We start from the raw sequence: 72,089 nt of genomic DNA, 5'->3' as shown, positions 1-72,089 counted from the left end.
ATGGGATTGGAGAGGGAAGAAGGTTGATGATGACGATGGCGACGATTTCCCCTCTTCGGAGCCCAAAACGGACTCCAGATCTGCCCTCCAGATGAAGAACAGGTTGTGGCGGCGCCTCCGTATCTCAAACGCGATGAAATCTTCTCTCTTTATTTTTTCTGGGACGAAAGTGAACTTATAGAACTGAGATTGGGGGCGGCAGAGCCACCTGGGCCCCACAAGCTTGCCATCCACCACCAGGGGGCGGCGGTGGCAGGGCTTGTGGCCCGCTGGCCCACCCCCTCAGGTGGATCTTTGCGTAGGTATTTTTCATATTTTCCAAAAATATTCCCCGTAAATTTTGAAGAACTTCTGAGAACTTTGATTTCTGCACAAAAAACAACATCAAGGCAATTCTGCTGAAAACAGCGTTAGTCCAGGTTAGTTCCATTCAAATCATGCAAATTAGAGTCCAAAACAAGGGCAAAAGAGTTTGGAAAAGTAGATACGATGGAGACGTATCAGTAATCATCTTGTGCTTTTGATCTCCATATCCAAAGCTCCGGCATGATCTCCATCATCACCAACATGACAACATGATCTCCTCATCGTGTCGCCATTGAGGTTGTCGTGCCAACTATGCTTCTACCACTATTGCTAACTCATAGTGAGCTAGTAAAGCAAAAGGCACAAATAATTAAAGACAACCCTATGGCTCCTGTCAGTTGTCGTACTCATCGACATGCAAGTCATGATAATATATACAAAACATGATCATCTCATACATCACATATATCTCATCATTTCCTTGCCATATCATATTACATCATACCCTGCAAAAACAAGTTAGACGTCCTCTACTTTGTTATTGCATGTTTTACATAGGTGACTAGCAAGACTCGTTCTTACCTACGCAAAGCCACAACAGTGATATTCAAGTTGCTATTTAACCTTCTACAAGGACCGCCTCTATCGAATCCGATTCAACTAAAGTGGGAGAGACAAACAACCGCGAGCCATCTTTATGCAACAAGTTACATGTCAGTCGATGGAACCGGTCTCTCTTACGTGGACGAGTAAGGTTGGTCCGGGCCGCTTTATCCCACAATACCTGTGAATCAAAATAAGACTAAGGAAGTAAGCAATCTGAACATCAACACTCACAAACTCTTTTGTGTTCTACTCGTGCATGTTATCTACGCATAGAACTAGCTGATGATGCCACTGTTGGGGAACATCGCATGGGAATTAAAAAAAATCCTACGCTCACCTTGATCAATATATGGAGACCAACATCTACGAGAGACGAAGTGCATCTACATACCCTTGTAGATCGCTAAGAGTAACTGTTAAGAAACACAGTTGATGTAGTCAAACATTTTAGTGATCCAATCACGATCTGTCTCGCGATCCAATGAGGAACGTCCCGATCAAGTGTCGAACGGTTGGCACCTCCGCCTTAAGCACACGTGCAACTCAATGAAGCCGTCACCACCTCGATCCAGAAAGTGTGGGTGATGTGGTAGATGAGTTCTCCGTCAGCAAACTCAGAAGGGCTTCACCAAGCGCTCCCGCGACGCGGAGGAGGAGAAAACAATATAGCGAGAGAGAGGGAGGGAGACGCCAAGGCTTGGTGTGTTCGATTCCTTCCTCTCTATTTATAAGAGGAAGGGTAGGTAGGGCGCAGCCTTGTCCCCTCCTCCAAGGGAAGGATGGCAGGCCAAAGTGGGGAGGAGTCCACCTCCCACAAGGGAGGTGGGCGCCTAGAGGAGGAGTCCCTCCTCCTCAAGGCACCTCCCCACCTACCTCTTGGGCGCATGTGCCTCTTTGGGTGGGGTGCCTAGTCCATCAAGGGCTGGTGTGCCTCACTCCGAAGCCCATGTCACTACAAGGAATATGCTAATACACGACACTATTTTTTCGTCGCTACATCGTCACAGTTTTTAATTTACGACTATCTCACGATAAAAAACCAAGCGTCAAAAACGGAGCGTCACAAATGAACAACAGCGATGTTTTGATCAAAATCGTCGTAACTTTTACGACAATTCCTGGATCGTCGTAACCTTTACGATGATCCTAAATCGTCGTTGGCAATCAAACCCACCAGTCCTACGTGGCAAAATTACGACGAAATCAAAACATCGTGGTTGAAATCAGCCCAACCCATTTCAATTGATCACATGGGCTGGTTTTATTTTTCTGGGCTTTTTCTTATTGGGCTCATTTTGGGCCTTAGACTATTTACAACCACTTCTAGTATTTTTTTTTCAAAACAAATTATATCATTATAATTTGGGCCCTGGCCTTTTAGTACCCAAATACATTTGATCCAGTTTAAGTTTTGGCCTTTTTCATTTTTGAATTCAGCAACTTTTTGTTTCAGAATTTGGTTTCATTTCTATTTGTTGGGCCTTTTCAACCCAATTATTTGTCCAATATTAAATCCAACATTATTTCATATTCAAATCAAAAAAACTCCAAGTCGAATTAAAATCATCCATCATATAACATCACATAATACATCTCCCAGGTTTACATAACACAATAACTCATCTCATTAATACATTTCCTTACACAGGAGTATAGCAAGAATGGACAGAATTGCACAATGAAACAATAGCACATCTGCTAACAATGGAGTTCATTCCACTCTCCTATGAGACATAGGTTCAGAAATTTTTATGTTGTGTTGATTTGAATGTCCCAAGTAGGCATCATCGACATCTTCTCACCACTTTCCTAACAACAGAAAAAGAGAAAAAACAAAAAACATTAGACCGGTAGAGCTTCAGTACCAAAGCAAACCAAATTGAATCAAACATAGACCGATATTTGCATATGGATTTTTGTTTGACTCGCTTACTGCTCCTACCATTAATTCTAAGAACTACATTTCTGAATCTACTAGTACTTAACAAAATTTACATGAATACATTCAGTCACTTGAGTATACTGACATAGTAATAACGCATAACGCATAACGCAGGCAGCCTATGTAAACAACAGCATTATGAGTTGTAAGCACACAGCTAGAAACCCTGCAAAAAATAGCATGAAGAAAATAAATTTCTCTACATATAGTGGGTTTCCATCAGAAAACATTCTTTATAAGTCAAAGTAATTCAGCAAGGTTTTTTTTTGAGGCAAAGTAATTCAGCACGTTGCATAAAGGACTTTGGTTGTTGAAGCCAACTCACAGAGAGCCCAAGATCAACTCAAATTAGATGGGCCTACCAACCAGACAACGCACATGGAAAGACAAACGGCAGGAAAAGAATGGATATGAAAAGATCAGTGTATGATTTAGGTGAATTTGAACAAACTGCAGCACAAGGCATCACAGGTTAAGCATGCACCACGAAATACTGCAGTTGTTCTTCTGTGATAATAAATAGTATAACTGTAGAAAAACCTCCAATCCGTCAGCAGCTGAATTTGTTAATTTCATGCCATGGCCCATGGATTTTATTTATTTAGTCCTCCAAACTCAATACGGTAAGTCATGCCATGGCCCATGGATTTTCTTTATTTATTTATTTAAAATAATCCATTAGGCAGGTGGACAACTGCACCACACTAGTAATAGTATTAATCCTCATTTGTTAATTTCATCTGGTGATCATAAGGTGGAGTACAAGTTGCAAAGACTTTTCAGTTTGGCAATTTCCATGTGAGGAAACTTATCACCTTGGTGGCAGATGACTTGTCGAAATAAAATGAGGACCAGCTGGAAGCAAGGGAAAGAATTGGTAACTGGAAACTGACAGTATTGTTTGGACTATACTAGTCAACATTGTGCACAACATTGTGCCCAACCAGTGCATCATACTAGTGAAAGTGTTGTATGGACTGACAAAAAAAAGAAATAGGTCCATGTCAACTCGACATTGTCGCTAATTAAGAGCTTCAAAGTTCATCGAGAATGCAATTTTCATTGTTTTACTAACTAATAGTGACATATGTCACTATCAATAACAGAGGCTTCAGGCATGCCGCAACTTCACGCCCAGTGTGGCAAACAACATATACAATATGCCTAGGCTGAGCTTTTGCCTTTAAATTGACTGATTCGTTAAAATGGAGAAATCACTAGATTCGGACTGTATCATAACAAGAATTGTGCAGAATTTCAGACAGAAACCTACTAGCGGCCAGGTTATTAAAGCATCAGAACAAAATCAAACAGAAATGGAAAACCACAATGTATGCACAGCAAAAATCAGAAAACAACATATACTAGTTTAGTTACTGTTTAATTCAATGATTCAGAGATAATCTCTTCAATTTGTCTGAATCTGAGTGAAATCAACAAACACTAGCTGCTAAGGGAAAAGACAACACACACTTGGCGAAACAGGCATCATCACCAGTATATGGCCTTTTTCACAGAAATATCTGAATGGTCATGTAAAACCATCTCTACATGTTCATCGTTGCAAACAATGCAGGAAGAATCAACGAGATAGTACCTTCCAGTATACTGTGTGTGTATATGCCACTTCAGGCTTCTCGCTTAGAGCCATTTCGGTCGTGGCCATCATCTTTACCGACTGTGAGGTGGCTGTCAAGTAGGCTCGTGGCAGAAGCATCTTCATGAGCAGTTCCATCGACCACAGCACCAGGAGCCTGGCTCACTTCTTCAGAGGAGCCAGGGGGGCAGATCCGGAAACAAGTGTTGGAAGTGTTAGCGAAAAAATTAAGTTACTAGGAATTTTCTGATTGATCTCATTCATTAGATCCAACACCTAAAATGAAACTGTAGACCTACAAGTATGTTGATCAATTAAAAGAATTGCATGAAGTGTTCAAACAGAATAATTAAGTATGTAAAGCACATATATTAACCAGCTAAATATCTCCGCTGAAGGATATGTCGAGAATATCAGGAGAAAAGGAAATCCAAACCAAATATTTCTCCCAGATGATGTGTTTGGAAAGGAATTTAGGACGGTACTAGATCATTAGACATGGTTAATCTGGGGATGCAGTCCAATATGTTAAGAAGTAGTAGTAGTAGTTAACACTAATTCGTACACCCAATCTCAGATTGACCACCTGGTTACCTAGTACACAATAAGGCGAGAACCACGCCAATAAACCTAAATCAGATAGTTATGAATTGTGAACGAGACGCATCATATATTAGGCGTAGCTGCTGACCACAACAACCAACTGCATCAAAATGAAAGACAAATCGCAAGGCAACAAGAGTAATAATAACATCCTGTAGTTGCCATATTGTGACATATTGAAACGCAGGCAGACAGTGCCTTGCAGTTGCAGTTTCAGTATCGATAAGCATCAAGTAATAATAACATGTAAGAAGAATAGATTTGTGCTCCTTTGGACAGGAACAACCTCCTGAACCCATCGAACAAAGAAAAATCATCACCATCATCATAATGTAAGAGCAACGCAAGCAAACTGAGAAAGACAAGAGATAAATCTTCTAAGCGAACAAAGCCACCCAATCCTGCAAGCCTAAAAATTCCGTAGGAGAGGATGAGAATCAATAATCCTATGCATACCCTGCTGCAGATGACGAGAGCCGCTCGAGATTTGTTCGCGTTGCTCGCCGATTTCAAGTATGGTTTTTCTCTATATACATATTTGCGCCGTATTTAACAACGTTGCACAGACCCGCACGGTGACAGCACCCAACTCTGCATCCGGACTCGTAGAATCCCATCGCTTAAGGACAGCTTCCTTCAAGCGAGAAAGTTCCCAACCGGATTCATCAACCAACTAAATTAATGGAGAGGACAACCAGGGCTTTGATCAGAAAACAGAGGAGATGGGCCGGAGCTCACCTGTGACTGCGAGGCTGGCCGTCACAAGCAGCGCCCCGCCACTCCCCGTCCCCCGCGTGCTCTCTCCGCCAGCGGCGAGCGGGGACCCGCGCGCCGGGACGATGCATCTCGTCCTCCGCCCTGTGCAGATGGGGAGCCCATCGAACAGATGGCCTTGCAGGATACTTGATGCTTATCGCCTCCACCCACCCCGCCTCGGCGCCACAGAGTTCCAATCCCAGATGTCCCTCATCCTCCACCTTGCGGTTGCTATCGTCGGTACCTTCCTCTCTCTCCTTCCCCTGCAACGACGAAACATTGGAGGACGCGTCAGGGGAGTAAGAAGAAACACAAATACGGTATGTAAGGGCTGCATCATTCAAACGGATAGGTCGGGATGAAGACGAGCGCTCTCCGGGTTCTGCGGGAGGAGTGGATCCCGGGGAGGAGAGAAAGAATGGAGGCGGGGGCTGGTTCCAGCTCTCGGGCTCCATCGGCGCGGGCTGGTTTGAGCGCCGGCCGTGGGTGGATCTGGGGCGAGGGCAAGGGGGAGGAATGGATCCAGGGGAGGAGAGAAAGAATGGAGGCGGGGGGTGGATGGAATATGTCCATGAAGACAGGGCTAGGGTTTCGACTTAGGTGGGCTGAGGAGTGCCGTTCATACCTGGCCAAACGGGCTGGCCCGCGGCACCTTAGGCCCGTAAAAAATCATCTCTCCCTCCCTTTTCCAGCGCGACCCCTTCTATCCCCGCGCGACACGCTCCCTTTTCCCGCGCGAATCCCTCCCTTTTCCCGCGCGCGTCCCACCCTCCCGCTCAGCAGCCCCTGCGGCCCTGCCCCACTGACCAGATATGCCGCTGACCGCGCCCCCAGATGGCCAGATCTATCGGCCCAAGACGTGCGCCCTGTCGGCCCGCCTTGCTCCCTCCTAATCGTGTCGGGCCGTGCCGGCACGCAGGCTCGGGGTGGCAGCCCGGGCACGGCCCATGGCGTGCTCGTGCCTGGCCCGGGCACGATTAGGCCGTGTCGGGCCCGGCCCGTGTCGTGCCTGGCCTGTGGGCAGTCAGGCCGGCCCGCGTGGCACGGCCCGTTTGGCCAGGTTTGGTGTCGTTGGATCCATGAGCATCCATATCTTTTAAAAGGTGTCTTGAGAATTGAGTTTTTTAGAAAGAAAAAAACACCAAATAACAAAACGAGTTTTTTTGTGAAGGACCAACCATATATTTGTTGAAAAATGGGATCAAGCCAATTTTCTAAAATACTAGGCCACATTTAATGTACAATTCACCAAATGGTTGGGTGTCAAAAGTTTTGATCAACCTCTGGTGAAAAAGACAAATTTTCGTCGAATCAGCTAGAAGCGGGTCAAATTTGAACTGCAACTGTCTCATAGTTTGCTCTTTATTTTTTTCAAAAATGATTTCTAGGTACACAAGTATCTATTTAATCAGAGAAACATCAAAAGTTTTTCAAGATTCAACCACTAGGTAGGAACGGTCATACCCGCCGTTTTGACCGCATTTTGAAATGGCCATGAAAAATTCAAAAAAAATCAAAAAAATTGAATACCTTTGCATTGTGTCATGATATGTGAAAAATTTACCAGGAAAAATAATAAACTTGTAATACTGTAATTATTTTTAAAAAGTGTTCTCAGAAATGGTCTATCATGTGTGAACAGTCATGGTTTTCAAGCCAAATGATCAATCTTCAGGTCACATTCACTGCATAGTTTGTTCAAATGATTTAATATTATGCACAAGGGTGCGTATTAAAATGGCAAACAACATTGATTAAGGAAGTTTTCATTTTCCTTGTATGTAAAAATCATTTTCCATTTTTCGAGTGTCCAAAATGAGTTTTTTTATGAAGGACCTACCATATATTTGTGTCAAAATTGTACCAAATAATTTTTCTGAAATACTAGGCCATATTAAATGCACAATTTACCAAATGGTTGGGTGTTAAAAATCTTTTATCCACCTCTCGTGGAAAAGACAAATTTTCGGTGAATGAGTTGGAAGCGGGTCAAATTTGAACTGCAGATGCATTATAGTTTGCTTTTTATTTTTCCAAAAAATAATTTATAGGTACAAAAGTATCTATTTAATCATAGAAACATTTTGAAATGGCCATGAAAAATTCAAAAAAATCAAAAAAATGGAAAACCTTTGCATTGTGTCATTATATGTGGCAAATTTACCAGGAAAAATAATAAATTTTTAATACGACAACTATTTTTAAAAAGTGTTCTCAAAAATAGGCTATCATGTGTGAAGATTCATGGTTTTCAAGCCAAATGATCAATCTTATGGCCACATTCATTGCATAGTTTGTTCAAATGATCTAATATTATGTACAAGGGTGTGTATTGGAATGGCAAACAACGTTGATTAAGGAAGTTTTCATTTTCTTTGTATGTACAAATCATTTTCCATTTTTCAAGTGTCCAAAATTAGTTTTTTTGTGAAGTCCTATCATATATTTGTTTTAGAATTGTACCAAATCATTTTTATAAAATACTAGGACACCTTTAATTTACAATTTACAAAATGGTTGGGTGTTAAAAGCTTTTATCCAGCTCTCGTGAAAAAGACAAATTTTCATCGAATGAGCTGGAAGCGGGTCAAATTTGAACTACAGCTGCATTATAGTTTGATCTTTATTTTCCTCAAAAATAATTTATAGGTACATAAGAATCTATTTCATCATAAATACATGGTGTGGTGTCTTGACGTTGAGGTTTGGAAGGTGGTCGAGGGCCCCAACTCCAGAGCGCGTAAACTTGCATGCGAGCCACGTGGTCACCGCCTAACCGTCGTGTTGCCACACGTTCGGGGTGGAATAGGCATGTCTGGTGGGTTGGAAAATCCCTCGGTAGGTGTCAGGAAGAAGAATACAATAGAAGAATGTCACGAGGAAACCGAATTAAGCTCAAACATGAATTAGCAGCCAAGTGTTTGATTAATGGTGCGGGAAATGCACATAGACAATGGGCCTAAATTTTGGATGAAGATGATCATCTACTAAGGACACTCTCTTGGAAAATTTTTAGCTCAAATGGATGAACCTAAGTGATACTTGCTTTGCAAAGCATCACACAGTGCAGAAATATGGATGTTGAAGCTAGGATCAAATGAATGAATGTATTGAGCTGAAATTTGGTGTATGATGCTAATTTAGGCATATGAAGGCACTGTAAAAAATTTATACCATTTGGACATGCCAAAGTGACACTTCATTCACAATGTGTTAATCCAGACAGAAAATGGTAATTGAAACTAGGCTGACATACATGGTTGGATTGAGCTGAAATTTGGAGGAGGATGATAACTTGGGCACACTAAAGCACTCTAATAATTTCATAAATTTTGGATAAATAAAAATTGTACTTCCTTCACAATGCTCTCTGCTGAACAGAATATTGGGAAAAATATCGACGGAAACTGGCCAAATTAAATGATCTAAAATTTGGTGGAGTTATGTTATATGGTAAGATTTATTCTGTGGTAAATTTTCATCAACTATAAAGCAATATAAAATGTAATTGCTTTACAAACTGAAAATATTACTAGAAACAAAGATTGGATGCTGAGCTCACATGGATTGTAACATGTCGCTGAAATTTTGTGGAGAGCTATGGTTTTGGCATATAGAAGATGTGGAAAAAATTCAACTCATCACGATATTCCTAGCTAGTACTTCATTCACAAAGTTGTGAGCTGAACACAAACTTTGGAAATTTGCCGAGAAAGATTTACTAGGCAAATGATTACAAAAGTTTTCATGAGGCAATGATTTGGATAGGAAAGAGTGCCCAACAATTTTGAGGCAATCAAAAAAATCGAAATAGCACTTCCTTCACAAAGTGCTATTCTGAACAGAATATGAAAATGAATATTGCTGAATTATTTTTGAACTATGGAAGGAAGGGTTTTCACATATTTGAAGAATATATGATCCAAAATATTTATGAGAATTTTTCGAGAATTTTTGGAATGACAGAATAGTAGGTTGCTTCACAAACTAGGCGGGTTTGGCGCGTGACATAGAATGGACCCACGAGTGACATGTCAACATAGTTAGAACATGTTACGACATTTTTATAATCGTCGTAAAAGTTATGAAGATCTCATCTTATGCGGTTACGACGTTTTCGACTCACATCGTCGTAATTTATATGTAGATTTGATCCCCTCAAACGGTTTACGACAATCTCGGATGAAATCGTCATAGATTTATGACGAATTCATCAACGACGTCTTAAAAAACGTCATGTATGAGCATATTTCTTGTAGTGTGTGGACCCTTGGGGTGGATGGACCCCCTCGATGGACCCCTGGAACCCTTTCGGCACTCCCGATACAATACAAGAAAAATCCAAAACTTTTTTGAAACCCAAATACCACTTTCCTATATATAAATCTTTACCTCCGGACCATTCTAAAACACCTCGTGCCATCCAGGGTCTTATCTAGGACTCCGAACAACCTACGTTCACCAAAACTTATGCCTTTTCTCTTTGAATTTACAAGGTACATCATAAGGAGAGAAATTGCGGGGAACTAGAATTCTGGACCTGAAAACCAAGAAAAAAGTTGAAAATTCACTAGACTCCAAATGTCCTGAAACTTCACGAGGATTTTGTGGAATATATGTGAATCTATGGAGAAAAAATATACCATAGGGGGGCCACCTGTTGGTGCCAAGCCAACACGGCACACCCTGATGGCTTGGGACAACCTCCCAGGTGTCCTGGCCTCCCTCTTCTGCTATTAGATGGGTTTTGACCTAGAAAAAAAGAAGAAGAGACTTTAAACACCGACATCTTAGGGTGGAAACCTGGGTACATGCCCTTTTACTCTCCAATAGAGCGATTCTGCTCGGGATACTTTCCTATGGGAGGGGTAAATCAATGTTATCATCATCTCCAATGTTTCCTCCTCCGTGGGAGGACCAATCTTCATCAACATCTTCACCAGCACCATCTCATCTCAAACCCTAGTTCATCCCTTGTATTCAATCTTTGTCTCAAAACCTTAGATTGGTACTCGTGGGTTACTAGTAGTGTTGATTACATCTTGTAGTTGATGTTAGTTGGTTTACCTGGTGGAAGTTAATATGTTGATATCCTTATTAATAATTACTATACTTCTAATCTTGAACATGGTGATGATTTGTGAGTAGTTACTTTTGTTCCTCAGGACATGGGAAATGTCTTGTTACAACTAATCATGTGAAGTTGGTATACATGTATGTTGCTGCTTTTCTCAGTGGTGTCGTGTGAATGTCGACTACATGACACTTCACCATGTTATGGGCCTAGGGGAAGGCATTGTGGAGTAGTAAGTAGACGATGGGTTGCTAGAGCGATAGAAGCTTAAACACTAGTATATGCATTATTTCATAAGGGGCTGATTTGGATCCACATGTTTCATGCTACGGTTAGATTTATCTTAATTCTCCTTTCATAGTAGGATGCTAGCGAGAGGGGGTAATCATAAGTGGGTTGCTTGTTCACGTAATAACAACACCTTGTCATCGGTCCACCCGCATATCAAACTATCAAAGTAACGAACGTGAATCAACTCAACATGATGAACATGACTAGATGGAAATTCCCATGTCCTTGGGAGCGTGTTGCTTCATATAAGAGTACTTTTAAGCATTTCCTTTGCTAAAAAAAGGATTGGTCTGTCATGCTGCACACTTTATACTATTGTTACTTGTCACTTGTCACGGATTATCTTGTGACAAAACTATCTATCATTGTTACTTACATCATTTATAGAGAATACCTTGCTCAACACTGCTTACCATTTCCTTCTCGTCCTCATTGGGTTCGACACTCTAACTTATCGAAAGGACTATGATTGAATCCCTATACTTGTCGATCATCAGTCATCATTTGTGAAGGGATGGGGTTCTTTAGGATCATGCGGCCCCTTAGTCTTGGCATAGTGGTGCTTACTTGGTCTATTGAATGGATCAGGTGATACGAAATAAAGCGTGTGTTAGCCTTTAGCACATTCTTACTCAGTTCAATGCAAAATGTGGTGGCTTTGGAATGCTTTCTACTTCAAGGCTTGTGGTGGCTTTGGAATGCTTTCACAAATCCAGAATAGGAGTGATACGTCTCCAACGTAACTATAATTTTTGATGGTTTCATGCTATTATCCTGTCAAACTTTGGATGTTTTGTATGCTTTTTATATCTTTTTGGGACTAACTTATTAACTCAGTGCCAAGTCCCAGTTCCTGTTTTTTCAGTGCTTTCAACCCCTTTCATAGGAGGATTTTAAACAAAGTCCAAACGGAACGAAACTTCCAAAAAGATTTTTTTGAAACAGAAGAAGATCTGGAAACTTGAGAACCAAGGCAGGGGGCCACCATGGACCCCACAAGCCCCCTAGCTGCGGCCAGGGGCACGCCTCAAAGGCTTGTGGGCTCCCTGGGCCACCTCTGCCCTAGGTCTTTTGCCTATATATTCCCAATAATTCCATAAAAAAATCCAGAGATCATCGAAAGTACTTTTCCGCCGCCGCAAGCTTCCGTCTCCGCAAGATCCCATCTAGGGCACGTTCTGGTGCCCTGCCGGAGGGGGATTCGGATACGGAGGGCTTATTTATCAACACCATGACCTCTCTGATGATGCGTGAGTAGTTCACCATAGTTCTACGGCTCCATAGCTAGTAGCTAGATGGCTTCTTCTCTCTCTTGGATCTTCAATACAAAGTTCTCCATGATCTTCATGGAGATCTATCTGATGTAATCTTCTTTTGTGGTGTGTTTGTCGAGATCCGATGAATTGTGGATTTATGATCAGATTATCTATGAATCTTATTTGAGTTTCTTCTGATCTCTCTTATGCATGATTTCATATCCTTGTAATTCTCTTCGAGTTGTGGGTTTTGTTTGGCCAGCTTGATCTATGATTCTTCCAATGGGAGAAGTGCTTAGTTTTGGGTTCATACCGTGCGGTGACCTCACCTAGTGACAGAAGGGGTAGCAAGGCACGCATCGTGTTGTTGCCATCAAGGGTAAAAAGATGGGGTTTTCATCATTGGTTTGAGTTTATCCCTCTACATCATGTCATCTTGCTTAAGGCATTACTCTGTCCGTCATGAACTCAATACACTAGATGCATGCTGGATAGCGGTCGATGTGTGGAGTAATAGTAGTAGATGCGGAAAGTATCAGTCTACTTGTCTCGGACGTGATGCCTATATGTATGATCATTGCCTTAGATATCGTCATGACTTTGCGTGGTTCTATCAATTGCTCGACAGTAATTTGTTCACCCACCGTAATATTTGCTATTTTGAGAGAAGCCTCTAGTGAACACTATGGCCCCCGGGTCTACTTCACACCATATTTTCAGCTTTAGACTTTTTCTTCGTTGCACTTTCCGCCTTCCGGTCTCACTTTGCAATCAATCTTGAAGGGATTTACAACCCCTTTATAGCGTTGGGTGCAAGCTCTTTTGTGTTTGTGCAGGTACTCTGGACTTGACGAGATTCTCCTACTGGATTGATACCTTGGTTCTCAAACTGAGGGAAATACTTACTGCTCCTGTGCTGCATCGCCCTTTCCTCTTCAAGGGAAAAACCAACGCAAGCTCAAGATACGACAGAAGATTTATGTCGATGTAGCAAGGAGCACCCTTCAAATCATCCACCTTTTTCATTAGCAAATGAATACTCTTGAGATTCTCCTTGCAAGCTGCAATAGCATCTCTGAAATATCCATTATGTAAGTGGAAGATCACATGTTATTTGTGAAATGGAAATTATTGTTTAATAATTTATTTAACATGGGTACGGCAAAATATTCATCAAGGTTCTCCATGGGGGCTCTGTTCCATGTTTTCCTTTTCCCTTGCGAGAACCACTCTCAGCAGGGTCCCCGGTTGTGTGCGAAGGTAGTCCAAGGTTAGAAAGATGTATGTCCCCCACTCCTAGGAGTATCCCATAATGGTGGTTCTGCAAACACAAAACATGTTAGTCTGTTTAATTTGTTTATGAACTTTTCATAAAATGGTTGATTAACATCATAATGGTATGCTTACATTGAATTCTTTGATGAGGTCATCCATGCGTCTTTCATAAGCATGGGTACACTTAACGCACTCATCTATTTTTTCAGGGGTGCACATCCTATCGAATTGTCGTGCATTGGCCCCCTGCATGAGGGACCCAACTTCTTTCAAATTAGCCAATACTCGGTCGACGAGTACCTTTACCTGCAACTTACAAGAAGTTAAAAGTAAATAATTTCGATAGTAGTTGGAATGTTACAATATATGTTTGTGGCTTATAAATCTCATTTACCTGGCCGACGGTATTTGGTTTGGCCAGCGCACCATCTGTTGGCGGAATGAAAGGTCGTATTGCAGTTTAGTGTGTGTTAGCATGATTCAAAATATACGATAGATTATCCATGAACGGTACTGACAATTTACGTCTCCAACACCTAAATAATTTATGTTGATTATGTTGTTGTTTGATCCAAAGTATGTTTAGAGGGGGGTGATTAGACTACATGACTGAATTAAAACTTAGCCTTCTCCCAATTTTCATAGTTGGCAAGTTTTAGAAATTGTACCAAGTCAAGCACACCCTACACATGCAAGTCTAAGATTATAGCAACTGAAAGTAAAGACATGCACATGAAAGTAGAGGGTAGGGATAGGAAGATCAAACGCAAAGATGACACAAAGATTTTTGGCATGGTTCCGATAGGTGGTGCTATTATATGTCCATGTTGATGGAGACTTCAACTCATGAAAGGGTAACAACCATGAGAGTCCACGGAGGGCTCCACCAACAAAGGGTCCACGGAGAAGCAAACTTTTATATTCCATCATGGCTTACATCCACGAAGGACTAACCTCACTCGGGGTAGATCTTCATGAAGTAGGCGATATCCTTGCCCTTACAAACTTCTTGGTTCAACTCCACAAGAAGTCGGAGACTCCAAGCGACACCTAGACAATATAGGAGACACCACTCTCATAAAAGTAATACAAGTGGTAAGTATGATGAACACCTTGCCCTTGTGCTTCAAAAGAAAGTCTCCTCAACACTCAATTACTCTCTTACAGATTTGGCTTGGTAGAAGAGGTTGATTGGGTGGAAAGCAACTTGGGGAGGCTAGAAATCAAGATTCATATGGTTAGAGTGGAATATATTGATCTCAACACATGAGTAGGTGGTTCTCTCTCAGAAAATGGATGGGGGCAAGTGTTGATCTATTATGAGTGCTTCCTCTTCGAGTGAGAGGTGGGTGGATGGGTATATATAGGGATCTCCAAAAATCCCACCGTTGCAACATTATTGCCCAACTCGGTGAAACCAAAGCAAAAAACTCGATTGCACCGAGTGGTGCAAAATGTGGCAACTTTTGGTGTTTCGGTGAGACCGATATATAAATCTCGGAGGGTACAATTTGGCTGGCCTAGGCAGTTAAGCAAGCTCGGGGGCGCCGATTTTCTAAAATCTGAAATTTCGATTTTAATCAAATGGGCATGAGAAAGTTTGCCACTGTTTTCGGTTACACCGAAATTAGACTTGGTAGCACCGAGATGCTAGGGTTTGGCTCTGGATTCTATCTAGGGTAAAACTCGGTGAGGCCGAATGGAAAATATTGGTGGCACCGAATTTGAACTTTAGGGTCTGGATAGAGTATTTGTGGGAGAATTTCATGAGTAATTTTGGTGGCTAACTCTAAGGACTTGAGCAACCAGTTCATCATAGAAACCTCATACCCTTTCAATAGTATTGGCTTTCCTATGGACTCAATAGTGATTTCTCACATAAAAGCAAAATGTAGAGTCTTGATGCTTGTTGCCAATAGAAGTTCCTTGCATATAGGGTATCTCCACATAATCCTTACCCAATCCATTCATTGAACTTTTCCTAAAATATACTTGGTAGAATCATTAGTCCAATGAAATATATGTTGTTACCAATTACCAAAACCATCTAGGGAGAAGTTGTGCTTTCAATATCCCCCTTTTTTGCTAATTGATGACAAGATATTGATCAAATCTTCGACATAAAATATAATCAATGAATAGCATCGTCACTTTGAGAAGTACTCCCTCCATAAAATAATATGAGCGTTTAGATCACTAAAGTGGTGATCTAAACGCTCTTATATTAGTTTACAGAGGGAGTATGTGATAAGCAAGAGCTCCCCCTAAATTTGTGCACTACTTTAAAATTTGCATTTAAATGCAAATGCACAATCGATTAGGATCATGGGTCACTCTTCCATGTAACAAACATCTTGGTGGTGCGTATCAATGATATGAATGAATTACATTACACATGACACCAATAACGAGTGAATGATCATCACATAGATATCTCAAGAATATGAAATAATACCACCAAAAATTAAAGCATATGATCAAACACAACAAGATTTAAGACATCCATACGATAAATCAAATGTTTTCAAAATGAGAAGAGCAACAAAAGGCAACACTCTCTCTTGAAGACCTATGATCTATACACTTCTCCCCCTTTGGCAACAAGTAACCAAAAAGCTCGAAGGTATAGAGCTAAGCGTCGCTTTGTGCAGGGTCTCCTCTGGTAGCCGCGGAAGGAGTCGAAAGAACAACGTATGCGAATACTTCAGTTGATGTCTTCTGAGGTGGTGGTGTAGACATTGGAGGTGTAGGAGCCGATGGAGCTGATGCTGGTGCTGATGAAGATGGTCTCATCTCTAAAACAAGCACAACATCAAATCTGGCATGTGTTCTGAACTGAGTGTGAGTCTGGAGAGGAGGATTGTCATCATCATCACTGGATTTGGGTAGGGGGACTGCATCCACTTCCTGCTTCAAATGGTTGAGTGTGGTGGTCAGCTCAGTTACCTTGATATCCATGTCATGAAACTTGGTTTCCACTATCTTCTCAAGGCTCTTCTCATTCTAGAGGATCCCACTAATGTTCTTCTCCATCCCTTGGATGGTGCTGATGAGATAAGCCATTTGATCACCCTTAGTCTTGAGCACTAGAGCACTATTGGATCTGGCTGCCTATGCCTCAATCTCAGCTTGTGTTGTAGATGAAGTGGGGTGACTAGGATCCATAACAACAACATTATCCTCAAACTCTGCCTGAAGTGGCAGGTGTTGTGTGTCAAGTAGATATTTGCTCTTCCCGACCTTGGAGTTGATAAGCATCTGAATGTATGGAGCATATCCACATGACCTCTTCTGGTCAGCTGCAGTCCTCTTGATGGTCTCCACAATGAGATCCATCACTCTGATCCTGGTGTGGATGTCTATGTGATGCAACATCTTGATGGAATACCCCCTAATCATCTCGTCATCGCCTGATTTAGGAATCAAGGTGTACCTCATAATGGTGTTGGTGGTGGGTAGTCCTGCTTGCAAGAAGTAAACATATCCAAGCTTCTGGGACTTCAGATATTCCTTGGGAACTAGGTTATACATGTTGTTCATGGAGTTGTGGTTCATCTTGGCCTCGACATAAACATACATACCTCCTTCCTGCACCTGTGGGACTCCTAAAATGGTAGCCCACTGATCGACAGAAGATTGGTACCTGCTGCCTTCAGTCATCCATACAATTTTCCCATTTCTATAGAAATGTGTTGTAGAGTAAAATCGCATGATCATCTCATCGTTCCAAGGTGTCAACTCTTTGCCAACAAAATCATCAATATCAATAGCCTTGAAGTTATCTTGCACATGAGGGAAGTAATCTTCATTCTCCTTGATGTACTCCCAGTCAACATATATCTTGTCACTGACAGCTCGACTCTTGTCTAAGAGGATAGTCTCATAGAAATCTTGCTACTCTTTAGTGTGGAAACGAACATCAACAATAGTCCTTCTCCTGATAGCATAGGGATCAACAACTCTCCACTTCCTCCGCCCTTTATCCTTCCTCTCCTTCATGTTCTCAGCCATAGGATGATCATCATCGTGCTCTGGCAAATAAGGTCTCGGCTTCCTCAAAACAGCAATCTCTTCATCTTCTGCAACAGCTTCCCTCGAGGTTGTATCCTTGTTCTTCTCACCTGCTGGAATGGTTGTGGTGGTTTTCTTGGGCTTGCTGGCAGCTAGTTTCTTGACCTTGGGAGCAGGAGGTTTATCCTGGAAATATTCTCTATGTATATAACAAATCGGGTTAGGTTCTGAGAACTGGAGCTTGAACCGTTGGGAAGCGACTACTAAATAATAAGTCAAGTAAGAGATTCCTTTTCTACTCTCCCTGTTCCTAAATATAAGTTATTTTAGAGATTTCAATAGGAACCACATACAAATGTATATAGACATACTTTAGAATGTAGATTTATTTTTTTGCTCAGTATGTAGTCCGTAATGAAATCTCTAAAAAGACTTATATTTAGGAATGAAAGGAGTAGATTGCATGCATTGTTCTCGAATTAAAACCGTGATAAAAGAAAAACTAACAACCTTGCAGTGAAAACAACATGCACATCAACTTCTTTCCATGGCATAAATTCCAATAGCTTAGCCCTAGCTAGAGAGTTTAGAGGCAGAAGAAAACAAATTAAAGTGACGTCGTAACAGTCCCATAGTGTTCTTGAGTTACCTCACTCAAACTTCACACATTGTATGACATCATAGAATCTAGATCACCTGCCTTAATTAACCAATACTATATGAAAGAGCACAAAACACCCAATCAATTTTCTATGAAAAAACACAAGAGGCATATAATTTAAAGAATCAGTACAGGTTAGCCCCACCATGAAAAAGGCAACCTAGATTAGGTGAGCTAGCTAGTAATCAGTGCACGGCTTGGTTTAGTTTAAGGGGGACCAATTGGGGCATTCTTCTTTTAAATACAGTATATCATACACTCGTCCATATAAACGCACGCATGCACGTATATCATACTCCTATAAGCATTCGTGAGAGACTGAGTTGATACATCATTTTAAGATTGATGAAATCGTCACAGACGCCTTCGTAGTCGATGAAAACGTCTTCTTTCATTAAACGCACATCATCGAAAGACCTTAAATAAGTCAAAAAATACAAGCATCAACGTCAAATTAGGGACTTAAACTCTGATAAACAGAAGATATCATTGTCTCACTAACCATTTCAACCATATATTGGTTTATCCAATTAAAATATTCATGCAAGGCTTGATCAACTAGCCCTCCTCCGACCATGGTACGGAACAACTTACTCATGCAAGACATGTGCACGTCACGCCATCTGTTGTGATGGCAACGGCGTAGAACAGTGCACATGTATGAACCAACCTCTCCATAATTTCTCTATGAAGAAAACATCATTGAATATAACAAATTAACGACCAACATGTGGCCACTCGGATTCATATATAGTTTGTAGTATATGATTAACTGTTAACTTGATATGTGAGACGATGATTTATGGAGTATAATATATTCTCATATGTGTGTGTGTGATTAATAGTATAGCTCCATCAGATGACGCGGCGCACTAGAAGATACACTTGAAAGGGGGAAGAATTATTGGGTTCAGTGTGCGCGCGTGAACGCTCAATTGGCCGGTTGCACTTCAGCTACCTGTGCATGTGTCCGTATATTCCTACTCTTGTTTAGTTCAAACAAATGCACTGATTTTCTAAATGTGGGGTGAATTCTGAAAATTTAGTTCATTTAATTGAACAAAATAGGATCAGAGGGTACAATGGAGGTTTCAAATTTGCATACCTATATATTCGAACCTCCAATTAATTCCAATCAAATCGATCAAATCGAACTCACACCTAGCGAGCCACTTAAGTCAACACGCACGGCCCAAATCGACCATCGTCTAAATGTCCAAGACCCTTTTCGTCGCTGTCTATCAAGATGGAACTGATTGATTGATCGACGGACGCACAAAAGCTAGCACGCATTTTTTTGGTTTTGTTCTTTTATACTAACAAATTTCAAAATCAATCTCATTTAAAAAAAAAATCTGACCTCTTGGTGACGCCAACAACCGTGGCGACTAATTTGCATAGGAGACGCCGATTTTTCTAACGTTTGATACGGACCTGCACGATCGGCTGATCTGTTGACTCGTTGATGTGGCAAAGGACCAGACGCTACTGTCTAGTCCTGGACCAGGCGGCAAGGACCCCTGCGTTTGGTACCAAACGTCAAGAATCTTGGCGTCTGAATGACTTGACACATATTATTTAAAAAGTATTTGTGTGATCTGTTGAAACCAGACGTCAAGCTCCCTGGCGTCTCGCTCTTTGCCATGTCAGTTAGACAACGGGTCAGCCGGTCATGCAGGTCACAGGCTAGACGCGAGGAACCGTGGCGTTTTTCATGCAATGCAGGCGATAGAGATGTTGATGTCACAAAAAAGATCAGATTTTTTTTTTGAAAATAAGATCAATTTTGGAATTTATTAGCCAAAAGATCAAAACAAAAAATTGTCCACAATGCATGCAATAATGAGAGCCACACGTACAGATCATATGGTTCCTCCTGCAGACATCACGACAAGAACACGGCTGCACGCTGATTTTTCAACCGGGCACTGTTCGCGATGAGGCCATGTCGCCTCCATTTTCATCTTTATGTGACATGTCGTACTAGTTGTTTCTCTTGTGCGGAGTAATTATTACGGCACTTCACAACTTACACGCCAGATCGCCGCTGCCCTTGCGTCCCTACGTGGCTACGTCGCTGGCCGTGAATTGAGGGCACATGCCACGTCCATCTGAGCAGACGTGCTTCTCGCGTGGGCAAAAGATGTTACTCTGTAGTTCGTACGCGACGTCCATGAATAAACCGACGTCATTAACCAACCATCATTAGGTTTAGTCACGTGTGTCCAAAGTGCCATACAGCCGTGGACTACAGCACAAGCGTCTTCTCATGGCATCTTCAACGCTAATCCATAAATTTACTTCCGTTCGTCAAAAGGTGAATTAGTTTGTAAAGAGGCGGCTCCTACGGATCAACCGACTGATTTTCTAGGAAATCAGTCGGGTCCCCAGTCATTAGATGTGTTCTACAGAGACGTTGGATCTGGTCAACGCGAGCAACAATCGCTCGTCGTGATGGAGCTTCATTGCAGCGCGAGTGGAGCTTCATTGCAGCGCGGGCGCTGCATCGCAGATCTTGGCGCCGCCGGTGAATCTCCATTGCAGCCGCCGGTGAAGCTTCATTGCAGCTTTGGGCGCTGCATCGTAGCTCTCGTCTCTGTCGGTGAAGCTCCGTTGCATCTCGGGGCGCTGCGTCACAGCTCTTGGCGCCGTCGGTGAAGTTCCATTGCAGCCGCCGGTGAAGCTCCATTGCAGCTGCCGGTGAAGCTTCATTGCAGAGCCGCACTGGCGCGGAGGTGCTCCAACGCAACACCGGCGACCGATTGCAGCTCCGGCAATGCTTCATTGGAGCGCGACACCGGCACCGCAGGCTCCATCTCAACATCTCGCCGGTCTCGTCGGCGGAGCTTCACTACAACGCCACCCCCATGCATTGATGCTGCTCCATCCCAGCACCGGCTGCCCCTCATCATGCTCCATCCCAGCATCGTTGCTATGAAAGGAAAAAATGAGGAAGAAGATGAGGAGAAGAATGAGTGGAGGAGAAAGCACCCGTAGGGATAAGGTGGAAAGAAAATATGTGGCTGAGGGGGACACGTGAGGAGCCAGCAACCCGGCTGATTTTTGAGTAAAATCAGTCGGTTGATCCAAAGTGTTTTCCTTGTAAAGACGGATGGAGAAGCAGAGACGGAGACAAGGTTAGGGAGGATGATGCTATAGCCGCAGGCCCAACGACAATAGTCTTGGTAAATGCTTCTTACAAAATACAAAAGATCACTATTTCATTCAATCTAGTTTAGTGAGGGGTAACATCATGCTAGCTCCGCCCCTGTGCGGAGCCTGCTATCCAACGTTGTCCGCATATAATTGAAACCGTATTTCAACGCACCGAATGAAATTCATGTAAACCCGTAAGAATTCATCAAAGTTCAGATATAAAATAGCAAAAACCAGTCGTACGTAACACGCAAATAAGTTTATTATAACAATAGTTCAAATTCAACTAGATTAATCACATGTTTAACAAGTATTTCATGAACGTATCATGTTGTCTCACACATATTGTCCCTTCAACTTCAGCCAACAATGTGTGTCCCTAAATGATCGTCCCTCTATCTTGTGGTACATCACGACAACGCGGATGAACTACATAATGTGTAGAGCAACATTGAGTGGATGAATGATTCAATCGACAAGTTGAGCAAGAAGAAGCAAAACTTACGATCTCCTCCGTTGTCGAGTGCAATGGTCACCTTGCCTCCAGCCAAGTAGCCATGTCATAAAACTTGACGACGCTGGTTTGGATGGCATACCATCGATACGATAACGACCTCATATTGCGTTTTTGGATGATGTGCATATCATAGGGCGTAATGTGCTTTTGGGCGTGAAACGTACCATGCACACGCTACCAGAAGAGCCCCCTTATGTGCGTGCCTACGAAATACATGGATACGGCCAAGCATGCATTGCACAACAACTCATCTTCCATGCTCAAGTACCCGACCATCATTCACTCTGAAAAAACGACATGATGTTCGAAAATTAGCTCAATGGCATTTGATCGAACACCTGTCGGCGTGGTGTCTTCCATGGCGTTGTCGATAGGGGGAGGAGTGTACCTGCCTATGGGCGGGTCCTCGGTGGACGACACCATCATAAAAGGCGAGCGGGCGCATCTATGTTGGTTGTGGATGTCCGGCAATGCATGTGTGGCGGCTGGAGAGGTATAGGGGCGACGTCAGAGGAGGGTGAGGATGTAAAGTAAGGGGGAGAAGTGGCGGGTTGAAAGAAAATGGGACCAAGAGGGGTGATTCTACGGGCCGAGGGTGTCGGAATCATACATGGCTACCATATGGACTCCCGCAAAGCCCCTCCCCCCCCCCAATTTGCTTCCAATTTGTTGGAAAAGTTGCGTCTGGACCACTCGGTGGACCAATATAGGACCACGTTGGATGACACAACACGTCCGGACCGTGTGGTCCGAATGTATGTGAACAGTTTGAGGGCCGACGTTAGAAATGCCCTCACGTTGTACAGTTGCCTATTGTAAACGGACACCCCTTAGAACGCGCCTCAAATCCTTGTATTATTAGAAGGGATTTTCCCACAACCAATAAACACTACTTGATTTCTCATCAATCGCTACAATTGTCTACATATTATCGTGCACTTTGGTCTCCATCAAAGGGATCTTTCGACAAAGGGTCTCCATCAAAGAGATAGGACATGACGAGAATGAAGACAAAGAAGAACAATGTAAGAAGAAGGTGAAAATTAACCTACCTGCAATCATATATCCAAAGAATTAAGCCCATTGCATGATTTTTACTTTGAAATTACAACTTACCAAATTTATATTTGAGTCATGCAGTTATACATGTTGTTGACTTAATTCAACTGTAACATACTACATATCATCGTACATCGTTCTAAATTATTATGTGGAAATCAAAAGTATTTCACATATGCAAGTGAGTTACATACGGATATCACCAGCGCGACATACATCAATGGCCCCTCATGGAAAATTTTGGATCTATGTGAGAAATAACTTTATTTCCGTTAGTTATAAATACCTCAAGCGCCTGTCAAGGAGAGCTATTCAAGGTTAGGACATGTTCGGATGTCCTATAAATTCACTGAATTTGCAAATCTCTCTTATATTTATCGATGTTAACTTCTTCCACGGGATCGCGATCGATGGAAACTGTTTGGCTCGCTAACTCCAGCTTCTCGTACATGTCAGTAGGCCAACATGCATGGGTGGGCTGGAGCACACGCAGCTCAACGAGTAAAGTGGTCTTAGGCCCAGTCTGGCTTAGGAGGAGAGTGGTTGGGCTTGGCCCGGTACAAAGGTAAATTCATCGATATCTCCACGTCGCCTCATCAAGACGTAATAAGAGAGGAAATATAATGTAGCAAACCGGTGTGTGCCTTTCCGTCACTTCATAGTGGCAATCCTCTGTAATTTAGCCTAACACTCGCTTTTAATTTTCCTTGGATCGCCAGAAATGTTGCTCCGGTTTTTTGTACATATATCCTCTTCAGATCCGGGAAGCTAGCTTCCCGGAGCCAAACCGTTCGACCTAGCTCGAGTGAAAATTTGACGAATCTAGAAGTTGGCCAACTACTGAAAATGACCTTAGCGTGCTCAATGAGGACCATTTCCTAGCATAAGAGGGAGATTTGATGTACCAAAAAGAATGCCATGAAATCAATTGGAATGTTCAACACATGCGTGCCTCAAGTTCACATACATACTCAAAGATCTGAACCCCATGTTCACAGGATTTGTAACATGTTGCAAATAACCAGCCACATTCATTTACTGACTGTAAAGATGTCACACAATGCTATGATCTTGCAAAAATGCCACCAAAAGAGTGGAGGTACTAACAAAAACCACTCAAATCCTTGTTCAAAGCAATATGGAAGAAGTATGTGCAGCTCCCTCCCACCTTGGATGTAGGCATGCGCATGCCAACCGAGGATAAAGACCTGGTGCATGTCAGAGACATGGTAAAACATTCCAAGCACAAACTTAATGCAATCGTTTAAAAACACATTACATCAATATGGAATACATCTATAATATAATGGACATATGGCTCAATAAATGATAGCGGAACACTACATCAAGTGGAATTTATGGTTTTGGTTGGGCTCCGCGACTCACATGACTGGTTGGGCTATAGTCTAGCATGGTAGATTTTCACCTCCAATCTTGCCACATGAAATGTCAGGTGAGTGCTATGAATGTACTCGCAAGATAACCAAATACATAGTATACAAACAAAGCATGCAACCAAACAAGAAACTCGTCACATACATGCAGGGGCAGAGCTCTTTTGAGGATGAACCGGTCCATGGCCTGCAAAGGATTTGTATGTTTTCTTTCTTGCACAGCTAGATCATGCTCCAGCATCGTGATCCAACTCATCCACTCAGGCCTTTAACTACGAACCTCCAATATCTCACACGGCGGAACACATCACAACAGCCAGCTGTTGACCAAATATGAAGGCAACAAACAATTGAGCACTACATCTCTAGTTTCCCTACAATTGCAAGTCTACTAGACTGTAAGACTGAAGACAATACATGTGAGAGAAATGTGTTCTTATTTCTTTTCCCAAATTCTGAGATAGGAATATCCTGATTTTTTGCTAATTGTTTTGTGCATTGCTAAAGTGATAACCATGTACAAGGTCACCCACACTCCGAGAAGGATTTCAAAAAGAATTAGGTTCTCATTTAGTCCTGCACGCCCAACTTTTTTGTCAAAGCTCTACCACTGCATACATGAATCTACTTCGTGTCAATAATTACACATGGTAAAGATTCTAACATAAGGCATGAAGTTAAATGCAACATGGCATAGCATGGTATAATAAAACATACAAGATATGCCATGTTATGAATCTAACTAAGCTAGAAAATAAACCGCACTTACTTCTGTGAAGATCTACAATAATTAATTGTTCCATTGATCAGTTTCACTTCCCACCTTGGTTTGGTCATAAATCCACCTCCTTGTGGCCTCTCCAGACCACCACATCTCATGTCATATCCCCTATGTTTCCTTGACAGGCATACGGATACTCAACAAGTCATTTTACCAAGTTTATTGTTTAAGCGTGATTATCCTCCAAATCAACAAACATCAAATAATGTGACTTGTACCGGAGTGTCTCCATAACCTACGATGTGGTTATCGAATACATTTTACACTCTGCATATCCCTTTGTGTTGCTTTAGGTGAAAACTTGGTGAGGACACCCCGATGTTGTACCCCTATTGATCTCGCCTCCTTGAAGCCCATGCTACGTTGTTGTCCAGCTTGACCTCTTCAAGATGGCTAATTCATGGTGAAGGTATCCATTGACTTCAAGCGGTTCTTAATTCTCCATCTTTTAGTGTGATTGGTGGTTGACTCGGTGGTGTTGTCGTTCATCAACATCTTTGTATCTTGGCTCGTGTGTGTATGTGTGTGTGTGTGTGTGTGTGTGTGCGCGTGTGGTGTCATGTTGTTTATGGTTACTTATATGTTGGTTGCTTTATATATAAATCAGGGGGAAATTTACTTATACGACACCATGGAAAAATGGGCCTACGTTGAACAATGATTTTGCTACTTGCTACTTGGCCCATGGGCTAAAAGACGAAGCCTGTGTAAGGTTAGTTAAGGGTGTGCATGCACAAAATGTGTCCACTATGGATTACAACACTATAGACAATGAACCATCACTAACGGCCCATAATGGTAGATGATAGCCATTGACCATGAAGTAATTGCCCATCAATCAATGTGGACTATATCATTTAGCGAAGAAAATTGCACAAGAAAATTGGGATTTTTTTTCTTGTGATTTTCATTCTTCAGCGAGTTAAAAGTTGAAAATGGTAGATGAAGAACGAGATGGATACAAACCAAAAGTTTAGTAGTTCCTCGAGTGGTTGATTTTTGGATTTGCTACACAAAAAAAGTTCAGTCTATCATCAGCCACTGCCTTATTTGTATGACAAATCTATCTCAGTCGTACTACATTGTGTACTCATGTTTTGGTGTTGGGTAAGCACATAAACAACATCAGAGCTCGTACATCTCTCCATTATGGCTTGTGGGGTTTCAATCAGTGGTTTTATTGAAAAAGGCTTTCGTCTCGATTTATAAATAAAGCAAACCGCCAGATCACAACATTCGACATAGGTTCACCACACACACACACACAAAGAAGTAGCACAAGACAACACCAAAGGGTACTACAGAGGGCACAACTCAACAAGCCCTAAGAAACACACGCACCTAAAGTGTGTCATCTATTGTCTGTAAAAAGAATTGTGATATACCTAATACATACACCAAACTTTGGCATATGGTATCCCAAGGGGATTTAATCTTGTTGGCTATTCCGACTTGGACAATCCACCTCGGGTACACGTCAATTTCTTGGGAGATATCTTGTGTCTTGGTCATCCAAGAAATAAAACTCAGTATCTTTATCTACTGTCGAAGCTGAATATATAGCCGTCGGACCATGCTATGTGCAATTATTATGGATGACTCAAACGCTTAAGGATTATGGCATTCATGTTAAAAAAATGTTCCATTGTTGTGTGAAAATGAAAGTGCTATTAAAATTCCTTACAATTTTGTGCAACATTCTCGAACAAAACATATTCAAGTGCGACACCATTTCATTCGTGATCATATTGGTAAAGGAGATATAGATCTTAAGCACATTCGCACCGACAAACAATTAGCTGATATCTTTACCAAACCACTGGATGAGGAAGTATTTTGTTATTTTAGGAGTGAGTTTAACATCATTGATGCTTCAAACTTGAGCTAGACTCACTCGGATGCATGCAAGGACATGAGCTTGATTGTCAATTCCATGATGCTCTTGATTTGACACTATCTAATATCTTGGAAAACTATGCTCCCTTGTATTGCATCTAACCTTTTTGTAGGTACTTGGAAGAACTACACTTCACAAGATTGCCATCAACTCACATCAAAAGCAATCTTGACATGGCCAAGTATCAACAACCCTTCTTTGAAGATGGAGGAAGAAGACAACAAAATCATATCCTTGACAATTATATGATAATGAAATTTACTGATGCCATTTGGATATATTATGTTCTTCCTTGCATGACTAACCATTGTATGTGAAAAGTGAACCAAAACGACATGCATAGCTCCCAACTCAAGATGATCTTCATCAACTTTGAGCATCCACAACAAGTTCTCCTACATGCCACATCATCAACATCATTCGAAGGTATGTACTCATATCCTTGATAAAGCTTTACACCGAGTCATGAGGCAAAGCAACTCAAGTGATATGAAGACATTAAAAGCTTAAGCGCAAAATGGGTCGCTTAACGATGAGTATGAACTATGGTCAAGCATTCTTGCTTGACTCCTCAAGTCAAGTACTCTAATATAGGTGACCTAGTCACCGCCCCACATCTAGATGGAGATTCTCGTATGTTTCACATTTCTCATTGCATACTTTCTTGGGACCATACAACTCTCATCTATATGTATGTATATATTTTCCAAAACAAAAAAAAACTTGTTATTTGGTGTTCTTTTATGTTTTATTTCACAACTGGTATCTTATAACAATCTTTAGATTATTTCCTGTCTACTTTCAGTTAAGGAGTTGATTTTGATTGCAACTCGGTATCACCGATCTGGAAAACTCGGTCCAACCGATTGCTTCCACATGCCTGCTATCATTATCAGTTCTACCGAACTATATTGCCTTGATGACTCCAAAATGTATCACTACCTTTGATTTTCTAATATTTTCTGGACTTTAGTCTTAGGGGGAGAAAGATTTTCAATGGTCCCAACTATCATTACCTTCTAATACTTTATTGAACATTTTTGGAAACAAAATCCGATTACATTGTTTTCTAGGGGGGAGAAAACTTATCTAGGGGGATAAAACCTCAATGATCCCACACAATATAAGAGGGAGAAACATACAGGACCCCAAACATAGGGAAGATCTTTCTAGGAACACTTATCCATATCAAAGGGGGAGAGCATTCAATTAACCCTTACCTACTATCTAAGGGGGAGAAATTTAAGTGAACGCTTATTCACACTTAAGGAGGAGAAAAATTTCAAGGAACCCTTATCGAAGAGAGAAGTATCAAGGATCTCTTTCTCTCAATGAGCCCTTACCCTCTGACCTTTTTGGCAATTAATGTCAAAGGGGGAGAAATATCAAAGCTTCCAATAAACCTATATGAAGGAGGAGAAATATCACCAATAAGCTTACATAAGGGGGAGAAGTATCAAAAGGGGGAGATATATGCTCCTAAAGTAAGGTCTACCTAAGGGAAGATCTACTTCAGGGGAGATGTATCAAACCTTACATATTAAGGGAGAGAGAGATAAAATTATTTCAGATATAATTATTGTTCTGCTACTTTTGGATTGAGCTTGTCTTACCCTACCTACTCCCAATATCTACAATGCTATGATTCAGGGGGGAGAGGAAATTCTTACATATTCATCCTTAGGGGAGAAATTTCTTAATTCTCTTGGAGACATATCTATCATCAAATCTTATTTTCAATATGTTTTCAATGTCTCGGTACTTTTGAAGCTCTTTGCATCTTTACAATAGAGTACTCTTGTGTTATCTAATATTTGTTTTCCCAAGTGTACTCCTACTGCTAAGACGCTCAAGGACCTCAAGGTAAATATATGCATCATATCCTTATTCATGATGATCTCTTGTCTCTTGCGCATATTGTTTGCAAGAGTGAGTCTGGAACATGGAGGTTCTTCATTCACATATGTTTCATGCATATAGCCAAGATTTATATGGCTTGTCTTGTCCTTCTACCATGTGTGTGCCCATGCAGTCCAAAAGCAACTATCCTTTAAAAGGGTTTGCACACATTTAGGGGAGCTTGTACTAGTCATGTATCTTTCAAAGATGTCATATTCTATTGCCTATCTTTATTTGAAGCTTTTATTGTATGTTGTCATCGATTACCAAAAAGGGGGAGATTGAAAGCACATATGCTCCCTTGGTGGTTTTGATAATTCGTGACAACATACATTGTCTCTTGGACTAACACTTTTACCTAGTACATTTCAGGTATAGTCCACACAGAGCTTTGGATATAGGATTGTGAGGAGAAGCCCCTTGATGAAGGAAGGAATAGGATTGGCTCAAGCTTCAAGCAAGAAGACTCTTCATTTTACATTTGTGACAAATCACTTTGAGTTCATAGGAAAGCCAATACTATTAAAAGGGGATGGGGTATTATGATGAATTGGTTGCTCAAGTGCTTAAAGATAGCCACCAAAAATACTTAGCCACTTTCCCACAAAATATATTTGTCCCAAGCCAAACATGCAAAATCGGTGCCACCAACATTTCCTACTCGGCCCTATCAATTTTACACTTAGACAGATACTATGCCAATCCCACCATCTCGGTACAACCAACATTTCTATCGGTGCAACCGAGATTGGGTGACCAACATTTTGTTGAGCTAACTTGAAGTTTCGGAATTTCCAAGTTTGAAGTCGGTCTCACCGAGTTTGGGAACCAATCTAGGTCATCGTATTGGTACCACCAAGATTCCTATATCGATCTCACCAAGAATTCAAAGTTGCCACATTTAGTGCAACTCGGTACCACCAAGATTAACATTTCGGTGTCACCGAGTTGGGCAATAATGTTGTAACGGTTGGATTTTGGGAGATGCCTATATATACCCCTCCACCTACCTCTCACTCGTAGAGGAAGCACTCAGAACACACTTACACTTGCCAGATTCATTTTTCTGAGAGAGATCCACCTACTCATGTGTTGAGATCAAGAGATTCCATTCCAGTCATTTGAACCTTGATTTCTAGCCTTCCCAAGTTGCTTTCCGAAAGATCAATATCTCCTACCCCTGCCAAATCTAAGAGAGAGTGATTGAGTGTTGGGGATACTATCTTTAGAAGCACAAGAGAAAGGAGTTCATCGTTCTACCACATCTATTTCCTTTTGGAGGGTGGTGCCTCCCTGATTGGTTAGGTGTCGCTTGGGAGCCTCCTACTTCGTGTTGTGGAGTTGAACCAAGAAGTGGGAAAGGAGATCACCTACTTCGTGAAGATCTACCGTGAGTGCGGCTAGTCCTGTGTGGACGGAAGCCATGGTGGAATGGACAAGGTCGCTTCTTCGTGGACCCCTTATGGGTGGAGCCCTCCGTGGACTCTCGCAGTAGTTACCCTTCGTGGGTTGAAGTCTCCACTAACATGGACGTACGATAGCGCCACCTACCGGAACCAAGCCAAAAATTTCCATGACAACTTCTTTGTGTTTGATCTTCCTAAACTCTACTCCTTACTACATGAGCAGAGGCCTTACTTTCCGCTGCCATATTTGTTTTCTAGCATGTGTAGGGTGCACTAGACTTGTTAGAATCGCTAAAATCTTCCACCCATTAAATTGGGAAAAGGCTAGGATTTTAATTTATGCAAGTAGTCTATTCACCCCCCCCTCTAGACAACTCTTCTATCAATCTCTCAGTCTCCGCCTTGGCTGGCCGCCCCGCGGCTGCCCCCGAGCTCGCCCACGCCCTATCCTTCCCCGATACGTTCGTCGGGCCTCTAGCTGCACGAGAGGCTCGTCCCGGCTCTTGGACAGACCTGGCCCTAGAGGAGGAGCTGGCTGATGTGGCGACGCTGGTGACGGACCGCACCCGCCGGTTTGGGGACCTGCTTGCCGAGGTGTTCTATGGAGATCTGGCCGGTGACCCGTCCGCGAGTCGACCTCCTTCCCCAACTAGCTCCCGGCCCTCACCTTCCCCGTCGCTCCTTGGTTCTGTCTGCCATGCCATCCACCGGGAGCGCGGGGCCCGAGTGCGTGCTTGGGGGTGGTGGGCAAGGCAAACCTGGGTCGCACAGCGACCTCGTGGCGGTGGGAGGACGACATGATGGCTCAAGATCTTCTGGTGACGGTTGTCTCGTGCTTTAGGGGGAGTCCATAGGGAGTTGGGGCACTAGGGGGCGGTTCTGACCCTTCCTCCCTGCCTTGGTGCATGCACGCATGGGCGCCGATGATGGACGAGCTGCACCGCGAGGCCGCGGCCGTACGTGGGGAAACCCCTCCCACCCGTCCTACATCTGTGCATGGTGGGCTGGGCTGGAACCTACTGGATGGGCCACAGGTGAAGGGAGGGTCGGCCGTCGGGCGTGTTGGGCCAGGTGGTTGGTGCGGGCCCTTCGGCTAGTTGGGTTGCTCGACCTTGCACACCTTCGGACCATGTCTTAGGGTTGCGCTCGGCGCCCCCTCGCACTCGATCCAGGCCTCTCCCTCCCCACGTCGTCTCCACCCCTCCACTCCCACCTTCTTGCTCTGCTCGTCTCCTCCCTCAGACCGGCCCTCCTCCCCGCCCCGACTCGTGTCGCCGGCCCACTAGTGCCTCCCCCACTCCCTCCCCCCTTCCACGCGCTCTCTCCCCAGCCAACCTTGGTGTTGATGCCATAGGAACTTGGTGACGGCGGTGCCCGTCCCAAGCATTGGGCTGACGACAGGGAGCACCACCGCGGGGATGATACGTGGGGCCTTCCTCCGATGCTGAGGGGCGTGAAGCCGATCTGCGTTCTGTGATACTCAAGGACAAGGTAGTGAAGGGGGGCTTTGACCATCGTGATGATCGAGGCCGGGAGTGGTCGCCACACCACTGGCGCGGCCGGGACCGTGGTTGTCACCGGCGCTCCCCGCCTCGTTGGTCTAGGTCATGTTGGAAATATGCCCTAGAGGCAATAATAAATTAGTTATTATTATATTTCCTTGTTCATGATAATCATTTATTATCCATGCTATAAATGTATTGATTGGAAAATCAAATACATGTGTGGATACATAGACAACATAGTGTCCCTAGTGAGCCTCTATGGAGTAGCTCGTTGATCAAAGATGGTCAAGGTTTCTGACCATAGACATGAGTTTTCATTTGATAACGGGGCCACATCATTAGGAGAATGATGTGATGGACAAGACCCAACCTATGAACGTAGCATGTGATCGTGTGAGTTTATTGCTACTATTTTCTGCATGTCAAGTATGTGTTCCGATGACCATGAGATTATGTAACTCCCGGACACCAGAGTAATGCCTTGTGTGTATCAAACGTCACAACATAACTAGGTGACTATAAAGGTGCTCTACATCAATCTCTGAGGGTCTCTGTTGGGTTGGCGTGAATCGAGACTGGGATTTGTCACTCCGTATGACGGAGAGGTATCTCAGGGCCCACTCGGTAATACAACATCACAACAAGCTTGCAAGTGATGTGACTAATGCATTAGCCATGGATCTTGTATTATGGAACGGGTAAAGAGACTTGCCGGTATCGAGATTGAACTAGGTACGGACATACCAACGATCGAATCTCTGGCATGTAACATACTGATAGAGAAAGGGAATTGTATATGAGATTGATTGAATCCTTGACATCACGGTTCGACCGATAAAGATCTTTGTAGAATATGTAGGAGCCAATATGGACATCCAGGTCCCTCTATTGGTTATCGGCCGGAGAGTGTCTCGGTCATGTCTGCATAGTTCTCGAATCCGTAGGGTCTGCACACTTAAGGTTCGGTGACGATTTGGTATTAGTGAGTTATGTGTGACGGTAGACGAATGTTGTTCGGAGTCTCGGATGAGATCCTGGACGTCACGAGGAGCTCCAGAATGGTCCGGAGGTAAATATATATATATATGGGAAGTCATATTTTGGCTACCGGTAAAGTTTCGAGTTTTTCCGGTATTGTACCGGGAAGCTGCTGGAAGTTTACGTAAACTTCCGGAGGAGTATGGAAGTCCACCAATGATTCTACCATTTCCCAAGGGTTTGCATGGGCTGAGGGGAGATATCGTGGCCTTATTGGGCCAAGCGCACAAGTCCCTCAAGGCCCATGTAGTTTGGAAAGGTGGAAAGTCCACCTTTGTCTATGATTCCACCTCCTCCCCCCTTGGATGCACCCTAGGGCTTGGAAAGGCTGTTCCCCACGCCCCTCCACCTATATATAGAGGGGAGGGGCGAAGCACACACGAAGCCCTTGGCGCCCCTCTCTCTCCCTAGATCGTTTTCTCCTCCGTTCGCGGTTTCGGTAGCGCTAGGCATAGTCCTGCCGGGATAGCACCACCACCGCCACCACCACGCTGTCGTGTTGCCGGATAACTCATCTACTACTCCGCCCTCGCTTGCTGGATCGAGGAGGCAGAGACTTCATCGAGCTGTACGTGTGCTGAACGCGGAGGTGACATCTGTTCGGCGCTCAATCGGGAGTTCATGGGACGGATCGTGATTGGATCGCGAAGAAGTACCACTACATCAATCGCATTCTGTAATGATTCTGCTTAGCGATCTACCACGGTGTGTAGGTACAATCTCTTCTCTCGTAGATGTGCATCTCCTAGAATGATGTTGGTGAGCGTAGGAATTTTTTTTCCCATGCAACGTTCCCCAACAGATCACGAGCGCAGTTCGGCCATGGTGACCCCTCTCCCATGCGACGCTACAACCCTCCATGTCACCAGGCGCAATTCCCCCGGTGGGGGCCAGCAACAACGGCGCTTTTGCAAAGAAAAAGTAAAAGAAGGGCACACAACGTCAAGGTGGTGCTGCCGGGAACTCGTCCTTGGTCACGAATCCCACCAACACCGTCGAAACCGCGGTCGTGGCAGCTGCCCCATCCATTGGTGTGGTTTGCTTCAACTACCGTAAGGAGGGGCACTATCAGGTGGACTCCAAGCTCCCTCTAGCTTCCCACAAGTGCAAGGGCAGACACCATCTGGCGTTGATGTGCCCCGGTGTCTCTACGGAGGGGGAGCTGAGGTTGTTTGGGTATGCCCTGGACGACCTCGACTTATTTAGATGAACATCTTCGAGCCACAGGCTACACCTTCCCTGTTGGCGCTAATCTCCGTCCTCGGCGGCAAGACGACATCTCCATCGATCATTTCTGACGATCTCCGACATCTGTTCTACCTAGACTCGGACTAGAAGGTGACTCCGATTTCTGACCACGAGTTCACGGTGGTCTTCCCAGATCTGGCCAACCTCTGCTACGGTACCCGCAGTGCGGAGCTCACCCTCTCCCTCAACAAGCTCATCGTCAACAACAAGGTTCCTATTGGGGATCCTACGACGGTTGCCACCCTCTCGACGGTGTGGATCCAGATTCGTTGGCTCCCTCTGATCGCCAGGAAGGACAGGGTGATTCGTAACATGTCCAAGATGTTGGGAATGATCATCGAGGTTGACCTTAACCCCCTTGCACGGTAAAAGAATATGTGTGCTAGGGTGAAGCACCCTGACCCCTCGAAGCTTCAAACCACCCTGCTGATGTTCTTCAATGATTCGGGCTATGACCTCCGCATCTCGGTGGAGGAGGTAGTTTGTGCTTCGCCATCTCGGCCGTATGATGCTGGCTCAGGAGAGAATGCTTGACGTGATGGCTCTGGTGGTGGATCGGGCCGCGACAACTCCCCCCGTCGCCGTAGCCGCTCTCCTATCTCGAAGGAAACCGGCGAGGAGTCGTCGGGACTGGGTGAATCGCCCGGACACACGTCTGCCAGACAGCCCGAATGGTCCAAGCACTCTGCGATGATGGAGGGTGTCGGTGAGGTGTTGCGGGAGAAGGAGGATGTGGCCGTCATTGTTGCCATGCTAGAGGAAGCGAGTTCCATTCCACCTGGATATGTGATGTCTCACTATTCCTCCTCTCCAGTCTCGTCGATGGAGGACTGTGGTGGCAGTGAGGCTAGCAGTGTCAGGCTGGATGTGTGCCCACCATCCTCCCTGCGCATGGCCTCCCCCATCCAGGTTGCTCATGCGGCCTCCCTTGCTTGCGCGTACTTGCCACTGCAGACAGCGACATCTTTGGTGCGCGGTCGGCCCCTCGCGGACCCCTCTGTAGCTTGCCCCACGGTCGGGCCCTCTCGGCCTCCTATCTGACCATGTCCATATGGAAGAGCGTGCGGTTGGGTGCGATGGCTGGGTTGGGGGTGCCTCCCCTACGTGGTCGACAAGGCCAAGCACCGGGCGGCGGCATGTAACCTCGATGCAGGTTTGTCTCTCTCCTATACTAATTTTTGCTCTCTTAGTGTTGAGGGGGAGGAATCTTTTCGGCCCTGGCAGGTGTCCCTTATGGATATCTTGCCAAGATTGTGACGGATTCGGCAAACGTTTTCCATGGAGAGAAGGGCCCGGCTTAGAGAAAATAGCGACACTCCGGGCCAATGAGATCTTAGAGGCACGGCTCGCGGTAGCCCGGGAGCGTGCCTCCACCTCAGCGGAGGAGCCTCCTCCCCCCCCCCCTCCCACATGCCTCGGCCTGCAAGTCAGAGGGGTATCCCCATGTTAGCCCCTGAGGATTTAAGGGGGTGGACCAGGTCCCACATGGCACAGCTCCATCGGTCATGGAGACCATCCACTGTTGTGGGGTCCCGTTCGGACTCCCTAGAGGAATAGTGTGTGGGCCCTATTCTGGAACCTGTGTGGGTTCGGCCATGATGGCCGACGCAAGCAGTTGATCAATTACATGAGAGACAAGAATATTGACATCACGACGATCTAGGAGACTATGCGTGGCGACTTCTCACTACGTGAACTGGAAGGCCTCAGTAGGCACCTCTTTGCATGGCACTGGTTGCCATCTAGTGGAGTGGTTGGTCACTTTGGTGGTATCCTTCTAGGCGTGAAGGATACCACCTTTGAGGTAGGGTCCATGGATCGGGGAAGTTCTATGTGAGCATGGAGGTTTGGGAGTGAGCAGCTAACTTCAAGTGGGAGGTGCTTGTCGTCTATGGACCGGTGGACCATCAGCAGTCACCGGCCTTCCTGGAGGAGTTGCATACAAATATTGGTGGCACCTCCCTCCCGGTGGTTGTAGGTGCAGACTTTAAGTTGCTTCGCTCAGCAAGTGACAAGAATAATGCCCAAGTGGACCTCTTGGGTATGCAACGCTTCAACGACTAGGTTGCGGATCTTGGTCTCCGTGAGATAGATAGGGTGGGGCCTAAATATACCTCGACTAGTAGACAGGTGTCCCCCACCCTGAGTGTCCTAGACCGGGTATTCATGTCCCCGGAATGGGAACTCCGTTTTCCTCTAGCGTCACTCTAGGCGATCACTAGGATGGGCTCTGATCACGTACACTTACTACTGTCATCGCAAGATGAGCGGCCTCGTCCTCCCCCTCGCTTCACATTTGGGACCTTCTGGATTCGCCAAACGGGCTTCATTGCTGCAGTCAAGGATCATTGGGTGGCTGCCAAAGTAGAACCACACAGAGCTATGTGTGTGATGGATGATTGGCACCACCTTGCCAAACGCTCTAGACAATTCATGTAGGATTGGGGTGCGAATGTGGGTCGCGACCTACGGGTCCTAAAGAATACCCTGCTGGCTCAAATCCAGACCCTTGATCTTCGGGCTAATGGCTCCGGCCTATCCTCGGACGAATGGGCTCTACGATACAGCCTTGAGCTTGATGGACATTTATTCTAAGGAGGAAGAATATTGGCGTCGAAGGGGGTCCATGAAATGGATTCTCTTTGGTGATGCTAATACAACCTGCTTTCAGGCCATTGCAAATGGCTCGCATAGGTGATGCACCATCCCCCTTTTATGGGATGGGGCGAGGATGACTCAGGACCCAGACGAGCTCCGTAGCCATGTGGATGGCTTCTATAAAGATATGTTCGCCGACCGCCCAAGGGGTGGCATAGCATTGGTGGACTCAATTTGGTATGAGGACCAACACATGTCTATGGTTGAGAAAGATGCCTTGCTCACTCCGTTTGAGGAGATGGAGGTGGAACCCTTCATCAAATATATGAACCCAAACTCGGCTCCGGGCCCCGATGGCTTGCCGGTCTGCTTCTTCCAAGTGTTCTAGCAGACCATTAAGGGGGATATCCTTGCTCTATTCCACAAGTTCTCTAGAGGAACATTAGACATCTCTCGCCTAAACTATGGGATCATCTCTCTTATCCCGAAGGTGCAAGGGGCGATGGACATTAGGCAATTTCGACCGCTCACAGTTATCAACGTGATCTTTCGAATCCTGGCAAAGGGGTACGCCACTAGGGCGGCCCTGGTTGCCCCATGGTTACATCACCCTAACTAGACTGCGTTCATTAAAGGGCGATTTATTCTGGACGGAATCCTAGTCCTCCACGAGGTGCTCCATGAAGTGAAAAGGGAACACCTTAAAGCGGTGTTTTTCAAAATCGACTTCCATCAGGCGTATGATACGGTTCACTGGTCTTTCATTTGAGAAGTTTTGTTGAAGCGTGGCTTCAATCCCCATTGGATTGTGTGTGTCATGCAACTCATGTCGAGTGGACGCACCGCAATCAACATTAATGGGGAGGTGGGCCCTTTCTTCCCTACAACACAAGGGGTGCGTTAGGGAGATCCACTGTCCCCATTCCTCTTCAACCTTGTAGTGGACGCCCTAGAGGCGATCTTGGACCTTGACAAAAGGGCAGGTCATATTAGGGGTGTGGATGTCTGCCCCCACCTCATCCCCGAGGTTGGGCTAACCCATCTCCAATATGTCGACGACACGATCTTGATGATGGAAGGCTTGGATGAGGATATCACTCACCTAAAGTTCTTCCTTCTATGCTCCCAGAAGATATCGGAGTTAAAGATTAACTTCACGAGGAGTGACGTTATGGTGTTTGGATATTCCATTGAAGAATCCCACCATATAGCTAACCGCCTTAATTATCAACTAGGGTCCTTCCCGATGACTTACCTTGGCATACCGATTAGTGACTCTCGGCTTCAGGAGAAGGACCTTCGCCCTACAGTGGCCAAGGTCCAATATAGGGTCGAACCTTGGCAAGGATAATGGTTGTCGAAGGCGGCTAGAGTTGTGTTTATCAACTCCTCCATGACTAGTCTATTAATGTGCGTGATGGGATTCTATAGTTTGCATGAATCCCTTCATCGGGATATTGCGAAGTACCAATCCCGGTTCTTTTGGGGAAAGGTGATAAGCAAAAATACCATATGGTGAAGTGGTTGGATATCTCCAAACCCAAGGACCAAGGTGGCCTCTGTGTTATTTCGTCCAAATGAATGAACATCGACCTTCTGTCCAAGTGGCTTTGGCGGATTGAGATGCGAGATGAGGGATTGTGGCTTGACATTATGCGTGCCAAATATTTATGCGGTCCACCACTCGCATTTGCCCTCAGGGCTGGCGGGTCCCAGTTATGTCAGTCGATTATCCAGCTATTCTCAGTTCTCCGGATTGGCTCGTCTATTAGGATTGGCTCGGGTGCCAACACCCTCTTCTGGCTAGACACGTGGTCTGACACTAGGCCCTTTGAAGAGCGATTCTATACGCTCTTTAGTATTTGTACTCGCGTGAACTTACAGTTGAGGCGGCCGTGACGGATCTTGGGACGGTGACGTTCCAACTTACCTTTGGTCCTGAGGAACAAGTACAGTGAGAGGAGATACTTGAGTGCATTGCCCTACACTCACCCTCTGTGGAGCCGGATGCCACCTATTGGCATCTCGAGCCGAGTGGCTCATTCTCCACCAAGTCCATCTATAAATCCCTATTGGCTACACCGAGGCCATGGGAGTTGAACCTCCTTTGGGAGATTAAGTTGTCACTTAAAATTCGGATCTTCCTTTGGCAATGGGTACGTGGTCGTCTACCCTCGGACACCGAAGTGCTTAAATGCAACAGCCGTAGTGATGGGTTGTGTCCCCTTTGCGAAGTACTCGAGGACACCAACCACATATTCTTTAGGTGTCCGGCCACGGTCAGGTGCCTCTCGGATGTTGTGGGCAGTAATTGGTCCCATTATAACCTCCAGACTTATTTAGCGAGGTTCGTCACTCCCCTCCCCTTGTGAGATCCACACTTCTCTGTGGGTGGCTATCAGGGCTCTAGCATGGACGTTATGGAATGTGTGAAACAAACTTATGATTGAGCATGTGATTCCACTATGCTCGATTGACGTCATATACAAATTGTATGGTTTCTTATAGCTATGGTGGGTTCATCCACAACACCAGCACATGCCTCCGCTCCCTCACATCCTCCACCGCTCCCCCACCGCCCCCGGAGCCGGATTAGCTTGTTGAGTTTACTCCTTAGGGCTTGTTCGGTTAATCCCCACCACAAGGGGATTGGAGTGGATTGAGGAGGATTAACTCCTCAATCCACTCCAATCCCCTTCAAATCCGTTGCAACCGAACAAGGCCTTAAGCTGGTCACAATGGAGAGTAACATAAGGTAGGAACCTACACGCTTTCCTAGACTATGTTCCTACCTTCACAATGGGAAGTAACATGTATGTAGTGTCATGCAACAATGCATTTATTAGGCTATAGACTCATTGTTTCTTGGAGTGTGTGATGTTCCGGTAACTTAGCTAGTTACCACAAGCACCTCTCTCTTCACTAAATACGTGCCACATAAGCAAAGTTGTATTGGAGTGTGTGATGTTACTGCTAAGTTCCTCCCCATTGTGACCAGCCTTAGGGATGTGTTGTGCCCCCGGCTAGACTTATTACGCTTTCTTGAGATCTTGACTCTTTCATTTCGCTCGTGACAAATCTTGTAAGACCGTTAGTTGTTTGGTGCTGTTGCTTTATAATATAAGGTGAGGACTGAGGGAAAACTCTTTTTCGTCTCTTCTGAAATCTCATGCATCTCCTCTTAGTGGCTCTAAAGCTGTATCTGACACGGTGTCTTGTCAGTTAACCTTCTACTACTACCCTTCTTTCTGGATTTATTAAAAACAAAACAGGTGAGTATAAGAGCCGCCCAACAGATCGCTTATGGCTAAGCTGAGGGAAGCAAGGAGAATGTTAATGTGACAGACTGACTAAGCAACAGCCAGCAAGAAAGAATGCCGGATCAATAACAGAGATGTTTCGTGTTTAGCACCACCCTTTTTTACAGAAAACATGGAAAACATACATACAGGTGCGTCGAGAGCAAACCTGCAGTGCCACAATATTACAAGCAGACAATAATTCACAGAGATCCGAATAATTCACAAATTGTTAAATGTCAGTCTTCAGTGCGACGATGTCGTTCCCTCCCCTTCCATCGGAGATTCCACGCGTAGGCTGTTCTCGCGATGGTAGAGAGATTTTGCGCCCTGGTTTTACAAGCAAAAGTTATGAATACCAAGTAACCCGTTGTGTTATCTTCTACTTTCTCCGTTACGAAATATAAGTCCTTTTAGAGATTTCAATATGAATCTACACTCTACAATCCGTCTATACACATCCGTATGTAGTCCTTATTGAAATCCTTAAAAAGACTAAAATTTAAGAACGGAGGGAGTATTTTTAAGTATGAATCTCGCTGGAGACGAGCTACCGTGCATAGAAGAAGAATAAGTGTGCAGGGAGGGGGGAAATCTAAACGTAGAAGGTGATACTTCAATAAGGTTCGGAACTTGAACCAAATTATTGAACTGTGTTCAAAATTTTATTGCAACTCGTATCATTGTTGTCTGGGAAGAGGAAAGGGTGTTGGTCGTTTTCTCATATTTGACCTACTGGAAACGGTCAAAATCATGGTTATGCAAAATTGGTACTCTGATGATTCCCTAAACCTACCAAACAATACTTCGATAGGAAGTAAAGCAAATCATGACTATCCCACGAAGCATACTTCCATGGATTGCTTGAGAATGGTTATTACAAAAGCACAAAACCAAATCCATTTCCAACAAATTTATGTACTACACAATGTTTTCCACTCTAAATTTCAAATTTCATGAATCAGATGTAAATCTTGATAGAACCCACTATAGTACATGTACAAAATTAACCAAGGGTCAACACATTGAAGCAATTCACGTGGTTTGTCTGCTACGATGCACAACTAGCCTAAAAATAGGTATATCGATGTAATTTGATAATAAAATACTAGCAACTGAAAGTTTGTAAACCTTATGTCTTCCTCATTACCTGTTCAGCATGTTAGATGAAGCAAACCAATTCGCTAATAAAATCTTACTAACTAATTCAGCATGCTAATAAGTTTGTAGACCTTCTATATATCCTTACTAACAAATTCAACACACTGTAGACTAAAATACACTTACTTGGAATATCGTTCCAAGTTTTTTCAACGCTTTTCCTCGCAACTTCAGAACATCTTTTGAGACAGTGCTATCTTTAAGAACCTGAACACCAAAGAGATCAATAAAGCATGAGGAAAATAATCCATACAACTCATTCTAGATAAGAGACGCGTAAAATTGCAAGCTGTAAGATAAGAATTGTGAGAAAAGTATTCAAGAAGCCAGACTTACTGCTTGGCATACTCGGGAAAGAGTTGACTCGATATCAACCACATTAATTTTCCATAGAGAATTAAGCATGGCTTCCTTTTTCTCCTCAAAACTCTTCATAAGCTGTTCTTCCTTATTGGCACCCTCCTCCACCTTTTTCATTCCATCTTGTAGCTGCATCAGAGCAATAGCACCTGTAACGAGCAATAGTTGTATCAGAGCAACATACTGATACATTCAACAAATAACTATACAATGGCTTAGAAATTACCTGAAGCAGCATGAACTTGCGATTTAATGGTGTGACCCTTGTCTCTTACCCACTCAGCTATGAATGGTACACCCATATACAATTTACTCTTTCCAAGTTCTCTAGACGCTTGCCGTACATAAATATATCCAACAGTGTGAAGCATAGCCTCACCAAAAGCTGAAAAATGGTTGGAAGCAAGTCAACGACTTGAGAAGGCTAACTAAAAAATGGTTCTATCAAGTAACAAAGATTCCTCGTCAAATAAAGGTTTTTGTGGCCCTTGACTATGGGCAAACATTTTACTTAAGATGACAAAAGTGGAACTGATTTCTTGAGGGGGAAAATGTAATGAAGCATCTACAGGAAATAAAATGGGCCACATGAAAAGGCACCTAGTGCAAATTCACAAGATATACCTGCTTCAGATAAACGCTTAGCTTCTGCATTCGCCCAGTGCACAAAATCATCCTTTCTACCATCCACATATGGCTGAAGTCGATCCTTTAGGCTCTGAGTAAGCTTTTGCTCTCTTTCTGTTTGCAACCCCTGCATCACAGGAAAGTTATCTAGGCTTAATTTCTGCAGCATGGCACAGCCTAAGTCGAATGATAATGTCAGGACAATCAATTAAAAAGAATAACGTACTTTTATTTTCTCTTGAACCTTTGCTCTGGCGTCTTGACTGCTTAAACCTTCATCAACCTCCACTGAAGCTATGGATGCCAGAGCAAGCTGACCAACATAGTCTTCAAAATAGTCGCTTCCAAAAAGCATCCCAAAGACAGCAGCGGGATCGACCATGTTTTCCCTGAATGCCACGTTAATTAAACGAGTAAGAAAAGAATCCACAGCACATTAGCACGATGAAGCAAATTGGCAAGTTATTTTCACATAAAGCTATAAGTAGAATTTAGATAGTAGGTACTTGTGTCTGTTTTTTGAAGTGTGTTTCTTGTTCTGATATAGCTACTTAGTCGTTATATATTGTCTATCTATCCATAAATTCAAGAGGTCGTCTTAACTGAACTCCCTTTTTGTCACGGTGACATGCTCCCGTTTTCTCACCATATACAAACAACTAGAGAACCCAGTTCTATGCTCACAGTCAGCTAGTTCAATCCAAACAATCCTTTTAGGGGCAGCTGTGTTTTCCCCTTTTAAGAAAAATACCAATTACTTACAAAAAGTTCAGAACTCAAAGAAATTCATGACTTACTGGGAAAGGCCCTCCTTTCCATGCTTATCATAAGCCTCCTTCTTGGCTGGATCGCTTAGGACTTGGTAGGCCTCTCCAAGATCCTGTTAAGAGCAAGCTTCTCGATGATTATACAAGTGGACATTATCATTTAAAGAGGCATTTGACGCCATAGAGACACTTACAGGTAATAGATTTAACATGTAAATCGATGAGTACGCAAGCACTACTCAGCAAGGAACACCCTATTATGAAACAAGGCGTGCATGGAGTGAAACGTGCATTCCAAATATGCTCTCTCTGAACATCTGTTAATTGGTAACAGATCAAACTATACCTCATGACTTTGGCTAAACTAACTTCCTTCCAAAAGAATAAAAATCTAAACTAACTTTGGCCAACCCAAATTCTAGCTCCAATCTACACTCAAACCATGGGATTAACTACATACATGGCATCTGAAATACTAGCATATTCACATGACCACGCAATTTCGCTTGTTCCACAATAAACTGACAGAACATGGCAGGGGTGAAGACCGAAGAGAAGGCGCCTAAAACGCACCTGGAATTTCCGCGCCGCGTCGGGGTTGCCGGGATTCTTGTCCGGGTGCACCAGCCTGGCCTGGAAGGCATACAAACGCGCCGATTCAGATGCAGCAGAGGGAGATGGGCCTAGTATTGATGATATAAGACGATGGGAACTCACCTGGACGTAGTATGCCTTCTTGATGTCGGAGGGGGAGGCGTCGACGCTGACCCCCAGGGTTTCGTAGTAGGCGGTCTCCTTCACCATGGCCGCCGCAACCGGATCTCGCCCGCCCGCGGCTACCAACAGAACAGCGAATGCTATGACAAAATCGAGAGCGGTTAGCAGCGGAGGAAAGAAACCCGAGCCCGAGAGTAAGAGAGATGCGCACCACGGCCGGCCGGACGGTCGGTTCTAGAAGCTTCTCGAAGGTTCCCGGGGAAGAAGACGAGGAGGAAGAAGAGATTTGGGGGGTGTTTCTCGACACCGTGGATCCGCGAATATCTCTGCTGGGACGGAGAGTCGGGTGGTGGTGAATTGGTGATGCGGTGGGGTCAACGTGGGCAGAGGGCCCACCCGTCAGCGACACCACGTCACGGCAGCGAGGCGCCCAGGTGTGGTGCGCTGGCAGGCAGGCTGGCGTGTCCGCGGCGGACGATGAGAGAGATGCTGATGGTCTGGGCAATGGACAGATGGTTCGCTTCGGCGACAGCAATGCATGCGTCTTGGATTTTATAGTAGAGCTGTAGGAGTACGTACGGCAGATCTCACGCGGGATGACGACGACGCGTGCGAGATGGCATCGGTGGCAACATGGCTAAGAAATCTCCGTTGCTTAACCGCGTGCTTGCGTGACGGATTTAGACCTGTCAATCTCCTCTGTTGTGCGCAGATGGCTGCGTCGTTTTGGACAGATTTTGCACGGTGTCCCTAGTGGAATACCGGCCCAACATAGATTTAAATCCTGATGCTCATATTATTTTTAGATTTACTAATAAAAATGCCCGTGCGTTGCACCGCGTACGAAATAAATAAATATAACAAGTAAACATGAATATGCTCTTACTTAATGTCCCAAGTTGCATAGTATCTGCACTGTTAGTGAACTGGCGCATGGCAAGTTGAAATAGATTCTGTTGCAGAAATAGAAGTACAATTGTGATCAAAAGTACTCGGATAAAATTTCTAAACAAAATGGATGACCGATTTCAGTTTAAATGGCTCACAAAACAGCGCAATAAGATCTCATTGTTGCATGGCTAAGGCTCAAACCCAAGAATAGCCATGCACTCTGGTTGAAGAATAACCATGCAAATCCTCAACAAATTCATTCAGAAATTGGCTTCTTGTAGTTCATTCAGAATTTAGAAACACCGGGAGTCCAATCGCGGACGTTGGTAAGGTTCATAGCTTCTGATAGAATTCACTTAGCTAGAAAATTAGTAAAAAACTAACAAAATGAAAAGCACACTAATCGATGAACGGATGATCATGGCTGGTTGTCAATTAGTACTTAGTGTTGGAAAACAATGATACAAGTAACCAAGGAAAAATAGACTTGCTACTTAAATTGGTTCCTGATTGAAAGAATAAATCCTTTAGTTCTCAGATATAAAGATGGTACAACGAGAGAGTGCAAACAGTGACATATGTTCTTCTGAACAAACAGATTCACTATGTTCTTCAGAGCTCGAACATGACATATAGCAATTGAATTAGATAGCCACATGAGCCTTATCTAGCAAAAAAGCCTGAATTAGATAGCCACATGAGCCTTATCTAGCAAAATAGCTCGTGCGTTGCAACAGGTTCGCTACGGAGCAAACACTTGGTCCTTCCTTCTGTGAGTCGGTGACAGATAGCATCAAGTCAAATGAGATCTTCATTTGCACCTCTCGTCGCACACAAACACTGACCATACATGACCAGTAGACAACACAAACATAGAAGCTTTCGCACAAATGGAGTGGGCTAATTTTACATACTTCACACAGATTGGTAATACTTACCGCATAACCTTCATCAGAACTTCACTTATTTAATTTTCGCAAACAACATCAAGCAATTGTATATACTGACGAAAGAAACAACATTTATGGTAACGAAGACTATTCAGTCAGTCTCGGAGAACAATTTATATGTACACCAATATAAGAACAACATGACAGGACTCCTTTAGAAGCATAAGATAGTCCAACATGTGCAAAAACAGTTACAATATCTTCCTAATTCATCCATGAATTTTGCAAACTAACCATCTTAGTCTGCTGTCAAGCATAGCACACCAAAAGCAAGTGAAGATGGCTGTAGTTGCATACCTAGAGTAAAAACCATAAAGCCTACGTTTTAACAACCCCCAAGTCCAAGCCGTTGTGACATATAATGTAGTTGGCTAGTTTCTTTAACCTAATACAATTAACTCTTCAGCTTGAGCGTGTGTCTTAGAAATGCATCAGCATCAGTTTACAATCTGACCAAGTTTCGAATAAGAACCGAAGTTTACCAGACACAAAACTTATAAATTACTGCATGTTTCTTCATGTTGTGAGCCATATAATATGTTCCAGTTAGTCCTATCCTCTCAAGAAACATAAGGACCGAGTTATTATGTGAAAGTAGATACTTAAAAGCATGAAGCATGTGAACACCTATCTGCAGCAAGGTGTGTCCTAAAGTATAGGACAAAGCATTAGCTACTAATACATGTAGAAACTCCCCAAGCAGAAGAAAATCAAAGAGACTAATAAAAACACGTTCTTCCTTGTCAATTTTTACCTAGTGGCTCTGAAGAATTATTGCTACCAACCCTGAAGCAATATTACATCTGCATCGATAGAAAATGAAGATTAAGTTGTACGCAAAGGAAGAAATTGATTGGCGATAAGCTCAAGAGTGGATTTTTGTAAATGAAATAGCAATTAAAATGGTCTTCATTTTAGCAATATCTTCTTTAATTCTTTTGCTTGGTCTGTCATAGCAGCAGTGCGTTGTGAGAGGCCCATCACGTTTTATTATCTCTGAGCATACCGAAAAATCTGGACATGAAGTTTGACCTCTCCAAACTATGATTGAATAGCGTGACTCATCTCTACTTTCGCGGTATACTGGAAGTCCAATCCTATCTGCATTCTAGCTTGAGCGTGGATGTGACATTGTAGAAACATGATCGGTTTGCCACATGGATAACAGGAAATGTATTAGAAGAATAACATACTCTATATTTTCTGATTGTAGATTATTTTTCAAAGGAAGTTTCTTGGCAGCCAACAAATATTTGATGAACAATCTTAGGTTACTGCGAAAAAGAAACTGAGGATCCCCATATCCAAATTAGATATCCCCATTTGGCCAGATTTGTACCTAAAGAAGCAACATCAATTAAAATAGAGGAAGCATTCGGTGACTGGCTAATTACCTGCAGTAGCAGAGGCAAGTGTGCTAGTAGGGGGCGGGCCTTGGTGATTAGACATGGCAGGTTGGCCAGGGCTATGTTGAGTCTAAGCGAATAGCATATGCATCCATAGCATAGCTCGGCGATGCCTTCAGCCGCGACAAAGGTCTTAGCTGCAGCGGCGGACTCGACCGTATCTTCGGGTGCCTCGGAAGGCGAGGAGTATTGCAACAGCCTTGTGGGAAAAGGGTCACAACATCCGCGCTAATCCGAACAGCCAAATTCCCTCCCTCTCAGCTCCAGTGATGATTGCACTAAGCAAACCTTCTGTATCTTTTATGAGAAGTAGCTCCTGACCAACAGTACCTGAAGAAGAACACCATTGATGCAAGTCATCAAAAATTACGACTAACAAAACAAAGCATCAAAACCATTCTGTTGTAAATCATCGGGTGGGAGGCGTGCGGCACTCCATGTTCGAATTCATACCTGAACGTGGTGAGATAAAATGGTTTTGTTTTCGTGATTAGATCATTTTGTCGACAGACTCATAAGTCATGATACAAGCTCAGTGTCATGTTATACAAATTTCCAAAATTCCGAATAGCTTCCCTGATCAAATCTGGACCGAAAGAAAGAGAGGATGCACACAGCTCATTTTGCAAAACATGATCGATAGACGTACGGTGATAGTCATCCACCCTCCCAAAGTAAGTAGGGAGTTAGCATAAATAGCTAGTCATTGATATAATTAAGCTAATCTAGTCACCATAAGTAAGAACAATATTCTTTCGTGATAACAACACAAGCTCAATTGCACCTGAAACAAAGCGGACACATCAGAGGCCAGATCAAACAATTTCATGGTGACGGTATTTAGAGCGAGTGTTTTTCCAGTATAATACATGAGTCATTTGGAGCGAAATTTTGGGACGCCTGCACAATGTACTATTTTCTAATGTATTGTATTAATATCATGGATCTGCCTATAATGGTGCTTCTGTCGATTAATTCACTGGGTAGATGTACAGCACAACAACCTCAGCGCATAATTAAAATGCTAGTAAGGCGGTCTACCCAGTGAGATTAATACACTATCTACCTAAGACAGGGGAATGAGGAATGAACTACACCATGGAGGGGTTTCCCTCTAAATTAATCTTGCAACACAAACAAATGAAAGGTGCTTTATCTTAAGCAGAACCCACAAAATTTATCAGGGTTGAGCACAACTTTAATTTGGCTGAAACTTTTGTCAAATTTTATGTACCAGTTACTGCTAGAATACAGCAGCAGATCCCTGATGAACAGCTGAAAGAAAACTACACCCAAATCCACCATTGGCGTTTCACCCCACCACCAGCCCCAGCCCCATCCCCATCCCAACATCAACTCAGGCAATACAGTCGCTAATCGCTGGTAACACAAACGAATCTAGAACCAAATCGACCAAAACGGAGTTCACTTCTTTGAAACCCCCACCCCAATCCAACATTCAAGGATTAACACGCCGCAATACAGGCGAGACCGCACAAATAGGATCAACGGACAACTAGGGCTCTGTCGACGGGCACTACCTGGAGGGAGTTGGCCTTGACGTAGTCCCAGACGATCTTGAGGACGCTGGAGCGGGATATGTCGGGGGCGGCGCCGAACTTGCTCAGGGCGTCGGAGACCGGCACCGGCCGCATGATCCCACGGAGGTTGTTCGGATCCACCGGGCCCTTCTTCTTGACCGCCTTGGGTTTCGCGGCGGCCGTTCTGGACTTCTTGCCCCCTTCGCCGCCGCCGCTGCGGGCTTCTTGCTCCCCGTGGCAGCCGCCGCCGCCGAGGACATGAAGGACCGGCACCCACCGTGTACGCCGCCGTCAACATCGTCGTGGGATGGGTGGGTGGGTGGGTCGCTCCGCTTCGGCGGGGAGTGGGGGAAGCGTTTTCTCAGATCCACTTATGAAGCGACTGCGGGTTGAATGTCATAAACAGCAAGGGCTTTTTTGTAAAATCACCGCGACGGGTTTTCCGACAGAAGCGGATAGCCTGTTTATTATTGGGTAAAGATTTTAGAATTTTCACGAGTGTGTATTAAGTGGAAGTTCACGTTTTCATTGACAACAAGACATCTATAGTGATTTCATAAATCTCAAGATAATATGTCGGCTCATCTCTCGAAGATGCTCATAGGGAGAAGATGTGTGTGTACATTTAAAAGGGATGAATGTATATGCCTATATATATATAAGCGTTTGCGTTTGTATTGTGTTAAAAAAAGCTCTTTATATTTTAGAATGAAGGTTGTAGATGGCAGGGTGCCATAATTCCTGCGTCGGGAGAACCAACCCACTGTTCTCCGGCGCATGTTTGTAGACGTTGTACGTGTAGTTAATCTGACGATCACAAGCGCGGTATGTGTCTGCGGGCTGGTCCGGACCAATCCACATACATTGATACGGGAGGCCGTCATCTAACCATGTTCATAAACGTCTTTTTTTGTTTCATTCTAAGTCCAGAACACTCAAGATGAAAGCATATCAAACCTTCAATGAGCGAAAATATTGAAATGCCATGGTAGTTCTAATTAAAATACTACAATCCAACTAAAGTTTTGAAATAAAATCATACAAACTTGAGTTCAACTCACATATATGTTTCGGTTGTCTTCTTTAACTACCCACGGATGCTCAATCAATTCTTCCTTGAGTTGCTCAATGACGAATTTGTTTATACATTTGAACAAACTCATCAAATGTGGTCGGATTCTGTGTGGAGGTTTGATATCACCAACCATTCTTAATTTTCAGACCCCCGGTAGCATCTTCACCCTCACCCTTCATCACCATGTTGTGCATGATCACACAACATGTCATCACCTCTCATAAGGTTTATAGATATCATTGTTTTGCAGGTCCACGAGCAACTGAAAAACGAGATTGGGGAACTCCAAATGCCCTCTGCACATCCTTTCTAGCTCCTTCTTGCCTTTGGGGTGTGGGCTCTTTTCTGACCAACTGGCTCAGAGATGGTTTTGACAAAGGTAAACATGGAGGATAGATACCCTCAAACAGATAGGAGCTAGTGTTGTACTAATGCACATTGATAGTATAGTTGTAAGGATGAGCTTGCCCTTCAGTCAACCTATTAAACAATGAAGACTCGTGCATTACATTGATATCTTTGTGAGACATGGGCATGCCAAAGAAAGCGTGTCAAATTCAGAGGTCATATGATGCAACTGCTTCAAGAATGATGGTGTACTTCTTACATGGCCCTTTTTAGAGATTTTGGACAGTTCTTCCATCCCTAATGCATGGAGTCAAGAGATCCGAGGAAACCTGGGCACCCTCTTGCTTATGACATTGCCAAGAGTCTCTCGGTGTATGCGACATTTGGTTCTCTCAAATACATTGGTCCAAACAGCTCAACCGCCATAGTAGGGAACCTGATCATGGCATCTCCGCATGTTCTCTCAAATATCCGTAGGTACTCGTCCCACGAATCTATGGCGGTGCCATATGCAAGCATCTGCAATACAGTTGTGTACTTCTGGTAACCAGAGAATATAATCCTCCCTACATCATCCTTCTTCAAGATGAAGTAGTCATCATAGGACCAGACGCCATCATAGAGGTGATCAAAGATGGTTTTTCGCATTTGAAAGTACGAGCAAAAATTGTCTGCAAATAGGGCATCGGGGAAGAGAGTAGTCATCCGTCAGCATCAAATGCCCGTGTGCCATGTTTTGTTTCAGCACTCGATGACCCTTGATCGATCCCTTGAAAATGAGAATATGCTCTTCTACACGTTCCACGTCTGCAAGGACCGGCTGCATAATGGTCGTTACATTGGCATAATCCTTCTCGCGGGCAAAGTTGTCAAAATCGCGATTCTGAATCGGATCGGAGCTCCATTGGTAGGATCGTGAGTCGTAGAATCATAACCACTAGGATCGTAGAAACTTATATTCTATGAGCAAAATCGTAGAATCGGGGGGGATAGATTTTAAGACTTGAGTCGCGATTCTGACAACTTTGCTCGCGGGCGACTTTAACGTACTTCTCGTATATGTACTCCATATCTGAATCATTGCTTCAAAGAAGGGACACAAATTTAGCACGGGTATTTCACCAAACTCTTGTCGGGCGCGGTGACCTTCAAAGGGGCGGATGGTATGGTACTGATACGTCTCCATCGTATCGATAATTTATAAAGTATTCATGCCATATTCACCTATGTTTACAATTTTTTTATATGCCTTTGATGCATTTTTTGTGATTTATTTAGAACTAACCCACACTAACGTTGTTTTCAGCAGAATTACCATGGTGTTGTTGTTTTTTTGCAGAAAATGAAAGTTCTCGGAATCGAGTGAAACTTTTTGACGATTTTTTCTGGAATATACGAGCAATATTGGAGCAAAGAACCGCCAGAGGGGAGCCACCTATGGTCCACAAGGCAACGGGGCACGACCACCCGTGGTCGCGCCCTGATGCCTTGCAGGGCCCACATGGTTCCGTTTAGCATGATTCCAACGCAAAAAAATTCTATATATATAGAAACCCTCAGAAATAAACAAAGAACTTTCGCTTTGCCGTCATAACTCTCTGTATCAACGAAAAACCCATCTCGAGCCTTTCCAGTACCCTGCAGGAGGGGGTAAATCATCTCCGATGGCCATATTTATCGTCCGACTAAGGCCGTGATGAGGAGGGAGTAGTTCACCCTTGAGGCTGAGGGTATCTACCGGTAGGTATGTGTTTGATCTCTCTCTCTCTCTCTCGTGTTCTTGAGATGGCAAAAGCTCGATGTATCATGAGCTTTGTTAATATAGTTGGATCATATGGTGTCCCTTGTGATGAATTGAATCTTTCTTTTTGAGATCTCGTTATGTTGGATTGAATATTGGTGATAACCCTTGATGTATGTCTTGCATGCGGATACCCGTAGTGACATTGGTGTATTCTATTAATTCACTTGATATATGTTATGGCATTAACTTGCGCATTCCGGTGACCTTGGGAATCTATTCGTAGGGGTTGATTGCACGTTTTCATACTACGTTCTCCGATAGAAATCTTGGGGTACTCTTTGAAGTTCTTTGTGTTCGATTGAATGTGATGAATTTGAATTTATTTGATGCATGTCAAATAATTAACCCATGGATACTTGAGGTGACATTGGAGTATTTAGGTGACATTAGGGTTGATTGATATGTATCATAGGTGTTATTCTATTACGAACTCTAGGGTTGTTTGTGACACTTATAGGAATAGCTCAAAAGAGATTGATTGGAAAGAATAACTTTGAGGTGGTTTGCTGCCTACAACAACTTCTTATTATGTTCTTCAATAATTGGAACTTCGGAGAGATTCTTTGTTGCACGTTGAGGGATGATCATATGATTCTATGTTAGCATTTTTGAGAGATTGCACTAGTAAAAGTATGAACCCTAGGCCTTATTTCCAAGCATTCACATAACGTTTTGCTTGCGGTTTACTACTTGTTACCTTGATGTTTTCATATTTTCATAGTATAAAAACCTATAACTACTATCCATACTACACTTGTATCACCATCTCTTCACCGAACTAGTGCTCCTATACAATTTCCCATTGTATTGGGTGTGTTGGAGACACAAAAGATTTCTTGTATTTGATTGCAAGATTGTTTGACAGAGACCATCTTCATACTACACCTCTCACGGATTGATAAACCTTAGCTCATACACTTGAGAAAAATTTGTTGTTGTCCAACAAAACTCTGCACTTGGAGGTCCAACAATGTCTACAAGAATAAAGTTGTGTAGTATACATCAAGCTCTTTTCTGGCGTTGTTGGCGTGGAGGTGAGTGCTTGAAGGTATATCTTTAGATCTTGCAATTAAATCTTTTAGTTTCCTGTTTTTCACAAGTTTGGTTTTATAAAAGAAAATTACAAAAAATGGAATTTAGGCTGCCTCATTTGCTTCGTCTTTATAATGTCTTTCGTGAAAATGATGGTTCAGAAAATTGTGCTCAATTGTTAGAGAAAGAATTTATAAAAATGCTTAATGTGAATTCCTTGAATGATGAGCATGATAGTAATATTGTTAGTATGAATTCTCTGAATATCCATGATGCTAATGATATGCAAAGCCACAAGCTTGGGGATGCTATGTTTGATGATGATGATATTTTTAGTCCCTCAAGTTTTGATGAGCAAATTTATTATGATGAAAGCATGCCTCCTATTTATGATGATTATATTGATTAAAGTGGGTTTGGAAGAGTGTCAATTCTTGGTACTAACGATCCCACTATTTTGGAGGGCGTTGAATCTTCTCATAATGATAAAAATGGATTTGGAGAGGTCATGACTTTATTTAGTGGTGAGTCCACTATTTTGGAAGAGGTTTCAATTGACTAAGACAACAAAGTTGCTATCTATGATGATTATTGTGATGACATGTATGCTATAAAGAGTAATAATAACCATGAAACTTCTCATCATGATTTTAATTTTAATTTGGATTATATCAACCAATTATCACATGATAGTTATTTTCTTGAGTTTGCTCCCACTCTATGAATGAGAAGAATTTTTCTTGTGTGGGTAATAATAAAAATTCTATGCTTGTGCATCATGAAAAGAATATTTCATGTGATAGTTATATCGTGTAATTCCATCATGATTCTACCGAGAGTTATTATGAGAGAGAAACATATGCTTCTAGGTATTGCAATAATATCAAGTTTCATCTCTATGTGTTGAAAATCTTGAAGATATGCTTGTTTTGCCTTCCTATGCTAGTTGATTCTTGCTACCATAAATTCTTTGCTTGAAAAATCTTTATACATAGGAAGTGGGTTAGACTTAAATGTGCTTGTCATGTGATTCGTGATGCTCTTTTTGCATGTCTCAATTACTATTCTTATGTGAGCATCATTGAAATCATCATGCCTAGCTAAAAGACATTAAAGAAAAGCGTTTGTTGGGAGACAACCCAATATTTATCATTCTTACTTTTGTGTTTTAACATGATTAAGCTACTGCATTAATCATTTTAGTGTCATTTATTTCAATAAAGTTCCAAGTAAAGCCTTTGGGATAGTATGGATACTTGCTAGTTTGATTTTGTGCAAAAACAAAAACTTTTACATCCAGTGTGGAATTTCTCTGAATTTAATGAAACATCAAAAATTTCTGAAAATTTTACACAATTTAGTATGCAAATTCTCTGTGTTTTCCTAATTTTTCAGAATGTTTGTAGTCAGGAAGTATAGTGTTCATTGAGATCTTCACAGACTGTTCTGTTTTTGAGATTATGTTTAGCATACACAGTTTGCTTGTTTTAAGTGTTTCTATAGCTTATATTTAGTGATATAAATTATGAGAATGTTATAATACAGTAGGTATTATGTGAGAACAATTGTGAATCTTGTCTTGACAATACCTAAGAGAATCATCCAACCGATCCGACGAGCCGGCTAGAGCGGCGAGCCGACGTGAGCGAGAGAGGTCGGTCTGGAGCCATGTCGAGGCTAGGGCGAGCCCGAGGAGGCCAGTGGACGCGTGCGGCCGCACCCCGCGTGCACATGAGCCGTGCTCGGTAGTCAAGCTAGCACTCACGCAACCGAATGGATTGGCTTTGCCTGCTAGCTAGCTAGCTAGCTAGGCGCGAGTGCGTGCACGTACAGGGACGGAGGTGGCCAGCCCGTCCGCGCGAGGAGGTGTTGCCGAGGGGAGATCAGAGCGGGACGAGACCGATGGCGAGCACATAGGTAGGTGGCGTGTTGCAGCGAACTGGAGGTTGACAAAGTTGATGGCGAGGATGCGTCGTCCTGCGCGGCCGACCCGGGGGCGTGTTGGTGTCGAGCCCTCGAGCGCCGCCGGAGAGACGACGACAGCACCGTGGTGGTGATGACGAAGAGGGCCCCGTTCGGACCGCGGTTCCACCAGCAGCTGGCCCCATGATGGGCGCCAGCAGATGCCATGAGATGGCTTAAAGAGGTGAGAGCAAAGTTGTCGTGGAGATCGGGGACGGGATAGGGTAATAGCACGCGGTGGTTTATCCAGGTTCGGGGCTCTCCGGAGAGATTATACCCCTACTCTTGTTCCGGTGTATAAGTCATTAGCGTAGTTCTAGGTCACCGATTTAAGAAATTAAATATGTGTTATATGTCATGAAAAATATATCACTAGATTTCTACACGGATGTAGTTTTTTTTTATTATATACTATATATATTTAGATAGTTAAATTATCAATCTAGAACTACGCGAATAACTTATACACCAGGACGAAGGTAGTATAGATCATTGTTGTTGTGTGTGACCTTTCAGTAATCGATCCCCGTCCGTCCGGACGTTTTAGGCGAGGGCCCAGATGTAGATACTCTTATTCGTGGAGGCCTTGTGAAATTGCCCGAACTTATTAAATTTCGTGGAGGAATAAAGGACTTATTTTATTTTAATTTTATTTAGAGTTCAAAAATAAGGTCCTGTTTGTTTCATAAGTCTTAGGACTTTTTTAAGTCCCAACTTATAAGTCATAAGTTACTACCTGTTTGTTTACAGGGACTTATAAGTCCCGAGTCCCTGCCTGTTTGTTTACAGGGACTTATAAGTTCACGTTGCACCTAATAATACACTTGTTCACGTAACCCTTGTTCATACAAATGAATTGCAGAATAATGACAATCGAAATAACAATTGTTCATAACACTTGTTCATACAAACGAATAAACACTTGTCCATAAGAACCAAAATAAGAGAGAGTACATAACAACCGAGATATCAAAAATTACATAAGCGAAGAACCTTGGGGCACGGGCCTACCACGACCAGGTCCGACCGAAGGAAGGCCATGACCGGCCGACTGGTCGAAGAGGAGTTGTTGGTACGAGCCGAACTCCGGGAAGTCGTCGACGTTGCTGTTGAGATCCAAGAAACGTCCGAAACCCATTCCCCTCCCGAGATTTCCACCGGCGGATGAGAACTAGGAGAAAAAAGGCATCTGCTCCTCCTCATCATCAGCCATGGTACGGTGACCTGGGACGCGGGGATCGTCATCAGCCATGGCGCGGTAACCTGCAGTCAACATGGATCGTCATCAGCCAAAATGTCAACAGAAAACTGGATGAATCAACAGTAACATTCCATATTTTTCAGTTATTATTATACAGGAAACTAGATGAATCATCTTTTAATTATATTAGCAAGAATCACCAGGAAACTGGATTAATTGCATCGCACATGACCGGCTTAATTGCATCGCACAGACTGGGTGAATCATCAACGAATCATCAGTGAAATTGCATCGCACAGGCCGACGGGACGGGACGGTGGGGGGACGGGGCGGCGGGACTAACCGAGGCAGAAACGGGCGACGGGACGGGGCAGCGGGGGGCGAGCCGAGGCCAACGGGACGGGACGGCGGGGGGACGGGGCGACGGGGCGACGATGGGGCGGGTCGGCGACGGGGCGACGATGGGGCGGGTCGGCGACGGGGCGGGCGGCGACGGGGCGGCTACTCCAGCGATGCGGGGCGGTGGGGCGGCGGCGGGGCGGGCGGCGACGGGGCGGCTAGCGATGCAGGGCGGTGGGGCGGCGACGATTGGGGCTGGGAGCGACACGGGGTAGGGCGGTGGGGCGGCGGGCACTGATCGATGCGGGAAACGACGCGGGCCAACGAGCATAAGTCCCAATAAGGTCCTCTCTGAGAGTCTTATTTGATAAGTCACAAATCACCACAATAAGTCCCAATAAACCCCTTGTGTTTGGTTTAGGTAGGACTTATAAGGACTTTTTAAAGTCCCTAAATCAATAAGCCCGTGAAAACAAACACCCTCTAAGAGTAGACACCGACGGAGAGCAGCATGGATGAGACGCAGCTTCAAGTCCTTGGGATGGCTCGAACACGGAGGGGATGCTTCATGAGGGTGGTGAAATCCAGCACCTCGGTCATGTCCACCTCCTCCCCGTCCGCCGCCGGCAGCCACTCCAGCTCCCTCACGAGGCTCCAGACGAAGAACTCCAGGTGCAGCATGGCGAGCGTGTACCCCGGGCACATCCTGCGGCCCGCTCCGAAGGGCATCATCTTGATCTCTCTGCTCCCCGTGATGTCCACGCCGCATCCCTCGCCGCCGTCCAGGAACCGCTCCGGCCGGAACTCCCGTGCAGCCGCCCACACCGTCTCGTCGCGCCCGAACTCGGCGATCAGGAAGTTGACCTCCGCTCCCTTGGGAACCCTGTAGCCGCCGATCTCCGTGTCGCTCTGTACGCCGTGAGGGAGGAGGAAGTGGGCCGGTGGGTGGAGCCGCAGCCCCTCGAGGACGACGGCCTTCAGGTACGGCATCCCCTGCAGGTCGCCTTCGCTGAGCTCCGGCTTGCTCCTGACCTCCTCGTAGACCTTGGCCTGCATGTCCGGATGGTTCACCAGCTCCGCCATGATCCACTCCAGCGAGGTCACCGTGCTGTCCGTGCCACCGCTCAAGAACTCGGAGCAGAGGCTGACGAGCTCAGAGTCCGTGAGCGGGCGGTCGCCTTCGTCCGCCACGCGCAGCGCAAGAAGCGAGTCGGCGTAGCACGGCGGGTCATCGGCGCCGCGGGGCACGGAAACAGAGCGCCTTGCTTCGATCAGCGGGAGCAATATCTCGTCCTGCCTCCGGCGGACGGCAAGGTGCGCCTCCCATCGCTCGCGGAAGAGCCTCTTGGTGAGCGCCGGGAAGAAGGAGAAGATGGGGAAGCCGGTGATGGTGCGGACGACCCACAGCTGCATGTCCTGCATCTCGTCGAGCACCTCCGGGGCGAGCCTGGCGCCGAGGCTCATGTACACCAGCAGGTCGAACATGGCGTTCCGGAGCAGCGTCCTCACCTCTACAGGGTCTCCGGCGCCGGCGCGCACGCGGAGGTCGCGGACGAGCGTGTCGCGCATCCGGCGCCTCGCGGGCGCGAACTGGCTGACGCAGGCCGGGTGCAGCGCCTCGGAGGCGAGGTTGCGGCGGACGAGGCGCCAGTAAGGCCCGTAGGGCGCGGCGTTGATGTTGCGGGAGCCGGACGTGAAGAGGAGCCCCGGCTCGAAGAGCCGCGGGCGGTCGGCGAAGGTGGAGCCGCCCTGGACGAGGACGCGGTGGGCGAGGCGGCGGTCGGAGACGAAGACGAGGGCGCGGAAGAGGCGGATGGAGATGACGGGGCCGTAGCGCGCGTGCAGGTCGCGGAGGAGCGGCTCAAGGTGGAAGATGGACTGCCGGAGTGCTAGGAACTTGGCCAGGAAGAGCAGCGCCGGCGGGCCTGGGGGGAGCTCCTTACCAGTCGCCTTCTTGTCGACGCCGTGGCGGCTGCTGAGCAAGAAGAGGAGCGAAGCTGCGAGCGAGAGCAAGAGAGTGATGAGCAAGAGGAGCGGTGGCCAGGCCGTGAGATCCATCGTTGCAGCTCAAGCTATTCTGACGCAGCTTGTACTGCTCCAGTGCAATCCTTCGAGTTAACTGGAGCAGTACAAGAGCTGAATTGGCGTCTTGACATTTGGTCGTCGCATACTCGCATTGGTCGCATTCAGCTCTTGTCGATTTCGATATACGGAACTGATGGGAGAGAATAGATTACAAATAAACTCATCGACAACCTGAGGTCACGTCCGTGCCAATAATGCGCGATCTACGGGAAAGAATTGACCTTACGAAAATTATGTGCCGTGCAACTACTTAACTTTTTTTTTTTCTTTTTTGAGAATTATCGCTTTTTTATTAATCTACTAGCAAAAGTGTCCGTACATTGCAACGGATAATAAAACTCCTATATGTTGAGGTATCGATGCTAGTTAAATGAAAACTTATTAGCAAATATGCCCGTGCGTTGCAACGGGTAGTAAATATTTCTTGCTGAGACACTATCATTCTAATCCAATTTTGATTCTGACTCGTCATATTGATGTTGTGCACCTACGACCACATTCATGCATCATCGACGTGGTGTCGTTCGACACTGAGGAAGCAACGTTTATGAAATAGATATATTCTAAAAAGCCTATATGTATAGCCATCATATGCAATAGATGAAAAATATACTAAGATTGCACTTATGAATTCAACCGTTATCCTAAAAAAATAAACTATCAACATTCATTATTATCAGATGAATAGTTCAATTTTTCTTTTAAAATAAACCTTCATGTACTTTGATGTTCATCAATTTTATAAGTACATGTACATCCTATAAAAATTGTTTGTCTATTTACTAAAAAAAGTGTAGTCCGTTGATAAGAACACGCGTGGCTTCTGCCAAGAAAAAGCACGTACGTAAGGTGTTAAACCATGAAATATGTATAAAGAAAGAACTTAGATTATAACATTTCCTAAATATTGACATTTAAATTTACATGTTAGAATACAGATCGTATGAAATAAAGACAAATACTGATTTATATTATACCCTATATAGTATTTTAAAAATATTAAATAACAACATATTCAAACTCTACAAATTCCAAACAAATTTGATATATAACATGTTTAAATTGGATTTATGGTTAAAAAATATTATTATTTAAAAATACATATTTATTCTGAATAGATTCCAGAGTTATTAAAATTATTTGACATGTAAAATAATAACATATTCAAACTCTACACATTTTTCTAATCAAATTTCATATATAACATGTTTAAATTAGATTTACAGTTTAAAAGATATTATTATTTGAAAATGCATATTTATTCTGAATTCACTCCGGGGTTATTAACACATATGTCGGGGGGGGGGGGGGTTACACAAAATTGTAAAAAACGATTCGCTGTGATTAAAGTATGGACCGCGGGTTATTTAGCATAAATGTAGGGGCGGTTTGTGTAAAATACAAAAAACAATTCACACTCACTTAAAGATGGACTGCGGGTTGATTTTGGAAAACTACAGGATGGTTTTGCAAAATAACCACGACGGATGACATAAGCCATCGGTGCTTTATTATTAGGGAGAGATGATGTTCATAGGTACAAGTATTGGGTCACCAGGCACACCCAGCCACACATGCCTATCTAATACTTCCTCCGTCATAAAATAAGTGACTCAAAAGTAACTCAACTTTATACTAAAGTTAGTACAAAACTCAATTTTGGGACGGAGTACCATATTACAAGCATCATTGATGAGATTATGAGCTTCAAAATTAACAATCCTAAGCTCGTGCACAAAAGAACAAAGAACAAAACTATCTCTATGAATCATGATTTCATGAATAATAGCCGAATGAGGATCTCATGTCCCATTATTGATATCATTAACTACTCCCAAGCAATCCGATGCCACCTTCAGGTTTGATAGGAGAAGATCATCCGTGAGCGCTAAAGCCTCTCCGCATGCAAACGTCTCCAAAATAACTGGATCAGTGATTCCCGTGTAAACCACATCACATGCCCCAACGTACATCCCCATGTGATCACGACAAACAACATCCACAGCTCCACCATGCCCGTTGCGCGCGACAGCACCATCCACGTTGATTTTCACAAACCCCTCCGACGAAGCAACCCATCGTTGGGTAGTACTTTGACGAGCCCACAGTCTATTACTCAGCACCGGTGTTGCAATTTGCTCAAGCTCGGAAATGTAATGTTCAACAAAGGATGAAGTTTGCATTAGTGACTGAAAAATGCCCTCATGGATTTCCATCCGCCGCGCATACCTTATCGCCCAAAGAGTCACCACCATCTTCATGAACATACCTTGATCTAGACTCTCATTCAATTGGAACAACCAATGCTTAGCTCTTGATTCCTCATTTTCTGCCATGTTTGAGACTAAGACAGGTTCAGACAACGCCCATGTACATCTTGCCATCGAGCATGAAATCAATGCATGTCACCAAGAGTCTGGAGCCCCGCACAAAGGACATGCATCCCTTGTCGCCATGTTTCTTCTACTCAGGATATCCGTCGTGGGCAAAGAGTGGCGAGCTAGCCGCCATAAGAACACTCGTAGCTTTGATGGTATCTTCAGGTTCCACAAGTTGGTCGAGTCCTTCTCCTCCTTCTCATTGTGAGAAGACCCGCCTCTACCTTCCAGCCAGTTCCCTCGGGGCGATATTTTTGGTGATCAAGAATTTGTATGCCGAACTGACCGTGAACCATTCCCTCTTGTCTGGATGCCAAGCCCCGAAATCACCCATGTTCCTGGTACAGACCGGGATCTTCATGATCGCCTCTGCATCCGTAGGCAGAAAGATATGTCGAAGAAGTTGTTCGTTCCAAGATGGCATTGCAGGATTCAGCAATTCTGAAACCATCACAGGTGGGTTTTGTATAAGAGAGACAATAGGACGAAGCGACGCTTCCTTCAGGATCCAATTGTGCTCCCAAATATTGGTCGTTTGTCCATTGCCAATTCGCCGAATTATACCCCGTTTTAGAAATGCCTGCCATCTAATATTGCCCTCCAAACCTAAGACGGTCTTAAACCCAACTCTACATCAAGGAAAGTTCTATCAGGATAGTACGATGCCTTGAGAATCCTTGCACTCAACGAAGTTGGATCTTGTAGGACCCTCCAGGTTTGTCTTGCTAATAGTGCTAAGTTGAATAGTTCAATATCCCTAAACCCCATGCCACCAAGGTACTTTGTTCTAGTCATTACTTCCCATGACACCCATGCGGGTTTCCTTCCTCCCTACTTGCAGCCCCACAAGAACTTGCGAATGATAGAGCTAATATGAGTGCACAAACCTCTCGGGAGTTTAAAACAGGACATAGAATAAACTGGTATTGCTTGAGCTATAGATTTTATGAGAACCTCCTTACCCCGTGCTGACAAACACTTTGCCATCCATCTCTTGACCTTGTCCCAAACTCGGTCACTCAAATATTTGAAAGTGCCCTTCGTGGAATGTCCAACATCAGTAGGCATGCCAAGGTATCTGTCGCTGAGTGATTCATTAGGAACTTGCAAACAACCCTTCGTAGCATCTCTTGCAATTTGTGGACACCCCTTGCTGAAAAATAGAGGACATATCTTTGTTGATCTGCTGGCCAAAGCTATATCCAATAGGTTTGATACCTCCTCCGCTCCATTGACACTTTCCTTGAAAAACAACAGGCTATCATCCGTGAATAAAAGATGGTTCACCATCGGAGCCGTTGGATGTTGGGGAACGTCGCATGGGAAACAAAATTTTTCCTACGCACACGCAAACCTATCATGGTGATGTTCATCTGCAAGGGGAATTTCAGATCTATGTACCCTTGTAGATCGCACATCAGAAGCGTTAATAAACGCGGTTGATGTAGTGGAACGTCCTCACGTCCCTCGATCCGCCCCGCGAACCGTCCCACGAACCGTCCCGCGATCCGCTCCGATCTAGTACCGAACGGACGACACCTCCGCGTTCAGCACATGTACAGCTCGACGATGATCTCGGCCTTCTTGATCTAGGAAGAGAGATGGAGAGGTAGATGAGTTCTCCGGCAGTGTGACGTCGCTCCGGAGGTTGGTGGTGATCTAATCTCAGCAGGGCTCCGCCCGAGCTCCGCAGAAACGCGATCTAGAGGAAAAACCGTGGAGGTATGTGGTTGGGCTGCCGTGGAAAAGTTGTCTCAAATCAGCCCTAAGACCTCCGTATATATAGGTGGGAGGGGAGGGGCCTTGCCTTGGGCACAAGAGGCCCCAAGGGGTTCGGCCGAAGGGGGGGGGAGGAGGATTCCTCCTCCAATCCTAGTCCAACTAGGATTGGAAGGTGGAGTCCTTCCCTTCCTTCCCACTTCCCTTTTTTTTCCTTTTCTCTTTGATTTTCTTATCTCCTGCGCAGGGGTCTCTCTGGGCTTGCCCACCAGCCCACTAAGGGCTGGTGCGGCACCCCTAAGGCCTATGGGCTTCCCCCGGGGTGGGCTGCCCCCCCGGTGAACATCCGGAACCCATTCGTCATTCCCGGTACATTCCCTGTAATTTCGAAAACCTTCCGGTAATCAAATGAGGTCATCCTATATATCAATCTTCGTCTTCGGACCATTCTGGAAACCCTCGTGACGTTCATGATCTCATCCGGGACTCCGAACAACATTCGGTAACCAACCATAGAACTCAAATACGCATAAAACAACGTGAAACCTTAAGTGTGCAGACCCTGTGGGTTCGAGAACTATGTAGACATGACCCGAGGGACTCCTCGGTCAATATCCAATAGCGGGACCTGGATGCCCATATTGGATCCTACATATTCTACAAAGATCTTATCGTTTGAACCTCAGTGCCAAGGATTCATATAATCCCGTATGTCATTCCCTTTATGCTTCGGTATGTTACTTGCCCGAGATTCGATCGTCAGTATCCGCATACCTATTTCAATCTCGTTTATCGGCAAGTCTCTTTACTCGTTCCGTAATACAAGATCCCGCAACTTACACTAAGTTACATTGCTTGCAAGGCTTGTGTGTGATGTTGTATTACCGAGTGGGCCCCGGGATACCTCTCCGTCACACAGAGTGACAAATCCCAGTCTTGATCCATACTAACTCAACGGACACCTTCGGAGATACCTGTAGAGCATCTTTATAGCCACCCAATTACGTTGTGACGTTTGATACACACAAAGCATTCCTCCGGTGTCAGTGAGTTATATGATCTCATGGTCATAGGAATAAATTCTTGACACGCAGAAAACAGTAGCAACGAAATGACACGATCAACATGCTACGTCTATTAGTTTGGGTCTGGTCCATCACATGATTCTCCCAATGATGTGATCCAGTTATCGAGCAACAACACCTTGTACATAGTAAGAAGACCCTGACTATCCTTGATCAACTGGCTAGCCAACTAGAGGCTTGCTAGGGACAGTGTTTTGTCTATATATCCACACATGTATCTAAGTTTTCATTCAATACAATTATAGCATGGATAATAAACGATTATCTTGATACAGGAATTATAATAATAACTTATTTATCATTGCCTCTAGGGCATAATTCCAACAATGGAGCCACCTTAATGCCGCAAAACTAGGATGAATCATTCTGACACTTTAATAGGCACGAAAGGCCCTCTGCTGCTAACAAGAAAAGGCACGGGGAGATAGGATCTCCCCGTCGATTACCTCTTGTTGGAGTAAAACTCTCCAACCTGTTACCATTGAACAAAACAGAAAAAGTAACGGTTCTTACCATATGCATCACTACTGCAATCCAATTAGCGGCAAAACCAAGTTTCCTCATAATGGCTTCCAAATAATTCCATTCAATCCTGTCATACGCCTTCATCATATCGAGCTTGAGAGCACCAAAGTTGTTGGCCTTCTATCGGTTACTCTTCATAAAATGTAAGCACTCATAAGCAGAAATTATATCCTCGGTGATGATCCTCCAAGGGACGAAAGCATATTGTTCCTCAGAGATGATCTCTGGCAATATCACCTTAAACTGATTCGCTAGTACTTTTAAAGAAATCTTATAGAAGACATTGCACAAGCTAATCGGCCGGATTTTTGATAAGAGAGTAGGGTTAGATACCTTTGGAACTAACACTAGAATAATATCACTCACACATGATGGGCTCTCTTCCCCTCTCACTATACCAAGGACCGCTCTTGTGACGGAAGCACCACAAATATCCCAATGATGTTGGAAGAAATGAGTCGGAAACCCATCGGGGCCACGAGCCTTCGTGGGGAACATCTGAAAAAGCGCATTTTTGACCTCCGCCTCCATGTAAGGGACAACAATTGTTCATTCATAGCCTCTGTCACCTTCAGGGGAACATGTTGCAGCATCGTGTCAACATGCTCTATTCCCTCTAAGGTATATAAGTTCTTGTAAAATTCCACAGCTAACTGCTGCATCTCCGTGAGGTCCTCTATAACTTGACCATCTTGCTTCTGCAATGCTTTTATCAAGTTTTTACGCCTCCTCATGGAAGCTCTCAAATGAAAAAAGTGTGTGTTACAATCACGAGCAGATAACCATTCCACCCAGGGCCTCTCGCACCACATAATTTCCTCACGCAAATATAGTTCGATGAGGCGGTCATTCACCTTTATCTCAGCATGACTCGGACCCAACCGAAGCAGGTTATTTCTTAGTCTCACAAACTTCTTATTGAGCCTTTGTATTTCAGATCGTACACTACCGAACGTGGCCTTGCTCAAGCCCCCTAAGTTATGTGATAGTGATGCCAAATTAGCCCTTACCTCTACAGAAGTTATATTGGGGCCATTAGTCTCCCAAACAGATTGTACTGTAGGTATCAAACCAGGATGTGTATCCCACATGCACTCATATCTAAACATTTTGTCAACCTTTTTGCTTCCCGCTGGTGGACACATCCGAAGAATAATCGGTGAATGATCAGATGTTGCCGCAGTAAGATGTTCGACTCTAGCTAAAGGGAATTGGGTGCACCATTAGACCGAACCAAAGGCTCTATCTAGTCTAACCCTCGTAAAAGACCCACCAGCAACCTTCTTCTCAAAAGTCCACTTACGACCCTGTAAACCAAGATCGGCTAGCCCACATATATGCACGGCCTCTTTGAAGTCTTGTATATGTGTCTGGCTCCTTGATATGTCTCCATCGTATCTACTTTTCCAAACTCTTTTGCCCTTGTTTTGGACTCTAATTTGCATGATTTGACTGGAACTAACCCGGACTGACGATGTTTTCAGCAAAATTGCCATGGTGTTGTTTTTGCATAGAAGTAAAAGTTCTCGGAATGACCTGGAAATTTATGAGGATTTTTTGTGGAATATATAAAAAATACTGGCGCAAGAATTATCTGGAGGGATGGAGCCAGGAGCCCACAAGCCCAGGAGGCACACCCCCCATGGCCGCGCCTCACAGGCTTGTGAGGCCCTCGTGGCTCCGCCGCCTCCAACTCCAGCTCTATATAGTCTCTTTCGCCTGGAAAAAAATCAGAGCGGAGAGTTCATCGCGTTTTACGACACGGAGCCGCCGCCAGCACCTGTTCTTCCTCTGGAGGGCAGATCTGGAGTCCGTTCTGGGCTCCGGAGAGGGGAAATCGTCGCCATCGTCATCACCAACCATCCTTCATCGCCAATTCCATGATGCTCTTCACCGTTCCTGAGTAATCTCATCGTAGGCTTGCTGGACGGTGATGGGTTGGATGAGATCTATCATGTAATCGAGTTAGTTTTGATGGGGTTTGATCCCTAGTATCCACTATGTTTTGAGATTGATGTTGCTACTACTTTGCTATGTTTAATGCTTGTCACTAGGGCCCGAGTGCCATGATCTCAGATCTGAACCTATTATGTTTTCATCAATATATGTGTGTTCCTGATCCTACCTTGCAAGTTGTAGTCACCTACTATGTGTTATGACCCGGCAACCCCGGAGTGACAATAGCCGGAACCACTCCCGGAGATGACCATAGTATGAGGAGTTCATGTATTCACTATGTGCTAATGCTTTGTTCCGGTTCTCTATTAAAAGGAGACCTTAATATCCCTAAGTTTCCATTAGGACCCCGCTGCCACGGGAGGGATGGAGAATAGATGTCATGCAAGTTCTTTTCCATAAGCATGTATGACTATATACGGAATACATGCCTACATTACATTGACGAACTGGAGCTAGTTACATATCTCCCCATGTTATAACTGTCACATGATGAATGTCATCCGGCATAATTATCCATCATCGATCCAATGCCTACGAGCTTTTCCTATTGGTCCTTTCTATGTTACTTTACCGCTATTGCTGTCACTGCTACTACTGTTACCGATACCGCGGTCACTGCTGCTACTGTTATCGTTGCTACCGTTACTATCACGCTACTTTGCTACTGAAACTTTGTTGCAGATACTAAGTCTTTCAGGTGTGGTTGAATTGACAACTCAACTGCTAATAGCCGAGAATATTCTTTGGCTTCCTCTTGTGCCGAATCAACAAATTTGGGTTGAATACTCTACCCTCGAAAACTGTTGCGATCCCCTATACTTGTGGGTTATCAAGACTATTTTCTGGCGCCGTTGCCGGGGAGGCCTAGCTCTATTCTCTGAGTCACTTGGGATTTACGTCTGTTGATCACTATGAGGAATCCGAGAGATCCAAAAACTAAAGTCTTGCCCTTTGCTACGAGGACAGGTAAGGAACTGCCATCTAGCTCTGCACTTGATTCACCTTCAGTTATGAGTAAGTTTGCAACACCACCACTTGCTAGAAATTCCGATATCTCGCTTGTGCTTGATGATTCTACTTCTGCTATCCATGATGCTTATGATGATGCTTTGCTTGATACTTCTTTGCCACTGGGTGCATTCCTTGATGCACAAATTGCTAGAGTTGCTGCTGAATGTGATGATACTTCTGAAACTGGTGAAATTATTGAAGTAGAACCTGTTGTTTCACCTATTAGAACTAGCTTTCCTAGATATGAATTGCGTGATATACCCGAGGGTTATGTTATGGAGGGAGAGGTAGCTGAGGATTTTCTTGCTTGTAAGGATAGCTATGATCTTGAGAACTTATTGCGCAAGTGGAAAGAAAAATCTCTCAACGCTAGAATGAAATACGATCCTAAGTTTGCTACTTCGCCTATCTTTGTGAGTGATAAGGATTATGAATTCTTTGTCGATCCTGAGTTAATCACTTTGGTCGAATCTGATCCTTTTCATGGTTATGAGTCTGAAACGGTTGTAGCACATCTTACCAAACTGCACGATATAGCCACCCTATTCACAAGTGAGGAAAAGATTCGCCACTACTATATCCTTAAGTTATTTCCTTTCTTGCTAAAGGGTGATGCTAACACTTTGTTCACTTCTCTTGCTCCTGGTTGTGTGCGTAGTCCCCACGATATGATTTATTACTTCTCTGAGAAATATTTTCCTGCCCATAAGAAACAAGCTGCCTTGCAGGATATATGTAACTTTGTGCAAGTTGAAGAAGAGAGTCTCCCACAAGCTTGGGGGAGGCTTGTCCAGCTACTGAATGCTTTGCCTGATCACCCTCTTGAGAAAAATGAAATACTTGATAACTTTTATAATGGACTAACCGATGCCTCTAGGGACCACCTAGATAGTTGTGCTGGTTGTGTTTTCAGGGAACGAACTATGGAACAAGTTGAGATTCTATTGAATAATATCTTGAGCAATGATAATGCTTGGACTATTCCCGAACCACCTCCAAAGTCAACTCCGAAGAAAAGAGGTATTCTATTCCTCAGTCCTGAAGATATGCAAGAAGCTAAGAAATCTATGCAAGAGAAAGGTATTAAATCTGAAGATGTGAAGAGTCTACCACCTATCGAAGAAATTCATGGTCTTGATAACCCAACACAGGTAGTAGAGGTAAATTCTCTTCGTAGATTCAATGAGAGTGATATTCCTTTTGATAAACCTGCTAGCTTATGCTTAGATGAATTTGATAACTTTGTTGACAAACAACAAAGTTTCATTGATTATGTTAGCAGATATTTGAGGCAAAATGCTCGCATGATTAGTCATATAAGTGCTTGTGTGGATAGAAATGTCAATTATCTTAAGCTTTTGAGTAAACATGCCTCTATGGTCACTACTCAAGTAGAACAAGTACTTAAGGCTCAAAATGACTTGCTCAATGAGTTGAATGACAATTCTGTTAGAGTCGTCACTAGAGGTGGTAGAATGACTCAGGAACCTTTGTATCCTGAGGGCCATCCTAAGAGAATTGAACAAGATTCTCAAGGAGTTAGCACTGAGGCACCTAGTCATCCTAGCAATAGGAAAAAGAAAGATGATAGGAACTTGCATGCTAGCAAACCTGCCGCTGTTATACCCAAGAATCCAAATAATGTCTCTGTTTCTGATGCCGAAACACAATCTGGTGATGAACATGAGCCTAGTGATGATATCGATAGTGGTGTTCATGTTGATGCTCAACTTAGAAATGATAAGGATGTGGAGATTGAACCTAGTGTTGATCTTGATAACCCACAACCTAAGAATAGGAGATATGATAAGAACGACTTCATCGCTAGGAAGCATGGTAAAGAAAGAGAACCATGGGTTTAGAAACCCATGCCCTTTCCTCCCAAACCATCCAAGAAAAAGGATGATGAGGATTTTGAGTGCTTTGTTGAAATGATTAGACCAGTCTTTCTGCAAATGCGTTTGACAAATATGCTCAAAATGTCTCCTTATGCTAAGTACATGAAAGATATTGTGACTAATAAAAGGAGGATACCTGAGGTTGAGATTTCCACCATGCTTGCTAATTACACCTTCAAGGGTGGAACTCCTAAGAAACTAGGTGATCTCGGAGTGCCCACTATACCATGCTCCATTAAAGGAAACTATGTTTGAACTGCTTTATGCGATCTTGGAGCCGGTGTTAGTGTTATGCCTCTCTCTCTTTATCGTAGACTTGAATTGGATAAGTTGACACCCACTGAAATATCTTTGCAAATGGCCGATAAATCAACTGCTTTTCCTATCGGCATTTGCGAGGATGTGCCTGTTGTGGTTGCTAACGTTACTATCTTAATGAACTTTGTTATTCTGGATATTCCCGAGGATGATGCCATGGCGGTCATCCTTGGAAGACCCTTTTTAGACACTGCAGGGGCTGTTATTGATTGCAACAAAGGCAATGTCACTTTCCATGTTAATGGTAATGAGCATACGATGCACTTTCCGAAGAAACAATATCGAGTACATTGCATCAATGCTATTGAAAAAACTTTATCAATTCTTATTGGAAGATTTGAATGCCCTATACCTACTGTCAAGATGAAGTATGATTTACCTGTTGGGGATATACACATCCCCGTTGAGGTAACCTAGTGATTATTCGAAAATTCTCTGGTTTTATGCGAGTTGGAAAAAGTTTGTCAAGGAGACTTGATCAACCTCATTGACGGATTTCTTTTGATGACCATGAGATGGAAGAATCTAAGAGTCACAACCTTCTGCCCCCAACTTTTACTTTCCGTTGTTTAGGAGAAAAATGATAAATTTAGCTTCATTTTCCTGTTTTCTGCTTTTTGCGTCCCTTAGAAAAGTGTCCTGAAAATAAAAGTTCTTCAAATGCCCTGAAATTCAAGTATGATTTTTTCTGGAATTTTTGAAAAATTCTAAGATAAAGAGCTAGTCAGGGGGATGCACCAGTGGGCCACAAGCCCAGGAGGCGCGGGCACCCCCCTGGCCGTGCCTGGCAAGCTTGTTGGGCACACGTGGCCCCCTCCACTTATTCCAGCTCCCATCTCCTTCTCCTACCTCCAGAAAAAATCATTCCACATTTCAAACTCGTGTTCTTGCTCTTTTTGCTGCGTTTTTCGATCTCCTTGTGCAAAGCCCCATTCACCAAGCTGTTTTGGGAGGATTGTTCCTTGGTATGTGACTCCTCCATTGGTCCAATTAGTTTTTGTTCTAGTACCTTATTCGTTGCGTATTTTTGCTGTCTTGGTGACCATGTTCTTGAGCTTTGCATGTTAATTTTAGTTGGTCCCAAGTAGTTTTGATGCATGATATGGCCTCTAGGCACTTGTAGGAGTAGTTGCTATGAGTTTTGTTGAGCCTTGTTCACTTTTCTTTTGAGTCACTAAAAATTTCAGAAATTTTCAGAGAAAGAAAAAGGAAAAGATGAGGAGGTTCCTAAGAGGCTCTTCAAGCCGTGACCCCAAGGAAGATGAAAATGAGAAGAAGAAACCCAAGTATTCGGTCTCCCGAGTTGCAGAAGTTTGAGCGTGCGAGTGGCCAAGCTATATGTTCTTACGTGCCGCCGGTCTCTATGAGGATTTTTGTTACTTGGTGGAGAACGTAGGCCTTACCGCATTTGTCGAAGATAAGTGTCCTCAATACCTCCTCCTCACTAATATTTTCGTGCAAAGCTTTAATTTCTATCCAAGGAAGAATCCTCCTATGGTTGAGTTTAAGTTATATGATACCCCCAACGCATGCCACTTCAGGATTTTTGCAATGTTTGCAAATTACCTTATGTTGGGGATATTCATGAACCTTGTCCACGGGATTTGGAGGCTTTCATTGATACTATTGCTGTAGGCGAGGAGAGAGGAGTGTCTTGCGCTAGAGTTGCTAGTATACATTTTCCCGTGCTTCGGTATTTCTCTCTATTCGTGGGAAAATGTTTGATTGGCCGTGGGAAAGCTGGGGCTCTTAGCTCCCCAGATCTTGCGATCTTGTGCGAAGCTCTTTATAATGATAAAACTTATAGCTTGGGCGCTATAGTGGCTCAACGGTTGAACATGAACCGTACTAAAGGGGCTATTTATGGAGGTATCTATGCTACCCATCTTGCTAAACATTTTGAGATACCTATTAGACTGAACGAAGAAGAAGAGATGCTTCTTCCTGAGAGATATCTAGATTATGATAGCATGGTTCGCCATGACTTTCTTGATAAAGATATAAATAAGAGTATGATTTATAACCTGGTATTTAGCTAGGGTACTCGTGAGACTATTACTTTGCCTGCTCCTTCTTTGTTCAATCTTCATCTAGGCAGGTACATTATTATGCCCTCGAACATCTACGCATATTGGGGCATAGTGCCACCACAAGCGCCCGTACCCGAGCTACCAGTCGAGTACCATACGCCAATTTATCAGTGGGAACCAGAGGAGGTCACCCAGCAGTGGTACCCTCAGTACACTCTGGAGTACCCCGGAGACGGTTACTTCCCACCTTGGGAGTAGACCAACTTAGGCCAAAAGCCTAAGCTTGGGGGAGTACGTGTTTCTCACCGACTTTATATTCATGCTCACACTTTCACTTTGTTACTCGGTGTCCACACCTTGCCACTTTATCATCCATGCTAGTTTATTTATTTTTCTCACTTTGTTCTCGTGTGTTTGTTTAGATTGAGAAAAACAAAAACAAAATAGTTGTAAGTTTACTTTCCAGCTTGCTTAGTGGTGTTTTAAAAGGAAAACCCCAAAAGATTTCCCGTTCTTCTTTTGCTTGTTGGGAGCTTTCTCATGTAAATAGTTTTCTTTTTATTTGGGTCAAGGTAGAAGACCATGGTTAAAATGTTTAGTGGCTCTCACATGCATATATGTTTATCCATCAAAGAGCCATATTACTTTGTCTTCTCCTCTGAGTTTGCTTGCAGATTCCAGCTTAGTCCAATGCACGGACACTCTAATTATTATTCACATCATTC

The 72,089-nt window shown here is 44.0% G+C and overlaps 2 protein-coding genes and 1 pseudogene across 2 annotated transcripts; all 3 read right to left on the bottom strand.

Annotated features, from left to right (window-relative positions):
* Window positions 1-40,227: 40,227 nt before the first annotated feature.
* Window positions 40,228-44,327, bottom strand: LOC123447941 (chaperone protein dnaJ 10-like). The gene is made up of 10 exons (XM_045124683.1): window positions 44,019-44,327; window positions 43,808-43,947; window positions 43,664-43,723; window positions 43,121-43,203; window positions 42,550-42,712; window positions 42,321-42,450; window positions 41,923-42,081; window positions 41,673-41,845; window positions 41,463-41,543; window positions 40,228-40,505 (listed from the first exon to the last, which is right to left on the bottom strand). The coding sequence occupies exons 2-10, from the start codon at window positions 43,892-43,894 to the stop codon at window positions 40,422-40,424; spliced, it is 1,020 nt and encodes a 339-aa protein (XP_044980618.1). The 5' UTR covers window positions 43,895-43,947; window positions 44,019-44,327; the 3' UTR covers window positions 40,228-40,421.
* A 3,501-nt stretch (window positions 44,328-47,828) lies between these two features.
* Window positions 47,829-48,893, bottom strand: LOC123401455 (annotated as a pseudogene).
* Window positions 48,894-56,846: 7,953 nt separating this feature from the next.
* Window positions 56,847-58,646, bottom strand: LOC123417008 (cytochrome P450 89A2-like). The gene has a single exon (XM_045106860.1). It carries the CDS (start codon window positions 58,412-58,414, stop codon window positions 56,885-56,887), a length of 1,530 nt encoding a protein of 509 aa, XP_044962795.1. The 5' UTR covers window positions 58,415-58,646; the 3' UTR covers window positions 56,847-56,884.
* Window positions 58,647-72,089: the final 13,443 nt, after the last annotated feature.

The sequence above is a fragment of the Hordeum vulgare genome, chromosome 1H (assembly GCF_904849725.1).
Source record: "Hordeum vulgare subsp. vulgare chromosome 1H, MorexV3_pseudomolecules_assembly, whole genome shotgun sequence".
Taxonomy (NCBI): domain Eukaryota; kingdom Viridiplantae; phylum Streptophyta; class Magnoliopsida; order Poales; family Poaceae; genus Hordeum; species Hordeum vulgare.
The sequence above is the reverse complement of the archived record's forward strand: the minus strand, read 5'-3'. Positions and strand labels throughout refer to the sequence as shown.

Coding starts and splice junctions, on each gene's coding strand:
- LOC123447941 (XM_045124683.1), bottom strand. CDS start 43,894: ATGGTGAAGGAGACCGCCTACTACGAAACCCTGGGGGTCAGCGTCGAC. Junction 43,204..43,663: donor ACGCGGCGCGGAAATTCCAG/GTGCGTTTTAGG, acceptor TGCTCTTAACAG/GATCTTGGAGAGGCCTACCA. Junction 40,506..41,462: donor AACTTGGAACGATATTCCAA/GTAAGTGTATTT, acceptor TTGTAAAACCAG/GGCGCAAAATCTCTCTACCA.
- LOC123417008 (XM_045106860.1), bottom strand. CDS start 58,414: ATGGATCTCACGGCCTGGCCACCGCTCCTCTTGCTCATCACTCTCTTG.